The following is a 72,089-nucleotide window of genomic DNA, read 5'->3' as shown; positions in this document are numbered from 1 at the left end:
AATACCTCAAACACTGGAGAGAGAGCATGGTGAAACCAAAATCACAAATCTTCCTGAAAAAGAATTCAAAATAAAAGCCATAAGCAAGCTGATGAAGCTACAGAGAAACATGCAAGAGCTAAGGGATGAATTCCAGAGGGAAATAACAGAAATGAAAAAACAATGGAAGGATTTAAGAGCAGACTGGATGAGGTGGAAGAGACTGTTAATGGAAGAGAAATCAGAGAACAGGAATACAGAGAAGCTGAGGCAGAGAGATATAAAAGGGTCTCTAGGGAGGCTGGGCGGAAGATGGCGGCGTGAGTAGAGCAGCGGAAATCTCCTCCCAAAACCACATGTATCTATGAAAATATAACAAAGACAACATTTCCTAGAATAAAGACCAGAGGACACAGGACAATATCCAGACCACATCCGCACCTGAGAGAACCCAGAGCCTTGTGAAGGGGGTAAGATACAAGCCCCGGCCAGGCGGGAGCCGAGCACCCATCCCCCCAACTCCCTGCGGGAGAAGAATAGGCAGAGCGGGAGGGAGATGGAGCCCAGGACTGCCGAACACCCAGCCCCAGCCTCCCAGGCCAGAGCGCAGACACAGTGCGTGCCCAGGGGGCCCTGGATGCTAGGGAAACAGGGCAGCAAGAACAGTGAGCGGGCACCGGAGGCCGGGTGCCGGAGGACATAAGAAAAGTGAGCGACCAATTTTTTTTTTTTTCTGTTTTGTTTTGGCGAGCGCTTTTTGGAAGTCTTAAAGGGATAGGGACCCCAAAACTAGGGAAAACAGGGCAGCAAGACTGGTGAGCAGATGCCTGAGGCTAGTGCCGCAGAATAAAGAAAAACGAGCGGCTACCTTTTTTTTGTTTTTTATAATTAAAAAAATTTTTTTTTAATTTAAAATTTGTTTTTTTTTTTGTGGTCGTTGTTTTGTTTTGGCGGGTGCTTATTGGAAGTCTTAAAGGGGCAGGGCAGGACACTTAATCCAAAGGTAGGGAATTCAGGGATCTCTGGGCACCCTAACCCCTGGGCTGCAGGGAGCAGGGAGGCCCCTTACGGAGATACATAGCCTCCCACCCGCTCCCCCTCCAACGCGACTCCACCACTTTGGAGCAGCTGCCCGAGCCAGGCCACGCCCACAGCAACAGTGGAGATAAACTCCATAGCAGACGGGGCAGGAAGCAGGAACCCTGTCTGCGTGTAGCTGCCCAGCACAAACCACTAGAGGTCGCTGTTCTCCCAGGAGAGGAGGGCCACGAACCAACAAGAAGGGAAGTTCTTCCAGCCGTCACTCATCCCAGCTCTGCAAACTATTCCTACCACCATGAAAAGGCAAAGCTACAGGCAGACAAAGATCACAGAGACAACACCAGAGAAGGAGACAGACCCAGCCAGTCTTCCTGAAAAACAATTCAAAATAAGAATCATAAACATGCTGACAGAGATGCAGAGAAATACGCAAGAGAAATCGGGTGAAGTCCGGAGGGAGATCACAGATGTCAGAAAGGAGACTACAGAAATGAAACAAACTCTGGAAGGGTTTATAAGCAGAATGGATAGGATGCAAGAGGCCATTGATGGTATTGAAACCAGAGAACAGGAATGCATAGAAGCTGACATAGAGACAGACAAAAGGATCTCCAGGAATGAAACAATATTAAGAGAACTGTGTGACCAATCCAAAAGAAACAATATCCGTATTATAGGGGTACCAGAAGAAGAAGAGAGAGGAAAAGGGATGGAAAGTATCTTGGAAGAAATAATTGCTGAAAACTTCCCCAAACTGGTGGAGGAAATAATCGAACAGACCATGGAAAAACACAGAACCCCCAACAGAAAGGATCCAAGGAGGACAACACCAAGACACATAATAATTAAAATGGCAAAGATCAAGGACAAGGAAAGAGTTTTAAAGGCAGCTAGAGAGAAAAAGGTCACCTATAAAGGAAAACCCATCAGGCTAACATCAGACTTCTCGACAGAAACCCTACAGGCCAGAAGAGAATGGCATGATATATTTAACACAATGAAACAGAAGGGCCTTGAATCAAGGATACTGTATACAGCACGACTATCATTCAAATATGACGGTGGGATTAAACAATTCCCAGACAAACAAAAGCTGAGGGAATTTGCTTTCCACAAACCACCTCTACAGAACATCTTACAGGGACTGCTCTAGATGGGAGCACTCCTAGAAAGAGCACAGCACAAAACACCCAACATATGAAGAATCGAGGAGGAGGAATAAGAAGGGAGAGAAGAAAAGAATCTTCAGACAGTGTATATAACAGCTCAATAAGTGAGCAAAGTTAGGCAGTAAGATACTAAAGAGGCTATCCTTGAACCTTTGGTAACCACGAATTTAAAGCCTGCAATGGCAATAAGTACATATCTTTCAATAGTCACCCTAAATGTTAATGGGTTGAATGCACCAATCGAAAGACACAGAGTAATAGAATGGATATAAAAGCAAGATCCATCTATATGCTCCTTACAAGAAACTCACCTCAAACCCAATGACAGGTACAGACTAAATGTCAAGGGATGGAAAAACATATTTCAAGCAAACAACAGCAAGAAGAAAGCAGGGGTTGCACTACTAAAATCAGACAAAATAGACTTCAAAACAAAGAAAGTAACAAGACATAAAGAAGGGCACTACATAATGATAAAGGGCTCAGTCCAACAAGAGGACATAACCATTCTAAATATATATGCACCCAACACAGGAGCACCAGCATATGTGAAACAAATACTAACAGAACTAAAGGGGGAAATAGACTGCAATGCATTCATTCTAGGAGACTTCAACACACCACTCACCCCAAAGGATAGATCCACTGGGCAGAAAATAAGTAAGGACACGGAAGCACTGAACAACACAGTAGAGCAGATGGACCTAATAGACATCTATAGAACTCTACATCCAAAAGCAACAGGATATACATTCATCTCAAATGCACATGGAACATTCTCGAGAATAGACCACATATTAGGCCACAAAAAGAGCCTCAGTAAATTCCAAAAGATTGAAATCCTACCAACCAACTTTTCAGACCACAAAGGCATAAAACTGGAAATAAACTGTACAAAGAAAGCAAAGACGCTCACAAACACATGGAGGCTTAACAACACGCTCCTAAATAATCAATGGATCAATGACCAAATCAAAATGGAGATCCAGCAATATATGGAAACAAAGGACAACAACAACACTAAGCCCCAACTTCTGTGGGACACAGCAAAAGCAGTCGTAAGAGGAAAGTATATAGCAATCCAAGCATATTTAAAAAAGGAAGAACAATCCCAAATGAATGGTCTAATGTCACAATTATTGAAATTGGAAAAAGAAGAACAGATGAGGCCTAAGGTCAGCAGAAGGAGAGACATAATAAAGATCAGAGAAGAAATAAATAAAATTGAGAAGAATAAAACAATAGCAAAAATCAATGAAACCAAGAGCTGGTTCTTTGAGAAAATAAACAAAATACATAAGCCTCTAGCCAGACTTATTAAGAAGAAAAGAGAGTCAACACAAATCAACAGTATCAAAAACGAGAAAGGAAAAATCACGACGGACCCCACAGAAATACAAAGAATTATTAGAGAATACTATGAAAACCTATATGCTAACAAGCTGGGAATCATAGGAGAAATGGACAACTTCCTAGAAAAATACAACCTTCCAAGACTGACCCAGAAAGAAACAGAAAATCTAAACAGACCAATTACCAGCAATGAAATTGAAGCGGTAATCAAAAAACTACGAAAGAACAAAACCCCCGGGCCAGATGGATTTACCTTGGAAATTTATGAGACATACAGGGAAGACATAATACCCATTCTCCTTAAAGTTTTCCAAAAAATAGAGGAGGAGGGAATACTCCCAAACTCATTCTATGAAGCTAACATCACCCTAATACCAAAACCAGGCAAGGACCCCACCAAAAAAGAAAACTACAGACCAATATCCCTGATGAACGTAGATGCAAAAATACTCAAGAAAATATTAGCAAACCGAATTCAAAAATACATCAAAAGGATCATACACCATGACCAAGTGGGATTCATCCCAGGGATGCAAGGATGGTACAACATTCGAAAGTCCATCAACATCATCCACCACATAAACAAAAAGAAAGACAAAAACCACATGATCATCTCCATAGATGCTGAAAAAGTATTTGACAAAGTTCAACATCCATTCATGATAAAAACTCTCAGCAAAATGGGAATAGAGGGCAAGTACCTCAACATAATAAAGGGTATCTATGATAAACCCACAGCCAACATTATATTGAACAGCGAGAAGCTGAAAGCATTTCCGCTGAGATCGGGAACTAGACAGGGATGCCCACTCTCTACACTGTTATTTAACATAGTACTGGAGGTCCTAGCCACGGCAACCAGACAAGACAAAGAAATACAAGGAATCCAGATTGGTAAAGAAGAACTTAAACTGTCACTATTTGCAGATGACATGATACTGTACATAAAAAACCCTAAAGACTCCACCCCAAAACTACTAGAACTGATATCGAAATACAGCATAGTTGCAGGATACAAAATCAGCACACAGAAATCTGTGGCTTTCCTATACACTAACAATGAACCAACAGAAAGAGAAATCAGGAAAACAACTCCATTCACAATTGCATCAAAAAAAATAAAATACCTAGGAACAAACCTAACCAAAGAAGTGAAAGACTTATACTCTGAAAACTACAAGTCACTCTTAAGAGAAATTAAAGGGGACACTAACAGATGGAAACTCATCCCATGCTCGTGGCTAGGAAGAATTAATATCGACAAATTGGCCATCCTGCCCAAAGCAACATACAGATTTGATGCAATCCCTATGAAACTACCAGCAACATTCTTCAATGAACTGGAACAAATAATTCAAAAATTCATATGGAAACACCAAAGACCCCGAATAGCCAAAGCAATCCTGAGAAAGAAGAATAAAGTAGGGGGGATCTCACTCCCCAACTTCAAGCTCTACTATAAAGCCATAGTAATCAAGACAATTTGGTACTGGCACAAGAGCAGAGCCACAGACCAATGGAACAGACTAGAGAATCCAGACATTAACCCAGACATATATGGTCAATTAATATTTGATAAAGGAGCCATGGACATACAATGGTGAAATGACAGTCTCTTCAACAGATGGTGCTGGCAAAACTGGACAGCTACATGTAGGAGAATGAAACTGGACCATTGTCTAACCCCATATACAAAAGTAAACTCAAAATGGATCAAAGACCTGAATGTAAGTCATGAAACCATTAAACTCTTGGAAGAAAACATAGGCAAAAACCTCTTAGACATAAACATGAGTGACCTCTTCTTGAACATATCTCCCCGGGCAAGGAAAACAACAGCAAAAATGAATAAGTGGTACTATATTAAGATGAAAAGCTTCTGTACAGCAAAAGACACCATCAATAGAACAAAAAGGAACCCTACAGTATGGGAGAATATATTTGAAAATGACACATCCGATAAAGGCTTGACATCCAGAATATATAAAGAGCTCACATGCCTCAACAAACAAAAAACAAATAACCCAATTAAAAAATTGGCAGAGGAACTGAACAGACGGTTCTCCAAAAAAGAAATACAGATGGCCAACAGACACATGAAAAGATGCTCCACATTGCTAATTATCATAGAAATACAAATTAAAACTACAACGAGGTATCTCCTCACACCAGTAAGGATGGCTGCCATCCAAAAGACAAACAACAACAAATGTTGGCGAGGCTGTGGAGAAAGGGGAATCCTCCTACACAGCTGGTGGGAATGTAAGTTCGTTCAACCATTGTGGAAAGCAGTATGGAGGTTCATCAAAATGCTCAAAACAGTCCTACCATTTGACCCAGGAATTGCACCCTTAGGAATTTACCCTAAGAATGCAGCAATCAAGTATGAGAAAGATCAGTGCACCCCTATGTTTATCGTAGCACTATTTACAATAGCCAAGAATTGGAAGCAACCTAAATGACCATCGATAGATGAATGGATAAAGAAGATGTGGTACATATACACAATGGAATACTACTCAGCCATAAGAAAAGGCAAATCCAACCATTTGCAGCAACATGGATGGAGCTGGAGGGTATTAGGCTCAGTGAAACAAGCCAAGCGGAGAAAGAGAAATACCAAATGATTTCACTTATCTGTAGAATATTAGAACAAAGGAAAAACTGAAGGAACAAAACAGCAGCAGAATCACAGAACTCAAGAATGGACTAACAGGCACCAAAGGGAAAGGGACTGGGGAGGATGGGTGGGGAGGGAGGGATAAGGGGGGAGGAGAAGTAGGGGGGTATTAAGATTAGCATGAATGGGGGGGTAGGAGAAAAGGGAGGGCTGTACAACAAAGAGAAGGCAAATAGTGATTCTACAACATTTTGCTATGCTGATGGACAGTGACTGTAAAGGGGTTTATGGGGGGACCTGGTATAGGGGAGAGCCTAGTAAACATAATATTCGTCATGTAAGTGTAGATTAGTGATAGCAAAAAAAAAAAAAAAAAGGGCAGTTCCTGTGTGGTAACCTCCAATGTGTTTTACACAAGGGTATAAAGGGCATATAAAAGTGTAGGCAAAGGGTCTGTTTGTGTTTATACAGAGGATCAAAGCCTAATGGGGCTACCCTGAAAACGAACTAAGATACGATATGAAAAAGAACTTCCAACATCAGCACTCTCTGGAAGACTCATGCCAGAAGATGATCATCAAAAAACCCCAACAAAGATCCACGCACTGCTACAGGTGTAGATGCACTCATCCCACCAGTTCCTGGGCTTGCCATGGGAATGAAGAAGGAGATATCTAAGCTGGCCTGTGCATACAGTAAAACAACAAATTTGACTGGACCTATACTGTTGGAACTCAATCAAGAATTAGGAGAAGTGCAAATTGTAGCTCTCCAAAATCTTACAACTACAGACTATTTACTGTTAAAAGAACATAAGGGATGTGAACATTCCCCAGGAATGGGTTGTTTTAATTTGTCTGATTTCTCTCAGACTGTTCAAGTTCATTTGGACAATATCCACCATATCATAGATAAGTTTTCACAAATGCCTAAGGTGCCTATCTGATTTTCTTGGTTTCACTGGAGATGGCTGGTAATTACAGATATGCTTTGGTTATGTAACTATACTCCTAGTATGTTAATGTGTGTGCGCAATTTATGTAGTAGCTTAAAACCTATACATGCTGAAGTTATTCTACAAGAAGATATGTCAAGGAAATAATCAATCTTCCCATGTTTTCTTCTGCCTGCTACTTCTATAGCTTTTCTTCTTCCTTCCTAACTACAACCCTTAATTAGAATTTGTGCCTCATATCGAATTTACCGAGTATCATAATTCTTCCAAGTGGTAAAGATACCTCAAGACAAATGCTGGGCATAGAAGCTACAGGGCATAAATATGCAAAGAAATAAAAAGCTAACCATTTCAAACAATACGGCTTCTCTCTCACTTACCAACTTAACATTTCCCTGTATGGCCCCGGAAGATGACTGGTTAGCCAGAGACGGGTAAGATTCCTCAAGGGAGGAACAACCTAAGACAGGCACAGTCGCAGGAGGGTCATCAGGTTGAAATTGGGGATCAACAAAGGTGAGGCTTAGAACCTCACCTCCCTGTTCTGAGAGAAATCTTCTGCATATGTGGATGTTTTATTGCCCTTGTCTAGCTTGGATTAACACATAGTCTACAGGCACACACCTGATCATCTACATTTGCTCTCTTACAACACTAAACTATGTTTTCTACCTTTATCTTGTATCTACCTACCACTTCAGCATTTTATTAAAAATAATTATAATAAAGAGAGAAATGTGGTATCCACATATAAATCAAGTATAAAAATCAAATGAGTATTCATATTTGAACTGTTTATAGTTCATAATGCATGCGCAAAACCGAAAGTTTCTGTGATGACTGCCCTTGTACTGTTCACTATGTAACTTATTCACTATGTAAGAATTGTTCTCCATGTAAGAACTTGTTTGTTATGCCTCAGAAGATTGGAGACTGATGAAAATTAGGCTTGGGGTGGATTAATGATTGTGCATTGAGCATTGACTCCCCTTTACAGAATTTTATTGTTGTTAACAACCATTTGATCAATAGATATGAGAGATGCCCTCACAAAAAACAAACAAACAAAAAGTACACACTTCCAATGGTAAAATAAATAAGTAACTGGGATGTAATGTATAGCATAAGGAATATAGTCAAGATAATGTAACAGCTTGGTATGGTGATACCTGGTACCTAGAACTGTCATGTATATAAATGTTGAATCACTATGTTGTACACCTGAAACTAATGTAATGTAATACTGTGTGTCAACTACCCTTCAATAAAAAATAATTATCTAAAAAAAAAAAAAAGGGTCTCTAGGAATGAAAGAATATTAAGAGAACTGTGTGATAAATCCAAAGAGAACAATATTTGCATTATAGGGGTACCAGAAGAAAAAGAGAGAGAAAAAGGGACAGAGAGTGCCTTTGAAGAAAAAATTGCTGAAAACTTCCCCAAGCTGGGGGAGGAAATAGTCTCTTAGAACATGGAAGTCCACAGCCCTCCCAACACAAGGGACCCAAGGAGGACAACACCAAGACATATAATAATTAAATGGCAAAGATCAAGGACAAGGACAGAGTTTTGAAAGCAGCCAGAGAGAGAAGAAAGATCACCTACAAAGGAAAACACATTAGGCTATCATCAGATTTCCCAGCAGAAAACTATAGGCAAGAAGGGAATGGCATGATATAGGCAATGGAATGAAACAGAACGGCCTTGAACCAAGAATACTGTACATAGCAAGATTATCATTTAAATTTGAAGGAGGGATTAAACAATTCCCAGACAAGCAAAAGTTGAGGGAATTTGCCTCCCACAAACCATCTTTACAATATATTTTAAAGGGACTACTCTAGATGGAAGTGCTCCTAAGGCTAAATAGATGTCACCAGAGAAAATAAAACCACAACAAAGAAAGGAGACCAACCAATTACTAACTAAATGCAAAATAAAATCAGCTATCCACAAAATCACTCAAAGGAAATACAAAAGAGTACAGAATAAAACACCTAAATATAAAGAGGGAAGGAGGAAGAAAAACAAGGGAGAGAAATAAAGAATCATTAGACTGTGTTTACAATAGCATAATAAGTGAGTTAAAATTAGATAGATAGTAAAGAAGATACCCTTGAAACTTTGGTAACCATAAATCCAAAGCCTGCAGTGGCAATAAGTACATATTTATCGATAATCACCATAAATGTAAATTGTCTGAATGCACAAATCAAAAGACACAGAGTAAGTGAATAGATGAAAAGGCAAGATCCATCTATACGCTGCTTACAAGAGACTCATCTCCAACCCAAAGACATACACAGACTAAAAGTGAAGGGATGGAAAAAAATATTTCATGGAAACAATAGGGAGAAAAAAGCAAGTGTTGCAGTACTTGTATCATACAAAATAGACTTTAAAACACAGAAAGTAACAAGATTCACAGAAAGTATTCAAAAATACATCAAGAGGATCATATACCATGATCAAGTGGGATTCATTTCAGGGATGCAAGGATGGTACAACATTCGAAAATCCATCAACATCATCCACCACATCACAAAAAGGAGGACAAAACCACATGATCACTTCCATAGATGCTGAAAGCGTATTAGACAAAGTTCAATATCCATTCATGATAAAAACTCTTAATAAAATGGGTATAGAGGGCAAGTACCTAAACATAATGAAGGCTATATATGACAAACCTACAGCCAACTTCACACTTATCAGTGAGAAGATGAAAGCTTTTCCTTTAAGATTGGGAACAAGACAAGGATGTCCACTCTCCCCGCTTTTATTCAACACAGTACTGGAGGTCCTAGCCATGGCAGTCAGACAACAAAAAGAAATAAAAGGCATCCAGACTGGCAAGGAAGAAGTCAAACTGTCACTGTTTGCAGATGACATGATATTGTACATAAAAAACCCTAAAGACTCCACCCCAAAACTACTAGAACTAATATCTGTTTTCAGCAAAGTTGCAGGATACAAAATTAATACACAGAAATCCGTTGCATTCCTATACATTCATGATGAACTAGCAGAAAGAGAAATAAGGAAAACAATTTCATTCACAATTGCATAAAAAAGGAAGAAACTGAACCAAGGAAGTGAAAGACCTATACCCTGAAAACTGCAAGACACTCTTAAGAAAAATTAGAGAGGATACTAATAAATGGAAATTCATCCCATGCTCTTGGCTAGGAAGAATTAATATTGTCAAAATGGCCTTACTGCCTAAAGCAATCAACAGATTCAATGCAACAACTATCAAAATAATAGCCAAATCAATCTTGAGAAGGAAGAATAAAGCTGGGGTGATCTCGCTTCCCAATTTCAAGCTCTACTACAAAGCCACAGTAATCAAGACAATTTGTTACTGGCACAAGAACAGACCCATAGACCAGTGAAATAGAATAGAAAGTCCACATGTTAACCCAAGCATATATGTTCAATTAATATACAATAAAGGAGCCATGGATATACAATAGGGAAATGACAGCCTCTTCAACAGCTGGTGTTGGCAAAACTGGACAGTTACATATAAGAGAATGAAACTGGATTACTGTCTAACTCCTTACAAAAAAGTAAACTAGAAATGGATCAAACACCTGAAAGTAAGTCATGAAACCATAAAACCCTTTGAAGAAAATATAGGAAAAATTCTGTAGAATATAAACATGAACAACTTCCTCATGAACATATCTCCATGGGCAAGGAAAAGAAAAGCAAAAATGAACAAGTGGGACTATATCAAATTAAAAAGCTTCTGTACATCAAAGGATACCATCAGTAAAACAAAAGACATCCTATAATATGGGAGAATATATTCATAAATGACATATCTGATAAAGGGGTTGACATCCAAAATATACAAAGGGCTCACGCACCTCAACAAACAAAAAGCAAATAATCCAATTAAAAAATGGGCAGAGGATTTGAACAGAACACTTCTCCAACGAAGAAATTCAGGTGGCCAACAGACACATGAAAAGATGTTCCACATCACTAATCATCAGAGAAATGCAACTTAAAGCCACAATGAGATATCAACTTACACCAGTTAGGATGGCCACTATCCAAAAGACAAACAACAACAAATGCTGGTGAGGATGTGGAGAAAAAAAGGGGAACCCTCCTACACTGCTGGTGGGAATGTAAATTAGTTCAACCATTGTGGAAAGCAGTATGGAGGTTCCTCAAAATGCTCAAAATAGAAATACCATTTGACCCAGGAATTCCACTTCTAGGAATTTACCCTAAGAATGCAGCACTCCAGTTTGAAAAAGACAGATACACCCCTATGTTTATCACTGCACTATTTACAATAGCCAAGATACAGCAGCAACCTAAATGTCCATCAGTAGATGAATGGATAAAGAAGATGTGGTACATATACACAATAGAATATTACACAGCCATAAAAAAAAAACAGATCCTACCATTTGCAACAACATGGATGGAGTTAGAGGGTATTATGCTCAGTGAAATAAGCCAGGTGGAGAAAGACAAGTACCAAATGATTTCACTCATACGTGGAGTATAAGAACAAAGGAAAACTGAAGGAACAAAACAGCAGCAGAATCACAGAACCCAAGAATGGACTAACAGTTACCAAAGGGAAAGGGACTGGGGAGGTTGGGTGGGAAGGGAGGGACAAGGGCGGAGGAAAAGAAAGGGGGCATTACGATTAGCATGTATAGTGGGGGGGCACAGGGAAGGCTGTGCAACACAGAGAAGACAAGTAGTGACTCTACAGCATCTTACTATGTTGATGGACAGTGACTGTAATGGGGTGTTGGAGGGGGACTTGGTGAAGGGGAGAGCCTAGAAAACATAACGTTCTTCATGTAAGTGTAAATTAATGATACCAAAATAAAAAATATATATACATATATAAAGATATATATTGTATGATTCAATTTATATAAAAATCTAGAAAAGGCCAGTTCATAGAGCCAGAAAGCAGATAAGTCGTTGCCTAGGACTGAGGTAGAAGTGGGTATTAACTTCAAATGGGCCCAAAGAAACCTTTCGGGGTGATAGAAATGTTCTGAAACTGGATTGCAATGGTGGTTGTGTAGCTCTATAAATTTACTAAAATTATTGAATTTATGCTTTCACTGGGTGAATTTCATGGTATGTTAAAGTATACCTCAAAAATCTGTTAAATAATTTTTTTCAGTTTTCTCTGGATTTACTCAAACAGAGTTGAAAACATTCAACTTTGTCTTCCACAGGCTCTGTTACATACCAATATTATTATACCCCCCACTCTGTATTGCAACCGTGTTCATCCCTTGGATCTCCACTACAATTTGTATGCAGCAAATAATAAACATATACTGGTTTAAACTTAAAAAAAAGAAAGAAAGAAAGAAAGAAAGAAAGAAAGAAAGAAATACTATTTGACCCAGGAATTCCACTCCCAGGAATTTACCCTAAGAATCCAGGAGTCCAGTTTGAAAAAGATATATGCACCACTATGTTTATCACAACACTATTTACAATAGCCAAGAAATGGAAGCAACCTAAATGTCCATCAAAAGATGAATGGATAAAGAAGAGGTGGTACATATACACAATGGAATATTACTCAGCCATAAGAAGAAAACAAATCCTACAATTTGCAACAACATGGATGGAGCTAGAGGGTTTTATGCTCAGTGAAATAAGCCCAGTGGGGAAAGCAAGTATCAAATGATTTTACTCATCTATGGAGTATAAGAACAAATCAAAAACTGAAGGAACAAAACAGCAGCAGACTCAGAGAACCCAAAAATGGACTAACAGTTGCCAAAGGGAAAGGGAATGGGGAGGATGTGTGGGAAGGGAGGGGTAAGGGGGGAAAAGGGCATTATAATCGGCACACATAATGTAGGGAGGGGGCACGGAGAAGGCAGTATAACACAGCGAAGACAAGTAGTGATTTTACAGCATCTTACTATGCTGAAGGACAGTGACTGTAATGGAGTATGTGGGAAACTTGATAATGGGGGGAGTCTAGTAACCATAATGTTGCTCATGTAATTGTACATTGATACCAATTAATTAATTAATTAAAAGGTACAATAATAATCTCCATGAGTTTAAAATAAAATGTAGTTAGGAAAAAGAATGTACTGATAAAAACGTGTATTTTCTGTGTGGCTGTCAGTCAAATACTTGTCAGGAAACAATATATAAATAGTATATATCTGATTATAAAATTTTGACTATAAAATATAAATAATGTAAAAGCAGAAGCTAAGGATCAGTTTTCCTGGGGATGTTATAAAGTAGATCTACTCTTATAAATCTAAATGTTAAAGCATATGGATTAAGATCCTTCTATTACCACTTCTATCAGGCTGAATCCTGTTTATCTTTCAAGGGCCAGCTCAAGTGTGACACATCAAGTTCTTTCTGATCCATCAGCCCTCTGTCATAGTAAATCTTTTAATACTTTATGTTTATTAAAGCTCACCAAAATCTGACAGCAATTCAGGAGACTTCACAGAAATCCAATGCAAAGCACTTAGCCTTCACTGCAGAGTGCACTACTGAAGACATCTAAAGGCTAAGGGCTGTGCAGAAGATCTGAGAGAAATACCTGCTATGCACTCTGAACTTTTAGACGATCCCAAAAAGCTTAGAGTCAGTTAACAAGACAAAGAAGGAACTCTCAAGGTGCAGAAACCTTCCTAGTTAATAACAAAGCATAAAGTGATTTCTCACTTCTGCCCCCAAAATATTTGAAGCTAATAGTGGAATAAAGTTAAGTGAAAGTTGCAACAAAACCTAAATACAGTTTAACTTCATATTACATTGATTCATCCTCTCCCTAAACTAACAACCAAACAAAAGAAGAGGTATTCCTTTTTTTCTGGGGGTAAATATTATTTACTTCATGGTCTACTATTCTTTTGTATGTGCAATGTCAAGCATACAATAAAAATTACAAGACATAAGAAAATGGTACCTATTTTCAAGAGAAGAAATTGCCAGTAGAAAAGGAACCAGAGATAAACCAGTTGCTGGAGTTATTGGACAGGGACTTTAAAAAACTGGTAAGTATATTAAAGGGCTATTACCAAAAGAAAATCCTGTTAAATTATTTCTTTGCATAATTATCTTGTTTGGTCTTATGTTCTAAGTTAAGTATAGGAGAATTTCTTATTAATCTATGTATCCACAGAATAAACTGATTATTTTGACCTTGGTAATATTCAACAGGTCTATTGAATAAATAAAATAAATAATTATAACAATCTATTTTCATGTCTTGGGAAAAAATATGTATGCATACTTAATATTCATGATGATGGAAAAATAAACTAAAAGATGTACACACAGTATGGCTATTCCCAAGTATTCCATAAATGAAATAGCAGTTTGAACTTAGTCTCATCACTGTAATAATGCATGAATCTGCTTCAGTTATTAAACATCTCAGTTCAAGAAATCTGTGAAAAAAATACATTAATAGCACTGATTTAATTTTTTAGGCTGAAAGAATACAATTGCTTCAGGCATTTGAGGGTTGCACTGCAGTACTGGCAAAGTCACAATGAGAAGGCCACTTATCACCTGAGAAGAGCTATAGATCACACTGTTTTGCCAAAGGATTAAAGTTATACCTACAGGTAAACTCCCTTGCTGTGAGGTATTACCTATAACCAATACCAAGATCATTAAATGTTCTGTAGTGACATAAGGAGGATTGAATAAATACTTTTAGTTTCAATTATAATTTTTCCCTTTTAATGGGTAGTGATGGCCTTACAGGTATCTCTTTATTTACCACCCATCCATCTATTCCAATATTTTTCAAATAATTTTTAATATTTTCAAATTTCTATAGTCATACCCCTTCACCAGTCATGGAAGGAAGTAGGATATTACATAAGGATGTTAGGTTAAAAAGGAAAAGGGAAAAGAGAGCTGGCATTTTTCTCCCTCTTCCTCAATGAGAATAGGGGAGGATAAGAGAAATAAAGTAGGATAAAAGGGTAGGTTTCAGAGTTCCCGTTTTTCCCCACTGCTCGTGATAAGCTGCACATGGATCCAATTATGTATGGGGAGGGCCCCAAAACAGTTCACTCACTGTCAGCATATCTGGGGAGGCTGAAGGCCTCTAGAAGTTTAGCAACAAGCTCATTGTTATGTCAATTATGGTATATTAGTACAACCTTGGCAGAAAAAATGATCTGGAAAAAGAGCCTATGCAATACCCTGATTCTTCATGTCCTACACAGGACATATTAACTATTTAGAGGTTACCATGTACCCAGTAAGGGAACATGAAGGGTCTAGGAGGGGTCACAGCTTCTAGTATATGAGGGAAATGTGGACTGAAACACAAGTTTGGGTTATAGCAGCCACCCAACACCCAAAAAGCCAGAGTCTACCACCAGCCCCCACAGTGGAGACAGGATTCAGGGAATACCACCTTTTCCCCTACCACCCTAAACCATATATCTTGCATAGAAGCAGATTGTTAGGGGAGAAAATATGAATAGCCAAGCATTTGACAAAAGGAGGTAAGTCATTCATAGGATACTATTTCAACCAGAAAAAACAGTGACACTGTTAATTGTCTTATTTAGAGGTCTGCTTCCAACTTAACAGTCCATGGGGTTGGAGGTAAGAGAGGATAATTAGGTCTGTTACAGAAGCAAAAATATATTCTCTTTGCACATTTGGTTTTTAATGAGTATACATTACCTCCTCACTACTGAGAGGAAAATAGTCAGAAAGATCAATGGATTGATAGAGGACAGCTAGGCAGATACAGACAAATACATCAGTTATATGATTCTGGAGTAAGACAATTCTGAAACTATGGCAGATTCTCTTCTAAAAACATATGCAAACACTTGAAATTAATGAGTTAAGGGGGATAGACCAGACATTCTCTACATTAGACTATGAAAAGGATAATATGTTCACAAGTTGTGCTGCTTCATCTTGTATTTTCTTCTGCTCACTAAAGAATGGAGGAATGTGTAAAACCAGTAAATAACACAAAATGTTCTTTTCCTTACAAAATAATATATAAAAATATTGATGTGACCTCTGCCTGATTCTACACTCAGAGCCAAGGATGAAGTGTCTAATGCCACTATACACTAATGGAGGAACTAAAAGGTATAAAAACTCAGTTCAACTAAGAAATAGAAATCCATTTAGAGAAAAAACAAAACATGCTTTTCTCTAAATTAGGGACAAGACAAAAAGTTTGATTTATTTTACTTATTAAAGCAAAAGTCTTCTTTTGTCCTAAGACCCTTCTCTAAGATTTCATTTAAAAATTCCCAAGAAACAGGATTATTTTATTTTCAGTTTTTCTTATTGTTATTTTCTCTTCTCTTTTCCAGATCCATGTGTCAAATGCAATTAATGGTATACTCTTTAATTTAAAAAAACACTGTTGTCATTTCTATTGCATTGACAAATACATTTAAAAATTCTGGTTTCTTTGCTTGCTATTGTCCCATGTCCTTTTGTTTGCTGTGGACAATATTTCTCAGATTCAACAGTCCAGGGAAATGTGGAAAGTCCCTGGTCCATGAGGGCCACCATCATCATTGCTCCATTTGAAAACAGGCAGCTCATCTCTCACTGTGACAAGATTGGCCCACTGCTCAGGCCGCTAAGATGTGCACACAGTCCTTGCCCACTGAGGTCTTGCTGCCCCAGAGGCTGCATATTTGAGGGACCTTGGGTTCCTGCATCTCCCATAGAACTGAAAACCCACAGCTTCATAGAGATTCCAGTATATACTGTTAAGTGAAGAGAAAATGCAGAAGGGTGAATATAATATGGTAGCTTTTGTAAAATAAAGGAGATGAAAGAAAGAAAGAAAAAAAAGAGAGAGAGAGAAGAGAGAAGAGAAAGAGAAAAATAAAGAAAGAAAAGAAAGAAAGAGAAGAAATGAAGGAAGGGAAGGGAAGGGAAGGGAAGGGAAGGGAGGGAAGGGGAGGGAAGGGAAGGGAGGGAGGGAGGGAGGGAGGAAGGAAGGAAGGAAGGAAGGAAGGAAGGAAGGAAGGGAGGGAGGGAGGAAGGAAGGAAGGAAGGAAGGAAGGGAGGGAGGGAGGGAGGGAGGGAAAGAATTCTGGCTTCCTGAATGTCATAGTGGTTTAGAGCGATGCTACTCAAAGTAGAGTCGGTAGACCACTGCTGGTCTTTGAATTATTTATTGCTGATCTGCAAATAAATAACATGGAAATTGAGCTTATGTGTTCAGAAATTTTTATAGTAACGGTGAAATTTCATATCTGTTGAATCTAAAAATAAGACATACCAGGTTGCACTTAATTTCTCTAGTAATTCATTTATATTGTACTTTATAAGTTTTTGGTCTGCAATAGTTTGGGGGGAGACAAATGAATACCTTCCCATAGTTAACATTTTAGAAGCAGTGGTTAAGGATGAGCTCTGGCAATAAACAGAGATTGTTTCCAGTCCCAGCTCTGCTAAATTCTAACTGTATGATGTTGGAAAAATTAAGTTTCAATTTCCTCATTTGTAAAATGAGTAACTATTGTATGTACTTGTCGTGTGGCTCTTGATCAGCAACATCAGGATTACCCAGGTGCTTGTTAGAAATGTAGATTCTCAGACCTACCCCAGACCTACTAAATCAGAATCTGCTTTTTTAACAAGATCTTCAGGTGATACATGTACAGAAATACAGTGCTTGAAATGAAGAAAATAACCAGGAACTCTTAGCTGTTGCTGATTTTATTCATCATAATAATATGTAAATATTATCCCTTGAAATAGGGGGTGACATTTGGGATTATGTAAAAGCAGAGACAGAAAACCCAAACAATTATATTTCCAATATTTTACAGGTACCTAAATAGTACAAAATTTAATGCAAATGCTGCGGATCTTAGTAACAAAGAACACGTGCTTCTTATCCCTGAGGATCCCATGTGATAAAATATAAGCCAAGTACATCTAATAGAAATAACTAAGTATTATGACTTGTTGGTATAGCCATAAAGAAATTATTTCCAGAGAAAAATGCATAAACTGATGCAATGGTACTTCAAGGCAGTACTCTTGCACAAAGAGTCAAAAAAGACAAAGGGGGAAAATCCACTCTGTGCCTCACCAGTAACACTTCTGTATGCTCAATCTACATCAAAAATAACCTTGAATGCTCAAGGGTTGAAGTGCCAACTCCAGCCAAATTCCTCACCCTTTAAAGTCACCCTGCTGTGACAAGGCAATAGAGGTCACATGCCATTTCAGTTGCAATAGCAAAGCTCAGTGGGAAGTACAGAATGAAATCGCTTGCTGCTTATCTCTAGATCCCTGTCTAGATTCCTGAGAAACCATTCTAAGGTAGCAAATAAAACATAGTAATGATTTTGCAGAATCAATCCATGAAGGTTAAGACAGGAAAGAAAGGGGCACACTGACCTTTGCCATTTTTACAAAATAAAAGTGCATCCCAAAAATTTACACAAGGACTGTGCATCAACCTAATACTGTCAGTGATGCTCCGGAGGCCACAGCAGATACCTAAAAGGACTGTTTTAATACCAAATACACATCTGATTGTTCATTTCTGTTACAGACACTTACAAGGATTGCCCAGAACAGAGAGACAAACACTGGTAAGTCACCATTTCACTTCCTGTACTTTTACTTTTTTAACTCCATACAGCTGACTTTTGTAAAAGCTGAACTTTTACAAAATGGAAACTTAAGTGTATAGGCATAAGGTGTTGTTTCTCATAACTTAAAATTCTGTTTCTATATTGCAAGGGAGAAAATCATCTGAAATATCAGAAGACTTGTGAACCTGATATACTATCCTTAGTACTAGAAACCAAATAAGAGTGCATGGATACACTTAATTCAGTAATTCGTTTCATATGCCATTCTTACACTTGGTAATACAGTGTCATTTTTTAAATGGTTCCATAGTTCAAAATCACATGATTAGTTTCTAAAGACTGTATTATCACTATTTCAGCCCAAAAAAGAGGTTGTGGAAACTTTATATTAAATGTCATGGTACTGTCTAATTTTCTTTGTAAGAATCTTCCTAAAGTACATGTGAATAATTGTGTTAAATTATTCATCATGAAAGTTAATTTGACAGTTAATTATAATAAAGGAGAGGGTTTTCTGAATGTAATCCAGGGCTTTAATGCCTAAAGGATAAATTACACTGAAAGAACTTGTCCTTGACTGTGGCCTTACTGCTATATATTAACCCCAAAATTAACATTTCTTACTTCAAAGAGCTAAAAAGAATGATTATGTTTTTAGACAGCACAGTGTAGGCTGATTTTTCCTTTGGGGAGGAGCATGAAAGAGTGAAAGCTCAACATGTTTTGGACTGAATTCCTAACTTCACCTTTCATCAGCAGTGTAATTAGAACAAACTGTTTAATTCTCTGAGCTGCATGATTTTTTTTCCCCAGCTGTAAAATGTTGATTGAAATACACAATTTTTGGCTCTGTTTGTCATTAAAAGCAATGAAGAGCAGCTACATCTGCTCCTGAAACACAGAAGGCACCAAATAATTGTGAGCTCCCTTCCTTTCTTCTTCTATCATACTGGAAGGAGGGGAATATTTGTAATTCCTCTCAGGGCTCTCAATAGAAGTTTTTAAATCATTATTTTATAACCTTTCACATGCATTAAGTCTTTTAATTTTTCCAATAACCTTGTGATGGGAACAAAGAAGATTTTTTATAAATAAAGAAACAGGTTCAGGAAAGTTACATAAATTAACCAAGTTCATATAATTAGATGACATACTAGGATATAAACCCATGTTTGTCTGATTTGAAAACTATTTCCTACCCTCTATGTCACTAGTTCCCAGACCCAGGCCTACATATCAGAACTTAGTAGTACAAAAATGTTCTCTTAAAGGTAAAAAAAAAAAATTAGGAAAATTACTATAATCAGGGAGTTTTCTAAAAGCAGTATATCTTCATATACTTAAATTCAAAGATTCATGCTTTTCAGGATACTTTTTTTAAGTAGTATGGAGGTAGATGGTAGATGTTCTGCATGTCTTTTTTAGCTAAACTAAAACACTGTCAAGCCCACACATTTCTAATTGTCTAAAAAAAATTCACTATACATGAAATGCAGAAGTCTAGAAATCATACACTATCCGCATGCTGCTTTCCTATTCTCACTGATAATAAAAATAGGAGATTGCACTGAAACGGTGAGACTTCCAAATGAATCTGGCCCCACAGAATGTAATATGATGATAATAGATTGCCATGGTGGTAGTTTTAGCAGAACGGTGCAGTTTGGCAATGTCAAATCATTCACTAGTAACAGGCTATGTGTTGATAGGACAGAAGAAACTCTGGTGACCATGGCTGACAGTTAGTAGCTGAGGCAGCCCCCTGTGGAAGCACACCTTGCAAGGGGCAGCAGCGTTCACGGTGACTTTCTGCAATAAAGAGCCACAGGGACTTCCGAGTGAACAGACACATTAGGGTTATCAGTGCACTGACACTACACTGCTCTGGTTTCCAGGATTCTTTTCTGTAGGTCGTTTTATTTTCCACAGCATAAAATTCTCTCTCATTCACTCCTGACCACAACCTTGAAGTATCTGGCTGGGAAAAATAATGATTAAACAGACTGAGATTTAGTAACCTAGTATCAACGCCTTTTTATGTACCCTATCCTCCCTTCTTCCCCAGAGACAAGGCTGGATTTTCCCGACATAATGCTCCCTAAACACCCTGTGCGTACAGCTCTCATTGCATATCCACCCTATGCAATTCTTTTTTCATGTTCTATATTATATGTGCCTACATGAGACCTGGTACACAACTGTACTCAGAAATTGAATGAATGGAGAATTAATTAATTAATTAACTAAGCCTCTACTAGTACAAGTTCATCTGATGCAACTTTATAGGCTTCCTTCTAGAGAGGTGAGGTCTAGTGATAAATGCCTTGAGAGTCCCTGCAGAGGGCAACCACAAGACATTTCGACAAAACTTCAGAGCCACTGAAATACCATCTGGATTTGAAATTCATATTCCAAATTTGGTCTATATTCATAAAACTCAAGAGATCTTATACATAATGGCATGGGTTTTCTAATTATATAATCTTGCAATTAAAAAATGAGAAGAATAAAGAAATATCTCATTTTACATACACTTACCAATAATACTTCACTAGGTTTCCTTGAAAACATGAAGAACCACGATGATCAAGCTTTTATTAAAATAGCACTAAATACATTCACAGTGCAGGATAAAGTGAATGCTGTTATTTTTGACAAATTTAAAAGCAAATCTAGAGATATCAGAGTAGTTGAGAGCTCATATGGGTTTAGTATCTACTTTCAACAGATTTTCTTTTTCCAAGAGAGAATTATAAATAGCAAATCCAGAAATGGTTAAAAGCAGGGAGCTTTGAAATAAAGTGGAAAGTAAAGTGATATATCAAAATCCAGGGTGTAAGTTAATTCAAAGGGAGTTAAATTATGTAACCTATGCTCTTATGATTGCATGTAGTAGAAGTCCTTGGAACAATGAAATCAGCTGCAATATACCAAAAAGCAGAATTTTAAACTCTGACAACACAAATACTTCAAAAGTATGAAAAAATGTTCAGTATCAATGTTTAGGACACTGAGGTTTTCCCTGACTAAAAAAGACATTAGAAACACTTTTTCAGTGAGGCAATAAGTGCAATATGTTTCATGAAATATATGTTCATGAGAGCCATTATCCCTACTAAGTAAAATATACAAATGCCTCAGTGCTCCAGGCCCTTTTAATCACAATAATTTGAAATCATTAAGGAATTGCAGATAGAAGTGGCTGTAAGTTATTATAAAATTCATTGAATGTCTGATACCCTCTCATGCAGTAAGAAAATTCAATATATTGAGGACTTCCTAAGAAAACAGAGAAGGAAGTACATAAGTCTGGCTGAAAGGGTATAATGGCACTGGTGTGATGCCAGGAGACAGGCACAGTTAGAGACGGAGTCACAGAAAACATGGCGCTTACACTAAGACCTAAAGAATTATTGACAATTTTCCATGTAGGCAATGAGAACAAGAACGTTCTAGGCAGAGAGAATAGCAGAAACAATAGTGTGGTATATTATTTAGTATTCTTTTGTCCATAGGAGAAAAGAAACACAACCCAAATTGGCTTAAGTAAAAAACTTTTAAAAAGAGGTGTTGGCTCACAGACCATTCAGTGTCCAGACATGAAAAGAGAAACCATGTTAGGCCTTTCATACTGAAAACATTTACTACAGGGAATTGGTAACTCTGATGTTGAAAGCAAACGGGGATATTGAGTTAACCCAGATATTAGTAACTTCATGACAACTGGATCATCCCTAAAGCTGACAGAACAAAAACAAACCTAGGATCTCGAAGGAGGTGCTCCACCAGAACTGAAGCCCAGTCCTCTGTGGTGGTGCAGGGCAGCGGGAGTGAGAAACAAACTGGAATGAATATTGGTTAACAATCCTGAAACCGCTTTCTACGTACACTGATAGGAGCCATCACCGTCGGAGTGGAAATTCACAGGTAACAGGGAGAAAGGCTAGAATGATCAACATGATAATGGATTCGAGTTGGAGACATCAGTAAGACCCCATCATTACCATAACATAAAAACAAATGGTTATATACAGAAATAACTATAGAATGCGTTTATACCCAGGTTAGTACACACATATAATTATTTCTGTTCTCTGTCACCTGAGAGGGTCTAGCAGTAAGGGTACCCCATTAGCTACAATCTCCCCTAGCGCCCAGATTTGTTTCTTTTATCACTCTGCAAGAAAAAGAGCCAAGATTCCATGGTGAAATGGATGATTTTAAGACTGGGGTAAGAAATACACAACATGAGCCTGAAGCATCCTGTAATGTCAGAAAGTAAGGAGGTGCTCAGCAAAAACAAACCTAATTGATGGGAGTATGTCAAAAGGACAGAGGAGTTAACAGAGAAGGCTCCCAGTGGCCAACACCATGACAACTTGAGCAAAAAAATAAAGTACAGGCAAACCTCAGAGATGCTAAAGTACAGGCATACCTCAGAGATGCTAAAGTACAGGCAAACCTCAGAGATGCTAAAGTACAGGCATACCTCAAGAGATACTGCAGATTCAGTCCCAAAGCACAACTATAAAGTGAATACTGCAATACAGCAAGTCAAATGAATTCTTTTATTTCCCAGCCCATATAAAAGTTACATTTACACTATATTACAGTCTACTAAGTGTGCAATATTATCCTCTTAATTTAAAAACACCCAACACTTGATGGCTAAAAAATGCTAACCATTGCTGAACTTTCATCAAGTCCTAATCTTTTTGCTTATAAAAGGTCCCGCCTCAATGTTCATGGCTGCTAACTGATCAGGGTGGTGGTTGCTCAAGGTTGGGGCAGCTGTGGCAGTTTCTTAAAATAAGACAACAATGAAGTTTGTTTCACTGCTTGACTCTCCTTTCATGAACATTTTCTTTGTAGCATATGATGCTGTTTGTTAGCACTTTACCAACATAGAACTTCTTTCAAAATTGGAGTCAGTCCTCTGATGCCCTGCCACTGCTTTATCAATGATGTTTATGTAACAGTCTAAATCCTTTGTTGTTTTTTCAACAATCTTCACAGCATCTTCACCAGAAGATGATTCCATCTCAAAACACTACTTTCTTCACTGATCCAGAAGAAGCAACTTCATCTGTTATAGTTTTATCATGAAATCGCAGCAATTGTTCACTTCTTCAGACTTCTTCTAATTCTAGTTCTCCTATTTCTACCACATCTGTAGTTATTCCCTCCACTGAAATCTTGAACCCCTCAAAATCACCCATAAAAGTTGCAATCAACTTCTTCCAAGTTCCTGTTAATGTAGATATTTTGGCCTCTTTTCATGAATGACGAATATTGTTAATGGCATCTAGAATGGTGAATCCTTTCCTGAAGGTTTTCAATTTATTTTGCTCAGCTTCTCCAAAGGAATCACTAGCTATGGAAGCTACAGCCTTATGAAGTGTATTTCTTCAGTAAGACTTGAAAGTCAAAATTAGTTCTTGGTCCATGGGTTGCAACATGGATGTTGTGTTAACAGACATGAAAACAACATTAATCTCACTGTACATCTCCATCAGAGCTCCCGGGTGACAAGGTGCACTGTCAATGAACAAGGAATCTCTTGAAAGGAATCTTTTTTTCTAAGCAGTAGATCTCAACAGTAGGCTTAAAATATTCAGTAAATCATGCTGTTAACATGTGTGCTGTCATTCAGACTTTGTTGATCCATTTACAGAGCACAGGCAGAGTAGAGTTAGCATAATTCTTAAGAGCCCTGGGGTTTTTAAACTGGTAAATGAGAGTTTGCTTCAACTTAAAGTCACCAGCTGCATTATCCCCTAACAAGACAGTCACTGTTTTTTGAAGCTTTGAAGCCAGGCATTGACTTCTCCTTGCTAGCTATGAAAGACTTAGATGGCACTTTCTTCATCAGAAGGCTATTTTCATCCACAATGAAAATCTGTTGTTTAGTGTAGCCACCTTCGTTCATTATCTCAGGGAGATCTTCTGGATTAAGTTGCTGCAGCTTCTCCACCAACACTTGCTACCTCACCCTGAAAGTTGATGTTATGCAGATGGCTTTTCTTAAACCTCATGAACCAACATGTTAGCTTCCAGCTTTTCTTCCACAGCTGCCTCACTTCTCTCAGCCTTCATAGAACCAAAGACAGTTGCAGTCTTGCTCTGAATTAGGCTTTGGCTTAAAGAAACGAATGTTCTGGCTGGTACGATATCCAACCACTAAAACTTTATCCGTATCAACACTAAGCTGTTTCACTTTCTTTTCATATGTGTGTTCACTGGAGTAACACGTTTAATTTCCTTCAAGAGTTTTTTCTTTGCATTCACATCTTGGCTGCTTGGCACAAAATGCCTAGCTTTCAGCCTGTGCTGGCTTTCAATATGTCTTCCTCAGTAAGCTTAATCATTCTAGCTTTTGACTTAAAATGAGAGACTTGCAACTTTTCCTTCCACATCAATACTTAGATGCCATTGTGGGGTTATTAACTGGCCTAATGTCAATATTGTTGTGTCTCCAGAAATAAGGAGAGAGACCAGAAAACAGCCAATCAGTGGAGCGGTCAAAACACACACAATATTTGCCAATTTAGTTTGCATCTCATACAGGTGATTCATGGCACCCCAAAGCAATCACAATAGTAGCAGCAATGATCACTGATCACAGTATTCACATAATATATAAAATAATAATGAAGTTTGAAATATTACAAGAATTATGAAAATGTGACACACAGACACAAAGTGACCAAATGCTGTTGGAAAAATGGCACCAATAAATTGTTCAACATAGAGTTTCCCAACCTTCAATTGGGAAAAAATACACAGTATCTGCAAAGCTCAATTTAAATTAGCAGCACAGAGGTTATGAGAACCATGTTTTGAGAATACAGGACTAGTATGACCCTCAGTTTTCTGGTTTGGGGAACTGACTCTTTGGTAGTTACATTAACCAAGATTAAATAAAGAGGGAAAGGAAGAAAGTTTAAAAGATGTAGGGTGACAATCATTCTACGATGGCTGGGACAATACCGTATTAGTTCTGAAAGTCCTCCATCCTAGGAAATCCCTTGGTCCTGGGCAAGACCAGGTGGCTTGTCGCCCATAATTTAGAAAAGAAAAATGTATTTAGATAAGTAAGAACTGCTTGCTGAAAGTCTACAGATGGATGTCTAATAGGCAATTATCAATCTGGAAACTAAGACAAGACATATAAGCTAGAAGTACACGTTTAGAAGTCACTACTACATAAGTAGAAATTGAAGTAATGGAACTAGATGACACAGGTCAGGATAAATTGCATAAAATAGCAGTAAGAGTAAAGAGGAGGAAAAGAGGAGCAGGAAGACGACTATGGCAATTTTAATGAACATCAGTATTTAAGGAAATGAAGAAAAGGAGTCTGCAAAGGAGAAGGCAGTTTCAGTGAAGACACTGAGGAGAGTGACAGGGTCATCAGTGTAAGCGATCGCACCTGGCAAAAGGGGTGATCCAGAACCCCAACTGCCGCAGAGAGGCAGCCGTTGGCTCTGGTATTTAGGAGACCGTAAGTGAATTTATTTACGTGGAGCTTTACTTACAGTTCAACTTATATAGTGCTGTATTGTAATATTTGAAGAATTAGTAAGAAGAGAGAAAGTGAGGACAATAAAGACTGCAAATTTCCTAAGACTGTACATTAGCCCAGACTAGCAAGTTATAGGCTGAATTCAGAAATCTCTTCACAGCCCTGCAAAGTGTTTGTTCTTCTTTCGTTTCATTCATCAGTAGCATTTAGCATTTGAGACAGTTTAGCTAAAATCCAGATATCCAGCTTTTCTTGGAAAATGAGAAGCTCTGGCATCTGGATTCTGCTGATGAGCACAAACTGACAATTTTCCATTGTCTCCCTCAGGCTTCACATCTTACTTCCTCCAGCAGCAGCCTGGTCCCTAGACATCTGAGAGTGAGATCCAGGTAAGTGAGATCCCCTTCTGAAAGGAAGGGGGAAAATATCTCTATAGAGGATGATTGGGTCCAGGGAAAGCTTTGACTTTATTGTCCATTTTAAAGAAAAGATTAGTTAGAGCCTATCTATATGCTAAATGGGAGAAGCAGGAGGATAATTATTGAAGCAAGGTCAAAATGTGAGAGGGATGTGATATAGAACAATGATGGACAAATCAGCCTTGGATAAGCAGAAGGATTCCTCCAGAGAACCTAGCTATGTATGTAACGAATCTATAATTTAAGAATATGACATTGTAGCCCTATTCAGATCACAAGTCGGCAATTAAGAAGACAATAAAAGCCCTAAAATTTTCAGTTACATCAAGAAACTCGTATTCACTTTTCTAAGAGGCCCTGAGCATAGCTCATGTTTTTGTGGTTCTGAAGAATTACACCCAACAGTCCTTCGCTGCTACAGTGTGCTCTCATACAAAGGAATGGCTCCTTTTATAGTACTGAAGGAAAATATATATGTTGAAGGATATGACATGAAAGTGAGATGAGCAACTTTGCAATCTCCTACTCATTTTCAAGAAATTCTCTTCAGTCATATCGAAACGCAGGTCAACCTAACGTAATCTTAACTGGCAATCTGCAAATGAATGATCTTAAAATTTGTCCATTTCTCTTGTGCATATGCTTCTGAAGTTTACCTAAAAAGATTTAGTGAAATTTGGGGCACAGCACACATTTGTTCTTACTCTCTTTCAAACAGATTCACAAAAGAGAATGCTCAACAGTCTTCTATGACCCACAGGCACAGCAGGTCACAGGGTCTGAGGAGAAATTTGAGATGAAACGAAGCCCATTGCTCTTCTATGCACCTTTTAAATTTTTCTCAGTTCATTGTAATTTAAACAGAATTTTGCTCCTGTGTTCTTTTCTCAACACAATAACATTTCTTTACAAAAGCTTTGATTCTTCTACAAAGATGAGAAGGCAAATGAGAAAGTTATTGAAACTGAGGAAGAATTACAATCCTTCCAAGCCTAGATACATTTTATAATTCCCCAGTCAGAAATCCTAACTTCTAACCTCAAATGTCATAACTTTCTAACCTTCTCAGAATCGATGCCATCCATATATTCATCCATTTCAATCTCATTAAGACTGACACAAAAAAGAATCCACTACTATTTATCTATTTCCTTTCTTCCTGTTTAAATATGCATCTCTGTATTAGTTTTGTTTTGCTGCTGTAAGAAATTACTACGAACTTAACTGGCTAAAAGCAACACCAATTTATTATCTTATCATTCTGAGGTTGGTACCCTAATGCAAGATCTCCCTGGCTGAAATCAAGGTGTTCGGAGGAGTCCTTCTAAAAACCCTAAAAGAAAATGGGTTTCTGTGTCTATTTTCTAGAGCCCCATATTCCTCGACTCATGGACCCCTCTGACCATCTTTGAAGCCAGCAGGTCCTTCTCAGCTGGCATCATGCTGACCTTGCTTTCTCATCCTAGATCCATTTCTGACGCTGACTCCTCTGCATCTCGCTCTTCCATTTTTAAGGAACCGTGTGATAACTACTTGTGAAAAGGTACTGAGTAGGATCCAAAAAGCTCGCATGCAAATCCTGGCTATACCATTAATTAGATCAAGATATTTTAAAATTTGTGAACCTCGACTTCTTTGCTTTAAAAACAAAGACAATAAACAGTTCACAACTTGACTACCTCACAGAATATTATGATAACCAAACAGACTGGTGACTTGAAATAGCAGGTAAAAGAAAAGTGACATAAACTTTAGAGAATATCAGCCTGCGTTAAAATTCAAGCTCTGTCATGTGTCCCTGAGCCCGTTTTTTAAGTTCTCCAAATAAGTTTCGCCATATATAAAATAAAGCTAACTTCTCACGGGCATTAGCAGAAATAAATAAAACATGTAAAGGTGCTTAGAATCATGCTGAAAGTTCACTGTAAGCACTCATTGTTAATTTTGATAAAGTGATTGAAATAATTTGATTACTGAGATTTCCATAGTTTAAATTCTAAGGGAAGTGATAAATATCTTTTTTTGAACTCTAGACAGTATGTGGTTACCACAATTTATTTTTTAAAGATCATAAATCTTTTGTTTTTGTCCCTTTCCTATTAGTAAAAGCACTTGGATTTTTTTTATAGACCACTTTTTCTTTTATTTTAGTATCATTAATATACAGTTCCATGAGCAACATTGTGGTTACTAGATTGTCCCCATCATCAAGACCGCACCACATACCCCATAACAGTCACTGTCCATCAGCATAGTAAGATGCTGCAGAGTCACTACTTGTCTTCTCTATGTTATACTGCCTTCCCTGTGCACCCCCTACATTATGTGTGCTAATGGTAATGCCCCTTATTCACCTTATCCCTCCCTCCCCACCCATCCTCCCCAGTCCCTTCCCCTTTGGTAACTGTTAGTCCATTCTTGGGTTCTATGAGTCTGCTGCTGTTTTGTTCCTTCAGTTTTTTCTTTGTTCTTATACTCCACATATGAGTGAATTCATTTGGTACTTGTCTTTCTCCGACTGGCTTATTTCACTGAGAAAAATATCCTCAAACTCCATCCATGTTATTGCAAATAGGACTGTTTTCTTCTTATGGCTGAATAATATTCATTGTGTATATGTATCCATTCATCTACTGATGGACACTTAGATTGCCTCCATTTCTTGGCTATTGTAAATAGTGCTGCAATAAATGTAGGAGTGCATATGTCTTTTTCAAACTGGGCTGCTGCAGCCTTAGGGTAAATTCCCAGGAGTGGAATTCCTGGGTCAAATGGTATTTCTATATTTGTTTTTGAGTAACCCCCATACCTCTTTCCACAATGCTTGAACTAATTTACATTGCCACCAGCAGAGTAGGAGGGGTCCTCTTTCTCCACACCCTCACCAACATTTGTTGTTGTTTGTCTTTTGGATGTTGGCCATCCTAACTGGTGTGAGGTAATATCTCATTGTGGTTTTAATTTGCATTTCTCTGATGATTAGCAATGGGGAGGATCTTTGCATGTGCCTGGTGGCCCTCTGAATTCCTTCTTTGGAGAACAGTCTGTTCATATCTTCTACCCATTTTTAAATTGGATTATTTGCTTTTTCTTTGTTGAGGTGTGTGAGCTCTTTGTATATTTTGGATGTCTACCCCTTATCGGATATGTCATCTATAAATATATTCTCTCATACTGTAGGATGCCTTTTTGTTCTACTGATGGTATCCTTTGCTGTACAGAAGTTCTTTAGTTTGAAATAATCTCACGTGTTCATTTTTGCTTTTGTTTCTCTTGCCCAGGGAGATACATTAATGAAGAAGTTGTTCATGTTTACATTGAAAGAGAGATTTGCCTATGTTTTCTTCTAAGAGTTTTATGGTTTCATGACTTCTTTCAGGTCTTTGATCCATTTCTAGTTTACTTTTGTGTATGGACTTAGACAGGAATCCAGTTTCATTCTCTTACATGTAGCTGTCCAGTTTTGCCAATACCAGCTCTTGAAGAGGCTGTCATTTCTCCATTATATATCCATGGTTCCTTTATCATGTATTAATTGACCATATATGCTTGGGTTAATATCTGGACTCTCTATTCTGTTCCACTGGTCTATGGGTCTGTTCTTGTGCCAGTACCAAATTGTCTTGATTACTGTGGCTTTGTAGTAGAGCTTGAAATTGGGAAGCGAGATCCCCCCAGCTTTATTCTGCCTTTTCAGGATTGCTTTGGTTATTTGGGGTTTTTGTGGTTCCATATGAATTTTAGAATTATTTGTTCCAGTTCATTGAAGAATGCTGTTGGTATTTTGATAGGGATTGCTTTCAATCTGTAGATTGCTTTAGATGGGATAGCCATTTTGACAATATTAATTCTTCCTAGCCAAGAGCATGGGATGAGTTTCCATTTCTTAGTGTCCTCTTTAATTTCTCTTAAGAGCATCTTACAGTTTTCAGGTTATAGGACTTTCAATTCCTTGGTTAGATTTATTCCTAGGTATTTTATTCTTTTTGATGCAATTGTGAATGGAATTGTTTCCCTGATTTCTCTTTCTGTTAGTGTGTCATTGGTATATAGGAATGCCACAGGTTTCTGTGTATTAATTTTGTATCCCGCAACTTTGCTGAATTCAGATATTAGATCTAGTCATTTTGGAGTGAATTCTTTAGGTTTTTTTTATGTACAGTATCATGCAAGCTGCAAACAGTGACAGTTTGACTTCTTCCTTACCTGTCAAATGGCTTTTAATTCTTTATGTTGTCTGATTGCCATGACTAGGACCTCCAGAACTATGTTGAATAAAAGTGGGAAAAGTGGGCACCCTTGTCTTACTCCTGATCTTAGAGGAAAAGCTTTCACCTTCTTGCTGTTAAGTATGATGTTGGCTATGAGTTTGTCATATATGGCCCTTATTATGTTGAGGTACTTGCCCTCTATACCCATTTGGTTGACAGTTTTTATAAGGAATGGATGTTGAATTTTGTTGAATACTTTTTCATCATCTATGGTCATGATCATGTGGTTTTTGTACTTCTTTTTGTTGATGTGGTGGATGATGTTGATGGATTTTCTAATGTTGTACCATACTTGAATCTCTGGGATGAATCCCACTTGATCATAGTGTATGATTCTCTTGATGTATTTTTTTTTTCTTTAAATAATTATTTTTTATTGAAGGGTAGTTGACACACAGTATTACATTACATGAGTTTCAAGTGTACAACACAGTGGTAGAACATTTATATACATAATTCTAGGTTCCAGCTATCACCCTACCAGGCTGTTACAATATCTTGACTATATTCCTTATGCTATACATTACATCCCGGTTACTAATTTATTTTACCATTGGAAGTCTGTCCTTTTTTTTTTTTTTTTTTTTGTGAGGGCATCTCTCATATTTATTGATCAAATGGTTGTTAACGACAATAAAATTCTGTATAGGGGAGTCAACGCTCAATGCACAATCATTAATCCACCCCAAGCCTAATTTTTGTCAGTCTCCAATCTTCTGAGGCATAACAAACAAGTTTTTACATGTAGAACAAATTCTTACATAATGAATAAGTTACATAGTGAACAGTACAAGGGCAGTCATCACAGAAACTTTCGGTTTTGCTCATGCATTATGAACTATAAACAGTCAGTTCAAATATGAATACTCATTTGGTTTTTATACTTGATTTATATGTGGATACCACATTTCTCTCTTTATTATTATTATTTTTAATAAAATGCTGAAGTGGTAGGTAGATACAAGATAAAGGTAGAAAACATAGTTTAGTGTTGTAAGAGAGCACATGTAGATGATCAGGTGTGTGCCTGTAGACTATGTGTTAATCCAAGCTAGACCAGGGCAATAAAACATCCACGTATGCAGAACATTTCTCTCAGAACAGGGGGGGTGAGGTTCTAAGCCTCACCTCTGTTGATCCCCAATTTCTCACCTGATGGCCCCCCTGCGACTGTGCCTGTCTTAGGTTGTTCCTCCCTTGAGGAATCTTACCCGTCTCTGGCTAACCAGTCATCTTCCGGGGCCATACAGGGAAATGTGAAGTTGGTAAGTGAGAGAGAAGCCTTATTGTTTGAAAAGGTTAGCTTTTTACTTCTTTGCATATTTATGCCCTGTGGCTTCTATGCCCAGCATTTGTCTTGAGGTATCTTTACCACTTGGAAGAATTATGATACTCGGTAAATTTGATATGAAGCTCGAATTCTATTTAAGGGTTGTAATTAGGAAGGAAGAAGAAAAGCTATAGAAGTAGCAGGCGGAAGAAAACATGGGAAGATTGATTATTTCTTTGATATATCTTCTTGTAGAGTAACTTCAGCATGTACAGGTTTTAAGCTACTACTTAGATTGCACACACACATTAACATAATATGAGTATAGTTACATAACCAAAGCATATCTGTAATTACCAGCCATCTGCAGTGAAACCAAGAAAACCAGTTAGGCACCTTAGGCATTTGTGAAAACTTATCTATGATATGGTGGATATTGTCCAACTGAACTTGAACAGTCTGAGAGAAATCAGACAAATTAAAACAACCCATTCCTGGGGACTGTTCACATGCCATATGTTCTTTTAACAGTAAATAGTTTGTAGTTGTAAGACTTTGGAGCGCTACAATTTGCACTTCTCCCAATTCTTGGTTGAGTTCCAACAGTATAGATCCAGTCAAATTTGTTGTTTTACTGTATGCACAGGCCAGATTAGATATCTCCTTCCTCATTCCCATGGCAAGTCCAGGAACTGGTGGGATGAGTGCATCTACAGCTGTAGCAGTGCGTGGATCTTTGTTGAGGTTTTTTGATGATCATCTTCTGGCATGAGTCTTCCAGAGAGTGCAGATGTTGGAAGTTCTTTTTCATATCGTATCTTAGTTCATTTTCGGGGTAGCCCAATTAGGCTTTGATCCTCTGTATAAACACAAACAGACCCTTTGCCTACACTTTTATATGCCCTTTATACCCTTGTGTAGAACTCGTTGGAGGTTACCACACAGAAACTGCCCTTTTTTTTTTCTATCACTAATCTACACTTACATGACGAATATTATGTTTACTAGGCTCTCCCCTATAAACCCCTTTACAGTCACTGTCCATCAGCATAGCAAAATGTTGTAGAATCACTACTTGCATTCTCTGTGTTGTACAGCCCTCCCTTTTCTCCTACCCCCCCATGCATGTTAATCTTAATACCCCCCTACTTCTCCCCCCCTTATCCCTCCCTACCCACCCATCCTCCCCAGTCCCTTTCCCTTTGGTACCTGTTGGTCCATTCTTGAGTTCTGTGATTCTGCTGCTGTTTTGTTCCTTCAGTTTTTCCTTTGTTCTTATATTCCACAGATAAGTGAAATCATTTGGTATTTCTCTTTCTCCGCTTGGCTTGTTTCACTGAGCATAATACCCTCCAGCTCCATCCATGTTGCTGCAAATGATTGGATTTGCCCTTTTCTTATGGCTGAGTAGTATTCCATTGTGTATATGTACCACATCTTCTTTATCCATTCATCTATTGATGGATATTTAGGTTGCTTCCAATTCTTGGCTATTGTAAATAGTGCTGCAATAAACATAGGGGTGCATCTGTCTTTCTCAAACTTGATTGCTGCGTTCTTAGGGTAAATTCCTAGGAGTGCAATTCCTGGGTCAAATGGTAAGTCTGTTTTGAGCATTTTGATGTACCTCCATACTGCTTTCCACAATGGTTGAACTAACTTACATTCCCACCAGCAGTGTAGGAGGGTTCCCCTTTCTCCACAGCCTCGCCAACATTTGTTGTTGTTTGTCTTTTGGATGGCAGCCATCCTTACTGGTGTGAGGTGATACCTCATTGTAGTTTTAATTTGCATTTCTCTGATAATTAGCGATGTGGAGCATCTTTTCATGTGTCTGTTGGCCATCTGTATTTCTTTTTTGGAGAACTGTCTCTTCAGTTCCTCTGCCCATTTTTTAATTGGGTGATTTGTTTTTTGTTTGTTGAGGCGTGAGAGCTCCTTATATATTCTGGATGTCAAGCCTTTATCGGATGTGTCATTTTCAAATATATTCTCCCATACTGTAGGGATCCTTCTTGTTCTATTGATGGTGTCTTTTGCTGTACAGAAGCTTTTCAGCTTAATATAGTCCCACTTACTCATTTTTGCTGTTGTTTTCCTTGCCCGGGGAGATATGTTCAAGAAGAGGTCACTCATGTTTATGTCTAAGAGGTTTTTGCCTATGTTTTCTTCCAAGAGTTTAATGGTTTCATGGCTTACATTCAGGTCTTTGATCCATTTTGAGTTTACTTTTGTATATGGGGTTAGACAATGGTCCAGTTTCATTCTCCTACATGTAGCTGTCCAGTTTTGCCAGCACCACCTGTTGAAGAGACTGTCATTTTGCCATTGTATGTCCATGGCTCCTTTATCAAATATTAATTGACCATATATGTCTGGGTTAATGTCTGGATTCTCTAGTCTGTTCCATTGGTCTGTGGCTCTGCTCTTGTGCCAGTACCAAATTGTCTTGATTACTATGGCTTTATAGTAGAGCTTGAAGTTGGGGAGTGAGATCCCCCCTACTTTATTCTTCTTTCTCAGGATTGCTTTGGCTATTCGGGGTCTTTGGTTGTTCCATATGAATTTTTGAATTATTTGTTCCAGTTCACTGAAGAATGTTGCTGGTAGTTTCATAGGGATTGCATCAAATCTGTATATTGCTTTGGGCAGGATGGCCATTTTAACGATATTAATTCTTCCTAGCCACTAGCATGGGATGAGTTTCCATCTGTTTGTGTCCCCTTTACTTTCTCTTAAGAGTGACTTGTAGTTTTCAGAGTATAAGTCTTTCACTTCTTTGGTTAGGTTTATTCCTAGGTATTTTATTTTTTTGGATGCAATTGTGAATGGAGTTGTTTTCCTGATTTCTCTTTCTGTTGGTTCATTGTTAGTATATAGGAAAGCCACAGATTTCTGTGTGTTGATTTTGTATCCTGCAACTTTGCTGTATTCCGATATCAGTTCTAGTAGTTTTGGGGTGGAGTCTTTAGGGTTTTTTATGTACAGTATCATGTCATCTGCAAATAGTGACAGTTTAACTTCTTCTTTACCAATCTGGATTCCTTGTATTTCTTTATTTTGTCTGATTGCCGTAGCTAGGACCTCCAGTACTATGTTAAATAACAGTGGAGAGAGTGGGCATCCCTGTCTAGTTCCCGATCTCAGCGGAAATGCTTTCAGCTTCTCGCTGTTCAATATAATGTTGGCTGTGGGTTTATCATAGATGGCCTTTATTATGTTGAGGTACTTGCCCTCTATTCCCATTTTGCTGAGAGTTTTTAACATGAATGGATGTTGAACTTTGTCAAATGCTTTTTCAGCATCTATGGAGATGATCATGTGGTTTTTGTCTTTCTTTTTGTTGATGTGGTGGATGATGTTGATGGACTTTCGAATGTTGTACCATCCTTGCATCCCTGGAATGAATCCCACTTGGTCATGGTGTATGATCCTTTTGATGTATTTTTGAATTCGGTTTGCTAATATTTTGTTGAGTATTTTTGCATCTACGTTCATCAGGGATATTGGTCTGTAGTTTTCTTTTTTGGTGGGGTCTTTGCCTGGTTTTGGTATTAGGGTGATGTTAGCTTCATAGAATGAGTTTGGGAGTATCCCCTCCTCCTCTATTTTTTGGAAAACTTTAAGGAGAATGGGTATTATGTCTTTCCTGTATGTCTGATAAAATTCCGAGGTAAATCCATCTGGCCCGGGGGTTTTGTTCTTTGGTAGTTTTTTGATTACCTCTTCAATTTCGTTGCTGGTAATTGGACTGTTTAGATTTTCTGTTTCTTCCTGGGTCAATCTTGGAAGGTTATATTTTTCTAGGAAGTTGTCCATTTCTCCTAGGTTTCCCAGCTTGTTAGCATATAGGTTTTCATAGTATTCTCCAATAATTCTTTGCATTTCCGTGGGGTTCGTCGTGATTTTTCCTTTCTCGTTTCTGATACTGTTGATTTGTGTTGACTCTCTTTTCTTCTTAATAAGTCTGGCTAGAGGCTTATCTATTTTGTTTATTTTCTCAAAGAACCAGCTCTTGGTTTCATTGATTTTTGCTATTGTTTTATTCTTCTCAATTTTATTTATTTCTTCTCTGATCTTTATTATGTCCCTCCTTCTGCTGACCTTAGGCCTCATCTGTTCTTCTTTTTCCAATTTCGATAATTGTGACATTAGACCATTCATTTGGGATTGCTCTTCCTTTTTTAAATATGCTTGGATTGCTATATACTTTCCTCTTAAGACTGCTTTTGCTGCGTCCCACAGAAGTTGGGGCTTAGTGTTGTTGTTGTCATTTGTTTCCATATATTGCTGGATCTCCATTTTGATTTGGTCATTGATCAATTGATTATTTAGGAGCGTGTTGTTAAGCCTCCATGTGTTTGTGAGCCTCTTTGCTTTCTTTGTACAGTTTATTTCTAGTTTTATGCCTTTGTGGTCTAAAAAGTTGGTTGGTAGGATTTCAATTTTTTGGAATTTTCTGAGGCTCTTTTTGTGGCCTAGTATGTGGTCTATTCTGGAGAATGTTCCATGTGCACTTGAGAAGAATGTATATCCCGCTGCTTTTGGATGTAGAGTTCTATAGATGTCTATTAGGTCCATCTGCTCTACAGTGTTGTTCAGTGCTTCCGTGTCCTTACTTATTTTCTGCCCAGTGGATCTATCCTTTGGGGTGAGTGGTGTGTTGAAGTCTCCTAGAATGAATGCATTGCAGTCTATATCCCCCTTTAGCTCTGTTAGTATTTGTTTCACATATGCTGGTGCTCCTGTGTTGGGTGCATATATATTTAGAATGGTTATATCCTCTTGTTTGACTGAGCCCTTTATCATTATGTAGTGTCCTTCTTTATCTCTTGTTACTTTCTTTGTTTTGAAGTCTATTTTGTCTGATATTAGTACTGCAACCCCTGCTTTCTTCTCACTGTTGTTTGCTTGAAATATGTTTTTCCATCCCTTGACTTTTAGTCTGTACATGTCTTTGGGTTTGAGGTGAGTTTCTTGTAAGCAGCATATAGATGGGTCTTGCTTTTTTATCCATTCTGTTACTCTGTGTCTTTTGATTGGTGCATTCAACCCATTAACATTTAGGGTGACTATTGAAAGATATGTACTTATTGCCATTGCAGGCTTTAAATTCGTGGTTACCAAAGGTTCAAGGTTAGCCTCTTTAGTATCTTACTGCCTAACTTAGCTCGCTTATTGAGCTGATATATACACTGTATGGAGATTCTTTTCTTCTCTCCCTTCTTGTTCCTCCTCCTCGATTCTTCATATGTTGGGTGTTTTGTGCTGTGCTCTTTCTAGGAGTGCTCCCATATAGAGCAGTCCCTGTAAGATGTTCTGTAGAGGTGGTTTGTGGAAAGCAAATTCCCTCAGCTTTTGTTTGTCTGGGAATTGTTTAATCCCACCGTCATATTTGAATGATAGTCGTGCTGGATACAGTATCCTTGGTTCAAGGCCCTTCTGTTTCATTGTGTTAAATATATCATGCCATTCTCTTCTGGCCTGTAGGGTTTCTGTTGAGAAATCTGACGTTAGCCTGATGGGTTTCCCTTTATAGGTGACCTTTTTCTCTCTAGCTGCCTTTAACACTCTTTCCTTGTCCTTGATCTTTGCCATTTTAATTATTATTTGTCTTGGTGTTGCCCTTCTTGGATCCTTTCTGTTGGGGGTTCTGTGTATTTCCGTGGTCTGTTCGATTACTTCCTCCCCCAGTGTGGGGAAGTTTTCAGCAATTATTTCTTCTAAGATACTTTCCATCTCTTTTCCTCTCTCTTCTTCTTCTGGGACCCCCATAATACGGATATTGTTCCTTTTGGATTGGTCACACAGTTCTCTTAATATTGTTTCATTCCTGGAGATCCTTTTGTCTCTCTCTATGTCAGCTTCTATGCGTTCCTGTTCTCTGATTTCAATTCCATCAATGGCCTCTTGCATTCTATCCATTCTGCTTATAAACCCTTCCAGAGTTTGTTTCATTTCTGCGATCTCCTTTCTGGCATCTGCGATCTCCTTCCGGACTTCATCCCATTTCTCTTGCGTATTTCTCTGCATCTCTGTCAGCATGTTTATGATTCTTATTTTGAATTCTTTTTCAGGGAGACTGGTTAGGTCTGTCTCCTTCTCTGGTGTTGTCTCTGTGATCTTTGTCAGCCTGTAGCTTTGCCTTTTCATGGTGATAGGAATAGTCTGCAGAACTGGGACCAGTGACGGCTGGAAGGACTTCCCTTCTTGTTGGTTTGTGGCCCTCCTCTCCTGGGAGAACAGCGACCTCTAGTGGCTTGTGCTGCGCAGCTGCGCGCAGACAGGGTTTCTGCTTCCTGCCCGGCTGCTGTGGAGTTAATCTCCGCTGTTGCTGTGGGCGTGGCCTGGCTCGGGCAGCTACTCCAAAATGGTGGAGTCGCGTTGGAGCAGGAGCGGCTGGGAGGCTATTTATCTCCGTAAGGGACCTCCCTGCTCCCTGCAGCCCAGGGGTTAGGGTGCCCAGAGATCCCGGATTCCCTACCTCTGAATTAAGTGACCCGCCCTGCCCCTTTAAGACTTCCAAAAAGCACCCGCCAAGACAAATCAACGACTACAAAAAAAACAAGAAAAAAAAATTTTTTTTAATTAAAGAAAAAAAAAAAATTTTTAATTAAAAAAAAAAAAAGGTGGTCGTTCGTTTTTCTTTATTCTCCGGTGCCAGCCTCAGGCCTCTGCTCACCGGTCTTTCTGCCCTGTTTCCCTAGTATTGGGGTCCCTGTCCCTTTAAGACTTCCAAAATGCGCTCGCCAAAACAAAGCAGCAAAAAAGCAAAAAAAAAAAAAAAATGGTCGCGCGCTTTTCTTATGTCCTCTGTCGCCCAGCCTCCAGTGCCTGCTCACTGTTCTTGCTGCCCTGTTTTCCCAGTATCGAGGGCCCTGCACTCTGGCCCGGATGGCTGGGGCTGGGTGTTCGGCAGCCCTGGGCTCCGTCTCCCTCCTGCTCTGCCTGCTCTTCTCCCGCCGGGAGCTGGGGGGAGGGGCGCTCGGCTCCCGCGGGGCCGGGGCTTGTATCTTACCCCCTTCGCGAGGCGCTGGGTTCTCTCAGGTGTGGATGTGGTCTGGATATTGTCCTGTGTCCTCTGGTCTTTATTCTAGGAAGGGTTGTCTTTGTTATATTTTCATAGATATATGTTGTTTTGGGAGGAGATTTCCGCTGCTCTACTCACGCCGCCATCTTCCGCCCCTCTTCTCTTGATGTATTTTTTAATTCGGTTTCTAGCATTTTGCTGAGTATTTTTGAATCTATGTTCATCAGGGATATTGGTCTGTAGTCTTCTTTTTTGCCTGGTTTTGGTATTACAGTGATGCTGCCTTCATAGAATGAGTCTGAAAGTACTAACTCTTCTTCTATTTTTTTGGAAAACTTTAAGGAAAATGTGTATTATGTCTTCTCTAAATGTCTGATAAAATTCCTTGGTGAATCCATCTGGTTTGGGGATTTTATTCTTGGGTAGTTTTTTGATTACTGATTCAATTTCATTGCTGGTAATTAGTCTATTTAGATTTTCTGTTTCTTCCTTGGTTAGTCTTGGAAGGTTTTATTTTTCTAGAAAGTTGTTCATTTCTTCTAGGTTATCCAGCTTGTTATCATATAGATTTTCATAGTATTCTCTAATAATTCCTTTTTCTTCTGTGGCGTCTGTCATCATTTTTCCTTTCTCATTGCTGATTCAGTTGATGTGTGTGGATTCTCTTTTTTGCTTAATAATTCCGGCTAGGGGTTTATCTATTTTGTTTATTTTCTCAAAGAACCAGCTCTTGGTTTCATTCATTTTTTCTGTTGTTTTATTCTTCTCAATTTCATTTATTTCTTCTCTGATCTTTATTATGTCCCTCCTTCTGCTGACTTTGGGCCTCATTTGTTCTTCTTTTTCCAGTTTCAATAAATGTGAATTTAGAATATTCATTTGGGATTGTTCCTCCTTCTTTAAATAGGCATGTTTTGCTATATACTTTCCTCTTAGAACTGCCTTTGCTGCATCCCACAGACATTGGGGCATTGTGCTGTTGCTTTCATTTGTCTCCATACATTTCTTATCTCTGTTTCAATTTGGTCATTGATCCACTGCTTGTTTAGGAGCATGATGTTAAGCCTCCATGTGTTAGTGGTCCTTTTCATTTTCATTGCGTAATTTATTTCTAGTTTAACACCTTTGTGATCTGAGAAGTTGGTTGGTAGAATTACAATCTGTTTGATTTTACTGAGGTTCTTTTTGTGGCCTAGTATGTAGTCTATTCTGATAAATGTTACACTTGAGAAGAATGTGGATCCTGCTGCTTCTGTGTGTAGAGTTCTGTACATGTCTGATAGGTCCATCTGTTCTAGTGTGTTGTTCAGTGCCTCTGTGTCCTTGCTTATTTTCTGTCTGGTGGATCTGTCCTTTGGAGTGAATGGTGTGTTGAAGTCTCCTAAAATCAATGCATTGCATTCTATTTTCTCCTTTTATTCTGTTAGTATTTGTTTCACGTATGTAGGTGCTCCTGTATTGGGTGCATAGATATTTATAATGGTTATATCCTCTTGTTTTACTGACCCCTTTATCATTATGTAATGTCCTTCTCTGTCTCTTGTTCCTTTCTTTGTTTTGAAGTTTATTTTGTGTGATACAAGTATTGCAACACCTGCTTTTTTCTCCCTATTGCTTGCATCAAATATCTTTTTCCATCCCTTCACTTACAGTCCATTTATGTCTTTAGTTTTGAAATGTGTTTCTAGGCAGCATAAATATGGGTCTTGCTTTTTTATCCATTCTATTACTCTGTGTATTTTGATTGGTGCATTCAGCCCATTTACATTTAGGGTGGTCATCAATACATATGTACTTATTGCCATTGCAAGCATTGAATTCGTGGTTACCAAAGGTTCTAGGGAAGCTTCTTTACTGTCTAACCATCTAACTTAACTCACTTACTATGCTAGAATTCTTTTAACGTAGAATATTATTTAGTAACCAAGATCTGAGGACTAGATGTTCTCATTGCCAGTGACTTCACACTGATTCTGTCCCAGTTCCATAGACAGAGGCAGGAAATACACGTATACTTACAGCCCACTAGGTTTTCCTTTTCCTGTGCATTTCATCTACCCTTTTTGCTATAATGAGAACCCTGATTCCCAACACCAATATGCTTACTCATTTATTTAATCCTTCAAGACACATAAAATAATTTCAGTACTATTAAGCCTATATCACTATCAGCAACAAAGCTATTAAATGAAGTATAGCAATTTTTCTGCATTTTTTACCCTAAGTCTATAACCCACTAAGTGTGTTCAGAGAACTATGCCCAAAAGTTCTTTGAAAAACTCCTTTCCTTATGGCTATTCATCAGTTTGATACAGTTTCTGCCATAATTAATTTAAATTTTTTTCTTTTATCCTTATTTCAGTTGTTCAAAATCATTAACATTTCAAAAGCAAGGTCAAAATATATGAAATATGTATTACATATAAAATATGTAATTATATATAATATATAAAAATTATATCTAATAATTTGCATTTCTGTTAAACTTTTCAATCAGTTCCCACATGTTCACCATAGCTTTTTCTCCTTTCTGTGCTCAGAATGGCACTTTTTAAAATAAGCATGTATACACACACACACACACTTTTTTCCCCTTGTTGTATTAAAAAGACAATATGCTCTATTAACTATTTTACACCATTTTCTTAACTTAATAATTTATCCTACAAATGATTCCACATCTGTTTTAACATCAAATGTTGAAATACTACCTTACACCAGTGAGAATAGCCACTATCCAGAAGACAAGAAATAACAAGTGTTGGCAAAGATGTGGAGAAAGGGGAAACCTCTTACACTGTTGGTGGGAATGTAAATTAGTGCAGCCACTATGGAAAGCAGAATAGAGGTTTCAGAAAAACTAAAAATAGAAATGCTTTGTGACCTAGTAATTGTACTTCAAGGAATTTACCTGAAGAAAACAAAATCCCTGATTTAAAAAGATATATGCCCCCCTATGTTTATTGCCACATTATTTACAATTGTCAAATACTATATTACTTGCTATACATTCACTACGGTTCCAGTTTCACTGTGAATTTATATTTACATTTAAGTAAATTACACTAATGTTAAAGGATTTTAACATTAAGTTCCCTTCTTTGTCATTATTTTGTAGTCTTTGACCTGATATCTACCTTTCCAATATCAGGATCAAAACCTTGTCCTCTCTTTGTTTGCATTTGCCTCATAAAACTTCACCTTTTTATTGTAATTATTCTCAGTCCCTCATTTCAGACATTGCTTATATCAGGATACAGCTGGATTTCAAAATCAGCTAATTGGAAAATCTTTTTCTTTTAATACGTAATTTAAGACCATTTATATTATTAAAAATTCCATAATATTATATCTATTGCATATTAAGTTACTTTATTATGCTTTTTGTCTCTATTCAGAGGTCAGTTTTGCTGTTCTTCTATATTTCCTTTGATGTATAGGAAGGTACATATTTTTACTCCTAGTGGTTATCTTAATACTTATATTTTTTAAATGCTCTTATTATTTTATTTACTTACTTAGGTTTCAGTATTTTCGTTCATAGAGTGTAATAAAATCTCTTGATACCCCCTATTATTCATGGCTCAGTCAATGAGGTTACTCAATATTTTACTTTATTTCGCTCTTCTCCCATTTTTGTTACATTCTTTACTTCATATATTCCTCTTCCATTCTTGTCCCCACCTTTATTTTAGTCGTGGATCTGCAAATAAATATATTCAATATTCCACATCATTCTTTGAACTAAGTTTCCAGAGTCAGCCTTGGCTAGATGAAACCATCCTGCTCTAGATTCCTCAGGAAGGGCTCATGAGCACAGAGTGCCAGAGGTGCTGCATGTTTAAGGTGACTCCTACACAAGCTGAATAACAGCTCCATATAAAACCCTTAATTTTCTTGAGTGCCTTAAAAATGTTTTAGGATACAAAATCAACACACAGAAATCTGTGGCTTTACTCGACACTAACAATGAACCAACAGAAAGCGAAATCAGGAAAACAACTCCATTCACAATTGCATCAAAAAAAATAAAATACCTAGGAATAAACCTAACCAAAGAAGTGAAAGACCTATACCCTGAAAACTACAAGTCACTCTTAAGAGAAATTAAAGGGGACACTAACAGATGGAAATGCATCCCATGCTCGTGGCTAGGAAGAATTAATATCGTCAAAATGGCCATCCTGCCCAAAGCAATATACAGATTTGATGCAATCCCTATGAAACTACCAGCAACATTCTTCAGTGAACTGGAACAAATAATTCAAAAATTCATATGGAACAACCAAAGACCCCGAATAGCCAAAGCAATCCTGAGAAAGAAGAATAAAGTAGGGGGGATCTCACTCCCCAACTTCAAGCTCTACTATAAAGCCATAGTAATCAAGACAATTTGATACTGGCACAAGAGCAGAGCCACAGACCAATGGAACAGACTAGAGAATCCAGACATTAACCCAGACATATATGGTCAATTAATATTTGATAAAGGAGCCATGGACATACAATGGTGAAATGACAGTCTCTTCAACAGATGGTGCTGGCAAAACTGGACAGCTACATGTAGGAGAATGAAACTGGACCATTGTCTAACCCCATATACAAAAGTAAACTCAAAATGGATCAAAGACCTGAATGTAAGTCATGAAACCATTAAACTCTTGGAAGAAAACACAGGCAAAAACCTCTTAGACATAAACATGAGTGACCTCTTCTTGAACATATCTCCCCGGGCAAGGAAAACAACAGCAAAAATGAACAAGTGAGACTATATTAAGCTGAAAAGCTTCTGTACAGAAAAAGACACCATCAATAGAACAAAAAGGAATCCTACAGTATGGGAGAATATATTTGAAAATGACACATCTGATAAATTTGACATTTAGAATACATAAAGAGCTCACACACCTCAATAAACAAAAAACAAATCACCCAATTAAAAAATGGGCAGAGGAACTGAACAGACGGTTTTCCAAAAAAGAAATACAGATGGCCAACAGACACATGAAAAGATGCTCCACATCGCGAATTATCAGAGAAACGCAAATTAAAACTACAATGAGGTATCACCTCACACCAGTAAGGATGGCTGCCATCCAAAAGACAAACAACAACAAATGTTGGCGAGGCTGTGGAGAAAGGGGAACCCTCCTACACTGCTGGTGGGAATGTAAGTTAGTTCAACCATTGTGGAAAGCAGTATGGAGGTACATCAAAATGCTCAAAACAGACTTACCATTTGACCCAGGAATTGCACTCCTAGGAATTTACCCTAAGAATGCAGCAATCAAGTATGAGAAAGAACAATGCACCCCTATGTTTATCACAGCACTATTTACAATAGCCAAGAATTGGAAGCAACCTAAATGTCCATTGATAGATGAATGGATAAAGAAGATGTGGTACATATACACAATGGAATACTACTCAGCCATAAGAAAAGGGCAAATCCAACCATTTGCAGCAACATGGATGGAGCTGGAGGGTATTATGCTCAGTGAAACAAGCCAAGCGGAGAAAGAGGAACACCAAATGATTTCACTCATCTGTGGAGTATAAGAACAAAGGAAAAACTGAAGGAACAAAACAGCAGCAGAATCATAGAGCTCAAGAATGGACTAACAGGTACCAAAGGGAAAGGGACTGGGGAGGATGGGTGGGTAGGGAGGGATAAGGGGGAGGAGAAAAAGGGGGGTATTAAGATTAGCATTCATGGGGGGTGGGAGAAAGGGGAGGGCTGTACAACACAGAGAAGACAAGTAGTGATTCTACAACATTTTGCTACGCTGATGGACAGTGACTGTAAAGGAGTATATAGGGGGGACCTGGTATAGGGGAGAGCCTAGTAAACAAAATATTCATCATGTAAGTGTATATTAATGATAAAAAAAAGCAGTTCCTGTGTGGTGACCTCCAATGAGTTCTACACAATGATATAAAGGGCATATAAAAGTGTAGGCAAAGGGTCAGTTTGTGTTTACACAGAGGATCAAAGCCTAATTGGGCTACCCTGAAAATGAACTAAGATACAATATGGAAAAGAACTTCCAACATCAGCACTCTCTGGAAGACTCATGCCAGAAGATGATCATCAAAAATCCCCAACAAAGATCCACGCACTGCTACAGGTGTAGATGCACTCATCCCACCAGTTCCTGGACTTGCCATGGGAATGAAGAAGGAGATATCTAAGCTGGCCTGTGCATACAGTAAAACAACAAATTTGACTGGATTTATATTGTTGGAACTCAACCAAGAATTAGGAGAATTGCAAATTGTAGCTCTCCAAAATCTTACAACTACAGACTATTTACTGTTAAAAGAACATATAGGATGTGAACAGTCCCCAGGAATGGACTCTTTTAATTTGTCTGATTTCTCTCAGACTGTTCAAGTTCAGTTGGACAATATCCACCATATCATAGATAAGTTTTCACAAATGCCTAAGGTGCCTGACTGGTTTTCTTGGTTTCACTGGAGATGGCTGGTAATTACAGGTATGCTTTGGTTACGTAACTGTACTCCTATTATGTTAATGTGTGTGCGCAATTTAATTGGTAGTTTAAAACCTATACATGTTGAAGTTACTCTACAAGATATGTCAAGGAAATAATCAATCTTCCCATGTTTTCTTCCGCCTGCTACTTCTATAGCTTTTCTTCTTCCTTCCTAACTACAACCCTTAATTAGAATTTGTGCCTCATATCGAATTTACCGAGTATCATAATTCTTCCAAGTGGTAAAGACACCTCAAGACAAATCCTGGGCATAGAAGCCACAGGGCATAAATATGCAAAGAAGTAAAAAGCTAACCTTTTCAAACAATAAGGCTTCTCTCTCACTTACCAACTTAACATTTCCCTGTATGGCCCCGGAAGATGACTGGTTAGCCAGAGACGGGTAAGATTCCTCAAGGGAGGAACAACCTAAGACAGGCACAGTCACAGGGGGGCCATCAGGTGAGAAAAAGGGGGATCAACAGAGGTGAGGCTTAGAGCCTCCACCCCCCTGTTCTGAGAGAAATCTTCTGCATATGTGGATGTTTTATGGCACTTGTCTAGCTTGGATTAACACATAGTCTACAGGCACTCACCTGATCATCTATATTTGCTCTCTTACAACACTAAACTATGTTTTCTACCTTTATCTTGTATCTACCTACCACTTCAGCATTTTATTAAAAATAATAATAATAAAGAGAGAAATGTGGTATCCACATATAAATCAAGTATAAAAATCAAATGAGTATTCATATTTGAACTGTTTATAGTTCATAATGCATAAGCAAAATCGAAAGCTTCTGTGATGACTGCCCTTGTAATGTTCACCATGTAACTTATTCACTATGTAAGAATTTGTTCTCCATGTAAGAACTTGTTCATTATGCTTCAGAAGATTGGAGACTGATGATAATTAGGCTTGGGGTGGATTAATGATTGTACATTGAGCATTGACACCCCTATACTGAATTTTATTGTTGTTAACAACCATTTGATCAATAAATATGAGAGATGCCCTCACAAATATATATATATATATACACACTTCCAATTGTAAAATAAATAAGTAACCGGGATGTAATGTATAGCATAAGGAATATAGTCAAAATATTGTAACAACTTGGTATGGTGATAGCTGGTACCTAGAATTATCATGTATATAAATGTTGAATCATTGTGTTGTACACCTGAAACTAATGTAATACTGTATGTCAACTACCCTTCAATAAAAAATAATTATCTAAAAAAAAAATGTTTTAACACTATTGTTTTAAATCTTGCCTCAAGTGGTTTGGTGCTAACTTTCTTTTCTTTCCTTCAAAAGTGACCTTTTGTTTTTTGTTTGGAGACCAGCAGGATATCTTTAAAGTATAATAGATTAATTAGAATATGTCTCAGAGGTGACCATTGTATCTTCATTATTCCAGGTGTGTAGTAGTCCTTTTTAATGTTAAAGTCAAGTCTTCTATTTCCAGAAAATTCTCCTTGATTATAGTGTTAAATATTAGGTCTGTTTCATTGTTTTCTTCTCTTTTTCAGGTGTCCTAATTATGTATATGTTCATTCTTCTTTGTCTATGCTCTATATGTCTTTCTGATCTTTTTAATTCTTTGTTTTTTTATTATCATTCTGGCTATTTTCATTTAACTCCTCATTAAGCCTTCTAAAATGTTCAGTCAATTTTTCCTTGAGCTTTCCATATTATCCTGGGATGATTTCTCTTTTATTATTATTCCTGAGATCATTTTGCCTTTTTCTTCCACTTCTTTCCTGAATCTGATTCTCATCTCATGTATTCCTGTTTTTATGTCTATTTCTAGTCCAAGATTTTGTATTTCTAATGTAAAGTGTTTGTTCATATCTCATTGGAGGGAGTGTTGTGTTTCTGACTCCTGCTTCACTGTTGGTTTTGAAAAAATACTATTCATTGGCTAAAAAAAATTTCCACTTACTGAGGACAAAATTGTGGTCCCTGAAAATTCATATGTTAATGCCCTGATCCCCAGTGTAACTATATTTAGAGATAGGGATTTTAGTGTTAAGGATAAATGAGATAGGACTGGTGCCCTAATTCAATAGGGCTGTGGCCTTATAAGAGAAAGAGAGAGAGAAATCTCTCTCATTTTCCAGAAACATAAACCAAGAAAAGGCCATGTAGGCACACAGCAAGGTGGCTGTCTGCAAGCCAGGAAGAACCCCACCAGAACACAACCATACTGGCACCCCAATCTCCGACTTACAGCCTCCAGAACTGTGAGGAACAAATTTATTGTTTAAGCCACCAGCCTATGGGATTTTGTTATAGCAGCGACAGCTGACTAATACATCATTTTTTATTTATTTTTATAGTATGGATGTTGGATGCAGTTTTGTATTCTGTTCAGTTCTGTTCATCTGATGTTTTCCTATACAAAAGTAACAGGTTTATCTGGACCAATGTTGGCAGTTTTTAGAATTTTTAGTTCAAGCTCATCCTCCCCCATTATTATAGAGAACTGCAGTTCCTTTAATTAACAGTGCCATTTTTATGGCAGGTACTGGGGGTCTGAATGATCCATATCTTTTTCTGTTTTTTTGTAAGTTTTCTTATTTCTGTAGGATTTTTAACTTCCACTGCTTGTGCCCTTTCCTTTCACCAAGACTCCTAGGAGTGCTCCCTACTCCAAGTCCCCCTCTCTCCCCAAAAAAGGTGCTTTCCCAATACATTCACCACTGGTTCTGTGCACTTCCCACATCTTTTCCTTTTCATCCCTCAGTAGCCAGAGCTTTGACCAAGGTCTCCACCCTGTTCTCAGTATTGCTCTAGGCAGGGTGTTGACTCTCTCCTACTGTGTGTGAATTTATCATTGTTTATCACTATTAGGTTCCTATCCACTTTTCTGCTCAGATGCTGACTGACTCCCTAAAGTCATGTGTTCTGACAATGAATCTGCTGAATTTGTATGTTTTTTCACTATCTACCCATAATTTGAAATTTGTAATAGTCTTAGTGTTCTAATTATGCCATAGATATCAATTTTGGGTAATTTGATTTGCTCTTTTCATTGACCTGCATGGTTTTTGAAGAAATGCTTAGAAATTCTGATTTAGGTAGCTTCCAATACCTATAGGAAGCCGGCAGTCACAATCATCATTTTTCATTCCTTGTAACATGATATGACAGATGTAACAGTATTCAGGAAAATAACTGATTCAGAAGTCTAGGGATCTGGTTCTTCCTCGAGAAAATACCTGTAACTATAACATGCATTATGATTCCCATCTGGTGTGCACTGGCTCAAAGGTATTCCATTACTGATTTCTTGGCCCATTTCTTCAGCCCTTTAATTCCAAGTGCTCCTTTGGCATTTTCTCCTAAATATCTCTTTCCATTATGATCTTAATTTAGTTGGATTAGTTTCATTTGTCACTGAAGGTCTGTCACTCAATTTACCCATCATATTACTTGGGCAAGTCTACATACTCCTACAACTCTTCCTACCCCTCAGTACTGCTTGGAAGCTTAAAGAAATGACTTCACTTTATATAAGGGCTTTTAAAGGCACAGTGCTTTGTAAAGAGAAGAAAATATTTTATCATTAACCCAACTTTAGCTTAGAAGAAATAAGTTTAGGTGTTAATTGGTTATTTCAAGGTGAAACAGCATGTTTATATGAATTTCTAGTCCTTGGTTACTATTATTTTCATTGTATCTTACATGTGGACATCTTCATCTCAAGTATCTTAAACTTCAGCTGTTTGTATTTTAGCTATTTGCATTCCTCAAACTCTAAGACAACCAACTTGCAAATACCTTGTCTGGATTTTTATGTCTAAAAAATCTGAGTATATTTCAACCTTCCCCATCAGTATTCATCATCACTCCATCCATTCTATACTCTTTGGATTCACTTCATTCTTGCATCCATTTATGTCTATTTTAATATCTGGATATTTTTCCCCACAATTTTCAGACAAGGATTTTCTTCTGTTTTTCCTAACTCACTGCTTTTTTTTTTTTTAACTTCCAGGTTCAATCAGATCTTTTTCATTTCCTGGAAAAACTCCTGGAAGCATATTTATAACTGAGGAAATTTCTTACTAATCCTTGTCTTTTGTGTTCATACATGCCTTCCACACCCATATTGTCCCCTTGTTAATCTCACGATTTTTCCAAGCCTTCAGTATTCCAATGCACATTTTTAAAATAAAAGTAGTAGAAAGAAAAAAGAAAGTGAGAAAATAAGGGTTAATAAAAAGCTCCTAGACCAATAAGTTTCTATTCTTTAGTTCCCCCTATGTGCTGTGAATGTGTTCAAGAGTAAGAAAGGAAAATACAGGTTCAGCTCTGGAGGATCTGGGATGAATCTTAACAGCAGACTAATTTGCTACACATTGGTCTTTAGGCTAATAGTAAGACAGATAGGAGTTATAGAAAACAAGCAAATTAAAGATGAAGACATTAGAGGCACAATCCTACCTGGCACTTCTGACATTAAAAGACATGTAAAACTTGACAAATACTTATTCAGAAAAGGGCAGAAGCATGTTTACTTGCTCTGACTGTATGTTTGCATTGAAGCACGTGGTGTCGTTAAACATCCTGGGGGGCAAATGAGGAAGCCTGAGGAGTTTCCCAGTAGGTACTGGTGTGTGGAGACAATGGGTTTCCACCCAACTCAGACTAAGCAATTGAGGCCCTGCATAAAAAGATGGTAAATCAACATCCTTCCAACCTCTAACGGGAAGCAAAAGCATTTAATAGAATCCCATTTTTTCCCCAATGTGATGTATATTTTGCAAAGCTGCTATAAAAATAATAGTCATTATAGACTTCCTGCTTCTGTGTTCACCAATTGCACTAAGAGTTAGAGATACATTAGTCCATTTCAGTTTTAATTATTCTGACTTCTCATTAGAGAAAGGATTAATAACTACAATTTTGCTAACAGCATATAAAGCTTTTTGTGATCTAGACTTAATTTAGCCTAATTCCCAGCACAGTAAGAGCTACTGTACAGTCCATGGAATAAGACAACCTAATTTTATCACTCCATGCAGTTAGCTACATAGAGGCAATGGCCATGAGCCATTTGCCATTCTTAGTCTGTAGACCTTAATTCACTCTCATTTATCAGTTTTGAAAATCAAGATCTGCCTGTTTATAGAATGAAGTGTGCAAATTACAAGAGGGAAAGTTTGACAAACAGTTCAAATATTTTTAAACAATTGATGGGATAAGTATAACTCTAGTTTCATGCACGTTTTTTATTTGTGTCAAGTTCTTCTATAAATATAATCATTTAAATCATGTGGCTATGCTCTACTACTTCTCATCTAAAACAGGTTTTTCAACGTATTCAAAGAAATACTTCTATAATGTCAGTGGATGCTATGCAAAACACAAAGAAACTGTTAGATCAAAATAAAGTTAAATATGATTCTTTTTCATAAAAATTTTCCTAACCTTTAATATGACTTGTGTCTGATGAATCATTAAGAGTACTGTGGAGTAAGTAGCATTTCTCAATTTAATTTGGCCTGGTATCCTCTTTATCATTAGTCTTCGCAAGAATCACCAAATCATGAGTTGGGAAATACTGATCCAATTAAAACTTCATTTTAAGTATATGAGAATAGGCAATATCCAGACAATAAACTTCCAGGTTCAGGAATTAATAAAATATACCAAGCAACATCTAAACTAAACTGAGGTCTTTATTCCAAAGGTATACAATGAAGTATTACCTTTTACATAAGAAGTATGATGGGCCTGAAAATTGATGTAAAATGAGTGTTCTTTAAATGAGCTAATATGTGTTTCATATACATAAGACACAACCAATGCCAGAGAGAGAGGTTGAGGCAATATTTGGAAATGGTGACATTAGCTAGCTAATTTTCCAGTTGGGATTCATTTTTGATGAACACATTATAATTACATTGCCAAACAGAGGACAAGATTATGAGACACAGAACTTCAGTCTGTTTCACTGGGAATGGAATGGTATCAAATGAACTGAAGAACAAGGGAAAGATGCTCAGCACAGACCACTGTATAAAGATGCTGAACCCACCATAACAGGGTCTACAAGTACAAGAGACCTCTTGAACCTTGGTTGCAGGGATATAGGAAGGGGTAACAAAACAGAAGAAATATTAAAGCAATCTGCTGACTCCCAGTTTTGCTTATGAATAGTATTAAGTAACAGACACGCAGACTTTGATTTCTTTCTTAAAGTTTTGAAAAGCTAGGACAACACTGAAACAAGATGTTGGTGTGAGAAATGAGGAAGAAACCTCCCCCCAAAACCACACATAACATGAAAATACAGAAAATACAACTCATCCTGAAAGAGTGACAGGAAAAAAGACTGAAAGAGATGGCATACATCTGGGGAAAAGAGAAGACTTCATGAAAAGGGGTAAAGCAGCAAAGCCACAATCCAGCAGAAACCGAGCCCTCCCCCCACTGAACCTCACAGTCAGAAGGAAGAGAAATGGAACAGGGAGGGAGTAGAAGCCCAGGACGGCTAAACACCCACATCTAGAGATATGCTCCGAGAGCATGAACCCACATTACATGTTGCTCTGGAGAATAGAGGGGTTGGAAAACAAGGACAGGTGGAATACTTGAGGAGACTGAGATCACAGCCACTTGTGGAGAACAGGTACCCACAACCGGCTGCTCCAGGACAAAAGAAAGGAAGACAGCCTGAGAGACTTCATAACAGCGAGAGGGCTGCCAAAGGGGCAAGGATTATACAGAGCCTGCTGCTCAGGAGAAAGGACAGGTGGACAAAAACGTCCCTGAACACTCAGCCCAGCAGGTTGGGAACTTTCAGGAGCTTCATGTGCTCCATCCCCCTGGCTGGCAACACAGAACCAAGGCCCCGCACTGTAATAAGCAGCCTGCCACTGCCACTCTTTCCTACCAGACAGCACGTGCTCACAAACCTGCTTCCTTGCCATTACAACAGGCAAGATGGAGGATGGCCCCACCTACAGTAACTAAAAGGGCATAGCAAACATACTCCTCCATGTGTGCTCAGCCCACTGGCCCTGGCAGTGGAGGCAGGCACTGCAGCTAGGAAGCAGGAAAAGAGCTCTTTCCTCCTGGTAGGTGCTGGTGCCAGGTGCATGCAACCCTCACCACTACAGGGGCTGGGCAGCTCCAGACAGTACAGCTTCTGGGCAGTAGATGGCGCTGCCTACACAAAGTTATAATTCCATAGTAATCATTAGATATATGAAACGGCAAAAGAATCTTATATAAACCAAAATACCTCAAACACCAGAAAGAGGGCTAAGTGAAACTGAGATCCACAGTGTCCTTCATAAAGATTTCAAAATAAAAATCACCAACATGCGCATGGAACTACAGAAAAATACTCAAGACCTCAGGGAAGACTTCAAGAAACTTTGAAAAATACAGTATCTGAAATGAACCATACAAGGAAGGGATTTAAAAGCAGATTAGATGAGGGAGAGAAGACACTAAATGAAATAAAATTAGATAACAGGAATACAAAGAAGCTGCGGCCCAGAGAGAAAAAAAGATCTCTAGGAATGAAGGAATATTAAGAGAACTGTGTGACCAATCAAAAGAAAACAATATTCACATTCTAGGGGTACCAGAAGAAGAATAGAGAGATATAGAGGGACAGGAAGTGCTTTGAGGAAATAATTGTGGAAAACGTCCCCAAACTGGGGAAGAAAAGAGTCTCATAGGCCATGGAAGTACACAAATCTCCCAAACAAGGGACCCAAGGAAGACAACACCAAGACATAATAATTAAAGTAGCAAAGATAAAGGATAAAGAGAGACTATTAAAAGCACCCAGAGAGATTAAAAAAAAAGATCACATACGAAGGAAAACCCATCGGTCTATCATCAGATTTCTCAACAGAAACCAGCTCACCAACAGGAGGAAGAGAAACAGAGCAGGGGGGAAGTGGAGGCCGGGAATGCTGAACACCTAACTCCAACTTACAGGTCAGAAAGGAATGGCATGATATGTTTAATGCAATGAAACACAAGGGCCTAGAACCAAGAAAACTCAATGCGGCAATATTATTATCTTTAAATTTGAAGGAGGGATTAAACAATTTCCAGCTAAGTAAAAGTTGAGGATATTTACCTTCCACAAATCATTAATGCAGTATATTTTAAAGGGACTGCTCTAGATGGAAGTGCTCCTAAGGCTAAATAGCTGTCACCAGAGAAAATGAAACCACAGTATAAAGAAAGTACAGTGAGGATTGAAGATGGCAATGTGAGAGGTGAGAGAGAGGCTTCCTCCTAAAACCACATATAAAATGAAAATGAAATTAATACAATTAATCCTGAGAGAGCAACAGGAAAGAGGACTGTGCCACACTGCATACACCTGGAGAAAAGAGCAGTCTTCATGGAACAGGGTAATGTACCAAAGCTGTGACCCAGAGGGACCCAAGCCCTTCCTCCACCCCAGCTCACCAGCAGGAGGAAGAGAAACATAGCAGGGAGGAAGTGGAGGCCTGGGACTGCTAAATACCTAACTCCAAAGATCTGCTCTGGGAGCACAAACCTACATTTCATGGTGCTTTCATGATACTCTCGTGATTACAGGGTTGGAAAGCCAAGACAGGCAGAATTTCTGGAGAGCCTGAGATTTCAGCTGCTTGTGGAAAGCAGGGATCTATATCCAGCTGCTCTGGGACAAAAGCTTATACCTGTGAGCTTAGCCCACTGGTTCACACAGTGGAGACAGGCATAGAGGCCGGGAAGCAGGAAATAGCTCTTTCCTCCCCCCAGACACCCAAACCGCTCCCCTGTGACCACCAACATTGCTTAAGGGGCTGAGCAGCTCAAGAGAGAAGAGCTTCAGGACACAAGAGGGTGCCATATACAAATATAAAAAGCCAAAGGAACCTGGTTCACAGTAAAATTAATATAAACCCTGAGAAAGATGACATGGACATCATGACTATTCCTGAAAGGGAGTTCAAAACGAAAATCATTAACATGCTAATGGAGGTACAGAAAGATATTCAACAACTCGGGAATGAATTCTGTTAAGACATCCAATCATTGAAGAGCACAATGGAGGGTATTAAAAGTAGATTGGAGACAGTGGAGGAGACAATAAATGAAATAGAAACCAGAGAAGAGGAATACAAAGAAGCTGAGGTATAGAGAGAAAAAAGGATCTCTAAAAATGAAAGAATATTGAGAGAACTGTGTGAACAATCCAAATAGAACATTATTCGCATTATAGGGATACCAGAAGAAGAAGAGAGAGAGAAAGGGATAGAAAGTGTCTTTGAGGGGGTAGTTGCTGAGAATTTCCACAGTCAGGGGAAGGAGATAATCTCTCAAGTCATGGAGCTGCACAGATCTCCCAACACAAGGGAACCAAGGAAGATAACATCAAGACATATAATAATTAAAATGGCAAAGATCAAGGATAAAGACAGACTTTTAAAAGGAGCCAGAGAGAGAAATAAGATAACATACAAAGGAAAGCCCATCAGGCCAACCTCAGACTTCTCAGCAGAAACCTTCCAGGCCAGAAGGGAGTGGCATGATGTATTTAATGCAATGAAGCAGAAGGGCCTGGAACCAAGATTACTTTATCCAACAAGATTATCATTGAAATTTGAAGGAGGGATTAAACAATTTCCAGATAAGCAAAAGCTGAGAGAATTTACCTCAGATGTACCATCTTTACAGTCTATTTTAGAGGGAGTGCTATAGACGGAAGTGTTCCTAAAGTTTAATAGCTGTCACGAGAGGTAATAAAACCACAGTAAAGAAAGTAGAACAGCAAATTACTATGCAAATGCAAAACTAAATTAACTATCCCCAAAGTCAATCAAGGGATAGACAAAGAGCACAGAATATGATATCTAATACAGAAAGAATGGAGGAAGAAGAAAAAGGAGAAGAAAAAGAAAAGAACCATTAGATTGTGTTTGTAATAGCATATTAAGTGAGTTAAGTTAGACTCTTAGATAGTAAGAAAGTTAATCTTGAACCTTTGTTAACCAGAAATCTAAAGTCTGCAATGGCAATAAGTACATGCCTATCAATAATCACCCTAAATGTAAATGGACTGAATGCACCCACCAAAAGACACAGAGCACTGAATGGATAAAAAAACAAGACCCATCTATATGCTGCCTACAAGAGACTCATTTTAAACCCAAAGACATACACAGGCTAAAAGTAAAGGGATGGAAAAAGATATTTCAAGCAACTAATAGAGAGAAAAAAGCAGGAGTTGCAGTAGTCATATCAGACAAAATAGACTTCAAAACAAAGAAAGTTACAAGAGACAAAGAAGGACATTACATAATGATAAAGGGGTCAATGCAACGAGAAGAAGTAACCATTATAAAAATCTATGCTCCCAACACAGGAGCACCTATATATGTGAAACAAATACTACATAAATTTAAAGGGGACATAGTGTGTAATGCATTCATTCTAGGAGACTTCAACATGCCACTCACTCTGAAGGACAGATCAACCACACAGAAAATAAGTAAGGACACAGAGGCACTGAACAACACATTAGAACAGATGGACCTAACAGACATCTACAGAACTCTGCACCCAAAAGCAGCAGAATGCACATTCTTCTCAAGTGCACAAGGAATATTGTCAAGAATACATCATATACTAGGTCACAAAAAGAGCCTCAGTAAGTTAAAAAAGACTGACATTGTACCAATCAGTTTCTCAGACCACAAAGGTATGCAACTAGAAATAAATTACACAAAGAAAATGAAAAATCCCACAAACACCTGGAGGATTCATAATATGCTCCTAAATAACCAATGGAACAATGACCAAATAAAAACAGAAATCAAGCAATATATGGACACAAATGACAACAGTAATTCAACACCACAAAATCTGTGGGACACAGCCAAGGCCGTGCTAAGAGGAAAGTATCTTGCAATACAGGCCTACCTCAGGAAGAAGAACAATGCCATACGAGTGAGTAGTCTAAACTCACAATTAATGAAACTGGAAAAAGAAGAACAAATGAGGCCCAAAGTGAGTAGAAGGAGGGACATAATAAAGATTAGAGCAGAAATAAATAAAACCAAAAATAATAAAACTATAGAAAGAATCAATTAAAGCAAGAGCTGGTTCTTTGAGATAATAAACAAAATAGATAAACCCTGAGCCAGACTTTTCAAAAAAAAAAGAGTCTTCACACATAAACAATATCATAAATGAGAAAGAAAAATTGCTATGGACACTACAGAAATATGAAGAATTATTAGAGAATATTATGAAAAAATTTAGCTAACAAACTGGATAATCAAGAAGAAAAGGACAACTTTCTAGAAAATTACAACCTTCCAAGGCTGACCAAGGAAGAAACAGAAAATCTGAACAGACCAATTACCAACAACGAAATTGAACTGGTAATCCAAAAACTACCTAAGAACAAAACACCTGGCAAAGATGACTTCACCACTGAATTTTATCAAACATTTAGTGAAGACCTAATACACATCCTCCTTAAAGTTTTCCAAAAAGTAGAAGAGGAGGGAATATGCCCAAACTCATTCTACTAGGCCAACATCATTCTAATACCAAAAAAAGGCAAAGACACCACAAAAAAAGAAAGTTACAGACCAATATCCCTGATGAACATAGATGCAAAAATACTCAACCAAACATTAGCAAGCCAAATTCAAAAATACATAAAAAAGATCAACCATCATGAGCAAGTTAGATTTATTCCAGGGATGCAAGGATGGTACATTAGAAAATCCATGAACATCATCCACCACATCAACAAAAAGAAGAACAAAAACCACATGATCATCTCCATAGATGCTGAAAAAACATTTGACAAAATTCCACTTCAAAACTACTAGATCTAATATCTGAATTCAGCAAAGTTGCAGGATACAAAATTAATACACAGAAATCTGTGGCATTCCTATACACTAACAATGAACTAGCAGAGAGAGAAATCAGGAAAACAATTCCATTCACAGTTGCATCAAAAATAATAAAATACCTAGGAATAAACCTAACCAAGGAAGTGAAAGACCTATACCCTGAAAACTGTAAGACACTCTTAAGAGAAATTAAAGATAACAATAAATGGAAACCCATCCCATGCTCATGGATAGGAATAATTAATATTGTCAAAATGGCCATCCTGCCTAAAGCAATCTATATATTCAATACAATTCCTATCAAAATACCAACAGCATTCTTCAAAGAACTAGAGAAAATCATTCTAAAATTCATATAGAACCACAAAAGACCTCGAATATCCAAAGCAATTCTGAGAAGGAAGAATAAAGCTGGGGGCATTATGCTCCCCAACTTCAAACTCTACTACAAAGCCACAGTAATCAAGACAATTTGGTACTGGCACAAGAACAGACCCATAGACCAATGGAATGGACTAGAGAGCCCTGATATAGACCCAACCATAAATGGTCAATTAATACATGATAAAGGGGCCATGGATATACAGTGGGAAAATGACAGCCTCTTCAACAGCTGGTGTTGGCAAAACTGTACAGCTACATGTAAGAGAATGAAACTGGATTACTGTCTAACTCCATACACAAAAGTAAATTCAAAATGGATCAAAGACCTGAATGAAAGTCATGAAATCATAAAATTCTTAAAAGAAAACATGGGCAAAAATCTCTTGAATATAAACATGAACAATTTTTTCCTGAACACATCTCCTCGAGCAAGGGAAACAAAAGCAAAAATGAATAAATGGGACTAGATCAAACTAAAAAGCTTCTGTACAGCAAAGGACACCATCAGCAGAAAAAGGCATCCTACAGTATGGGTGAATATATTAGTAAACAACAAATCCAATAAGAGGTTAATATCCAAAATATATAAAGAACTCACATGCCTCAACACCCAAAAAGCAAATAACTGCAATTAAAAATAGCAGAGGATCTGAACAGACACTTCTCCAAAGAAGAAATTCAGATGGCCAACAGGCACATAAAAACGTGTTCCACATCCCTAATTACCAGGGAAATACAAAATAAAACCACAATGAGGTATCACCTCACACCAGTTAGGATGGTCATCATCCAAAAGACAAGGAACAAGTAATGCTGGTGAGGATGCGGAGAAAGGGGAACCCTCCTACATTGCTGGGGTGAATGTAAGCTAATTCAACCATTGTGGAAAGCAATATGGAGGTTCCTCAAAAAACTAAAAATAGAAATGCCATTTGATCCAGGAATTCCACTTCTAGGAATTTACCCAAAGAAAACAAAATCCCATATTCAAAAAGACATATGTAACCCTATGTTTATCGCAGCACTATTTGCAATAGCCAATACATGGAAACAATCTAAGTGTCCAACAGCAGATGAATGGATAAAGATGTGGTACATATACACAATAGAATATTATTCAGCCATAAGAAAACAAATCCTACCATTTGCAACAACATTGGTGGAGCTAGAGAGTATTATGCTCATTGAAATCAGCCAGGTGGAGAAAGACAAGTGACAAATGACTTCACTCATTTGTGGAGTATAAGAACAAAGCAACCTGAAGGAACAAAAGAGCAGCAGACTCACAGACTCCAAGAAGGGATAACTGGTTACCAAAGGGAAGGATATGGGGAGGCTGTGTGAGGAAGAAGGTAGATGGGTACTAAGGGGCATTATAATTAGCACACATAATGTGGGGGTGTGGCATGGGGAAAGCAGGATAGCACAGAGTAGTCAAGTACTGACACTGTAACATCTAACTCTGCTGATGGACAGTGACTGCAATGGGGTGTGGAGGGAGTACTTGATAATAGGTGGAAATGTAATACCCACAATGTTGCTAACGGGAAACCTTCATAAGATTGTATATCAATGATACCTTAATAAAAACAAAATTAACAGCATAAAAAATAAGAAGCTAGAGCACCATTTTTGCTCACTCAGCATCCTACCTCATCTCGCTCTGGACACATGCAACTGTTTATCAAAGGTCTAGAATTCCAGAAAGATTTATAGAATATGATAATGACAGAGTATGGCTAATGGTACTCAGATGTCTATATAGTGGCAGAGGTTATAGATTACAGAAAATATCTAGAGATTTATATATCTATAATAACTATTACATTAAAGCTAGCACATATAAAATATATTACATGGCATGAATTATTATTCTAAAATACATATTAATTAATTCAACATTTAAGACTTTTCTATGAGGTTAAAAATGATCACTATTCCCATTAAAGATAAGGAAACTGAGGCACAAACAAATCAAGTATTGTCTAAAGTTAGAGATAGTACATGTATAAATAGAATTCAAACCCAATTGTCGAATTCCAGTTTCTTTGCTCTTAACAACTATAATCAGTCTAAAATATTTCCTGAAGTTTTAGTTTTAATTACTAGGAGTTGACATATCTAATAAAAGTAGTTAATTTTAAATTCCAAAACGAATCATTAATGTCTTTTGCATATAGTAAAGGCATTACTTCCTGGCTTTGAAAACCATTTCTAACTCAAAAGGCACTATCCACATGCTGTACGGGGATATGGGGATACCTGGGGATCTGTTTTAGAGCAGGGAAGCATTTTCCTTCAGTCAAGATGAAGCTGGAATGGAAAGACAGGAAGGGGGAAGTTTGACTTGGTTTCTGTTTATCCCAGGAGCTCTCTGACAGTCTGCTGACCTGCTGTTTTATACGATGAGACTGCAGACCCTGTCAAGGCAGCTTGCAGACAACTTACTTTTCATTTAGGAAATGTGTGCTTAATGGCTTCAGAGTCTGAGGTTTCCTTCGAGTCAAATTTTATAATATGCTGGATTTGGTTTCATTTCATTTGGAATTTGGCAGAAGAGGAGTTGTGAATGAAAATTCCTCATTTATGTACTTTTCTATGCACGCAGAAGAGAGACAAATTAAGACTTCATGTGAAACCAATACCTTGGTGACCGAAATTTTGATGTGCCTTAACATATTTTATTAAGATACTATATATTTTTATATATTTTTCCTGCTTTTCTCAATTTATAGAACTACTACAAATAATTTATATTGGTGTAGTTTAATATCTTTTAAAGGCGGTGATATAAGTTTATCTTAGGAGAAGGATATTTTGTAATTTTAGCATTGACAATACATAGTTTACAAAGGCAGTGTATTTCAGACTGTTTGAGTTTGTAAAAGATTAGTACATTTTTCTCACTACACATCTCCAGTATTTCTTAAGTGAATAATCATCACAGGATATCCGTATTAATCACCTACCCAGTGTCTGCTAATTATATATGTACAGATATCCATGGTAATGCCAGTATTTGTATGATTATATTGAGGTATTAATGCCCTGGAGATATTAGTACATCCATCTCTTGTTTCTTCATCAAGACCATCAAATCTGCTTTGCTGGTTATGCATTCTGAACTATCCAGCACTTTTCAGAAACATAACAATGGAGAAGAAACAATCTGGGATATTTGGTATTATTGATCACAGCTTGTCTTGATCATTGAATTATGTGGGTGAAATCTTGTCAGAGAATTTTTTCTTCTTGTAGTTGATGTGATTCTCTCGGTGTAGGTTCTCAAGTTTTGAATGTCTGATGTGAATGTTTGATTTCTTTTCAAAGATGGGAAAAATATTTAGCTTTGTGATACACGGATGTAAGCAGAAAATGGAATGATTTTAGGAAATGGGTAATTAAGTTCTATTATTACTTGACAATGAGCTGGCCATATATTTATTCTGTCACTAACTTAGGAATGTTTACTATTCTATTTTCCTGAATACACAGAAGGTGACACAAATGTAATAGAGCAAGTATAAAGATACACTTCACACTTTATTCAACTCTGACCTGAAAAGATAAACAAATCACACTCTCCCCAATTCACATCACATTGCTGACAATAAGAATTTTACATATTTTCTATAATGCATTCTTTTTTTTTGATATCATTAATGTATAATTACGTGAACATTATGGTTACTAGACTCCCCTATTATCAAGTCCTCCCCACCCATACCCCATTACAGTCACTGTCCATCAGCATAGTAAGATGCTATAGAATCATTACTTGTCTTCTCTGTATTTGCTGCCTTCCCCATCTCTCCATCCAACTACATTATGTGTGCTAATGGTAAAGTCCCGTTTTCCCCCTTATCCCTCCCTTCCCACCCATCCTCCCAAGTCTCTTTTCCTTTGGTAACTCTTAGTACATTTTTGGGTTCTGTGAATCTGCTGCTGTTTTGTTCCTTCAGTTTTTGCTTTGTTCTTATACTCCACAAATGAGTGAAATCATTTGATAATTGTCTTTCTCCGCCTGGCTTATTTCACTGAGCATAATACCCTCTAGCTCCATCCATGTTGTTGCAAATAGTAGGGTTTGTTTTCTTCTTGTGGCTGAATAATATTCCATTGTGTATATGTACCACATCTTCTTTATCCATTCATCTTCTGATGGACACTTAGGTTGCCTCCATTTCTTGGCTATTCTAAATAGTGCTGCGATAAACATAGGGGTGCATATGTCTTTTTAAAACTGGGCTACTGCATTCTTAGGGTAAATTCCTAAGAGTGAAATTCCTGGGTCAAATGGTATTTCTATTTTGAGTTTTCTGAGGAACTCCATACTGCTTTCCACAGTGGCTGAACTAGTTTACATTCCCACCAGCAGTGTACGAGGGTTCCTCTTTCTCCACACACTCACCAACATTTGTTGTTGTTTGTCTTTTGGATGTTGGCCATCCTAACTGCTGTGAGGTGATAGCTCATTGTGGTTTTAATTTGCATTTCCCTGATGACGATTAGTGATGTGGAGAATGTTTCATATGTCTGTTGGCCATCTGAATTTCTTCTCTGCAGAAGTGTCTGTTCAGATCCTATGCCCATTTTTTTATTGAATTATTTGCTTCTTGTTTGTTGAGGTGTGTGAGCTCTTTATATATTTTGAGTGTTAACTCTTTACCGGATCTGTCATTTATGAATATATTCTCCCATACTGTATGATGTTTTCTGTTCTACTGATGGTATCCTTTGTTGTCCAGAAGCTTTTCAGTTTGATATAGTCCCACTTGCTCATTTTTGCTTTTGTTTCCCTTGCACGGGGAGATATATATTCATGACGAAGTTGCTCATGTTTATTTCCAATAGATTTTTGCCTATATTTTTTCCTAAGAGTATTATGGTTTCATGACTTTCATTCAGGTCTTTGATCCATTTTGAGTTTACTTTTGTGTAGGGGGTGAGACAATAATCCAGTTTCATTCTCTTACATGTAGCTGTCCAGTTTTGCTGACACCAGCTGTTGAAGAGGCTATCATTTCCCCATTGTATATCCATGGCTCTTTTATCATATATTAATTGACCATATATGCTTGGGTTTATATCAGGACTCTCTATTCTGTTCCACTGGTCTATGGATCTGTTCTTGTGCCAGTATCAAATTGTCTTGATTACTGTGGCTTTGTAGCAGAGCTTGAAGTCAGGGAGTATAATTCCCCCTGCTTTATTCTTCCTTCTCAGGATTGCTTTGGCTACTCGGGGTCTTTTGTGGTTCCATTTGAATTTTAAAACTATTTGCTATAGTTCATTGAAGAATGCTGTAGGTATTTTGATAGGGATTACATTGAATCTGTAGATTGCTTTAGGCAGGATGGCCATTTTGACAATATTAATTCTTTGTAGCCAAGAGCATGGGATGAACTTCCATTTCTCAGTGTCCTCTTTAATTTCTTTTAAGAGTGTCTTGTAGTTTTCAGTGTATAGGTCTTTTACTTCCTTGGTTAGGTTTATTCCTAGGTATTTTATTCTTTTTGATGCAATTGTGAATGGAACTGTTTTCCTGATTTCTCTTTCTGCTAGTTCATCGTTAATGTATAGGAATGCAACAGATTTCTGTGTATTAATTTTGTATCCTGCAACTCTGCTGAATTCAGATATTAGATCTAGTAATTTTGGAGTGGATTCTTTAGGGTTTTTTATGCACACTGTCATGTCATCTGCAAACAGGGACAGCTTGACTTCTTTCTTGCCAATCTGGATGCCTTTTATTTCTTTATGTTGTCTGACTGCCGTGGCTAGGACATCCAGAATTATGTTGAATAAAAGTGGGGGAAGTGGACATCCTTGTCTTGTTCCTGATCTGGAAAGAAATGCTGTCAGCGTCTCGCTGTTTAGTATGAAGTTAGCTGTGGGTTTGTCATGTATGGCCTTTATTATGTTGAGGTACTTGCCCTCTATACCCATTTTGTTGAGAGTTTTTATCATGAATGGATGTTGAATTTTGTCAAATGCTTTTTCAGCATCTATGGAGATGATCATGTCATTTTTGTCCTTCTTTTTGTTAATGTAGTGCATGATGTTGATGGATTTTCAAATGTTTTACCATCCTTGCATCCCTGGGATGAATCCCACTTGATCATGATGGATGTTCTTTTTGATGTATTTTTGAACTCAGTTTGCTAATATTTTCTTGAGTATTATTGCATCTACATTCAGCAGGGATACTGGTCTGTAATTTTCTTTTTTTGTGGTGTCTTTGCCTTGTTTTGGTATTAGAGTGATGCTGCCCTCATAGAATGAGTTTGGGAGTATTCCCTCCTCTTCTACTTTTTGGAAAACTTTAAGGAGGATGGGTATTAGGTCTTCACTAAATGTTTGATGAAATTCAGCAGTGAAACCATCTGGTCCAGGGGTTTTGTTCTTACATAGTTTTTTGATTACCAGTTCAATTTCTTTGCTGGTAATTGGTCTGTTCAGATTTTCTGTTTCTTCCTGGGTCAGCTTTGGAAGGTTGTATTTTTCTAGAAAGTTGTTCATTTCTTCTAGGTTATCCAATTTGTTACCATATAATTTTTCATAGTATTCTCTCATAATTCTTTGTATTTCTGTGGTATCTGTGGTGATTTTTCCTTTCTCATTTCAGATTCTGTTTATGTGTGTAGACTCTCTTTTTTTCTTGATTAGTCTGGCTAGTGGTTTATCTATTTTTTTTTATTTTGTCGAAGAACCAGTTCCTGCTTTCATTGATTCTTTCTATTGTTTTGTTCTTCTCAATTTTATTTGTTTGTGCTTAAGTCTTTATTATGTCCCTCCTTCTACTGACTTTGGGCTGCCTTTGTTCTTCCCTTTCTAATTTCAGTAATTTTGAGTTCAGACTGTTCATTTGGGATTGTTCCTTGTTCCTGAGGTACGCCTGTATTGCAATATATTTCCCTCTTAGCAAGGCCTTGGCTGCATCCCACCAATTTTGTGTTGTTGAATTATTTTTGTCATTTGTCTCCATATATGGCTTGATGCCTGTTTTTATTTGGTCATTGATCCATTGATTATTCAGGAGCATGTTATTAACCCTCCATGTGTTTGTGGGCTTTCTCATTTACCTCATGTAATTTATTTCTAGTTTCATACCTTTATGATCTGAGAAGCTGGTTGGTACAATTTCAATCTTTTTGAATTTACTGAGGTTCTTTTTGTGGCCTAGTCTATGATCTATTCTTGAAAATGTTCCATGTGCCCTTTAGAAGAATGCATCGTTGCTTTTGGATGGAGTGTTCTGTAGACATCCGTTAGGTCCATCTGTTCTAGTATGTTGTTCAGTGCCTGTGTCTCTTTACTTATTTTCTGTCTGGTTGATCGGTACTTTGGAGTGAGTGGTGTGTTGAAATCTCCTAAAATGAATGCATTGCATTCTATTTCTCCCTTTAATTCTGTTAATATTTGTTTCACATATGTAGGTGATCCTGTGTTGGTTGCATAGATATTTACAATAGCTATATCCTCTTGTTGGACTGACCCTTTGATCATTATGTACTGTCCTTCTTTGTCTCTTGTGACTTTCTTTGTTTTGAAGTCTATTTTGTCTGATACAAGTACTGCAACTCCTGCTTTTTTCTCCCTGTTAGTTGCATGAAATATCTTTCTCCATCCATTTTCATGCAGTCTGTATATGTCTTTGGGTTTGAAGTGAGTCTCTTGTAGGCAGCATATAGATGGGTCTTGTTTTTTAATCCATTCAGTGACTCTATGTCTTTTGATTGGTGCATTCAGACCATTTACATTTAGGGTGGTTATCGACAGGTATGTACTTATTGCCATTGCAGGCTTTAGATTCTTGGTTACCAAAGGTTCAAGGGTAATTTCCCTACTATCTAAGAGTCTAATTTAACTCACTTCATGTGCTATTACAAACACAATCTAAAGGTTCTTCTTTTGTTTTATTTCCTCCTTTTTCTTCCCCCTCCATTCTTCATATGTTATTAATCATATTCTGTGCTCTTTGCCTATCCCTTGGGTGACATCTACTTAGCCTTAGGAATACCTCCATCTATAGGAGTCCCTCCGAAATGCACTGTAGAGGTGGTTTGTGGGAGGTAAATTCTCTCAACCTTTTCTTATCTGAAAATTGTTTAATCCCTCCTTCAAATTTAAATGATAACCTTGCCGGGTATAGTATTCTTGGTTCAAGCCCCTTCTGCTTCATAGCTTTAGATACTTCATGCCACTCCCTTCTGGCTTGTAAGGTTTCTGCTGAGAAGTCTGATGTTAGCCTGATGGGCTTTCCTTTGTATGTAATCATATTTCTGTCTCTGGCTGCTTTTAACAGTCTGTCCTTATCCTTGATCTTTTCCATTTTAATTACTATGTGTCTTGGTGTTGTCTTCCTTGGGTCCCTTGTGTTGGGAGATCTGTGGATCTCCATGGCCTGAGAGACTATCTCCTTCCCCAGATTGGGGAAGTTTTCATCAATGACACTTTCTATCCCTTTTTCTCTCTTCTTCTTCTTCTGGTACTCCTATAATACAAATATCGTTCCATTTGGATTGGTCACACAATTCTGTCAATATTTTTTCATTCTTAGAAATTTTTTTTCTCTTTGGGCCTCAGCTTCTTTGTATTCCTCTTCTCTAATTTCTATTCCATTTACTGTCTCTTCTACTACATCTAATCTGCTTTTAAATCCCTCCATTTTATGTTTCATTTCAGATGTGGAATTTCTTAATGATTGAAACCCACCTTAAATTCATTCCTGAGTTCTTGAACATTTTTCTGTACCTCCATAAGCATGTTTATGATTTTATTTTGAACTCTCTTTCAGGCAGATTGGTGAGTTCAGTATCATTAGGCCCTTTTTCTGGGCTTTGTGAGGTTTTGGTGTGAACAATGTTCTTTTGACATTTCATATTTCTGTGTGGTGCCCACTAGTGCCCAGAAGCTCCAGTCTCAGGAGATGCTCAGTCCCTACAGTGTGGCTGTGGGTCGTAGGGAAGCAGAGCTGGTGCCTGGGGGGAGGAGAGATCTGTTTCCTGATTCCCGTCTGCGGTGCCTGTCTCGTGTCAGAGCCAGTGGGCTGAGCACACAGCTGTAAGCCTCTATGCTTTGTGTCTACAGCTGTTGTAGGCGGGGCCTCCCTGTGGCTGGCCTGATGCCAGTGCAGTGATTGCCAGTATGCAAACTGGTGCCGGCAGGCTAGGAGGAAGGCGCAGCAGGCTGTGTGTCACAATGGGGGGCCTCGGAGCTGAGTAGGAAGCCAGGGGGATGGGGCCCCTGAAGCTCCTCGAAGTCCTTACCAGCTGGGCAGAGCATGCTCAGACAACCTTGTCCAGCTCTCCCCTCCCCCGCACAGCAAGCTCCATGCAAACCCCACTCCTCCAGCAGCCCTCTCGCTGCTAGGAAGCCTCTCAGACCGCCTGCCTTTTCTCTGACACAGAGCGGTCAAAGCAAGATCCCCTCCTCCACAAACGGCCGGAATCTCAGTCTCTCAAGACCTCCACCTGTCTGAGCCACCCAACGTCCAGAGCATCACACAGGGTAGGTTTCTGCTCCCAAAGCCGACCTCCAGGGCTGGGTGTTCCGCAGTCCCAGGCTTCCACCCCCTCCCCTGATCCGTTTCTCTTCCTCCCGACAGTGAGCTGGGGTTAGGGAAGGGCCTGGGTCCCGCTGGATTAAGGCTTTCGTACGTTACCCTGTGTTCGTGAGGTCTGCTCTGTTCATGAGGTCTGCATGCAGTCTGGTTCAGCCTTCCTTCTTGTTGCTGTTTTAGGGTTAGTTGTAGCAATTAACTATATTTTCATACTATTTGTGGTCTTGGGAGAAATTCTCCATCTCACCTCTCACGCTGCCATCTTGAATCTCATCTATAATGTATTCTTGAAATAAAACTATCACCATCTTTATTTTTAGCAATAACAGATGAAAATTCTCCCTAAGATTTAGAATTAGAATGTTCCACCAAGCTTACATTTATGTAAAAAGAAAAAAGAAATTAAAATCTAAATAACATATTTTCAGGTCTTTAAAAATCTGATGGAAAAGACTTCCTATGATAATTAGCCAGATGTAATTATAACACTTTATGTGAAACTCAACAAAAAACAAAAATAAAAACAGAGCATTTTCAATTAAATAAGAAAAGCAGCTACAAATTTAAAACACAAGCTAAAAAAAAATATTTCCCAAACACTGAGCATTTTGGAGCAAATGGGGGGAGGATGTAACTTCCACACACACTGGGGAAGAATTAGTCAAATAAATGGTGCAGCTCTTAAAGTCCCAGCATCATTTACTTAGACTGGTAAGACTTGTGGACATGGGCCAGGGACAGGAGGAATAAACAATGGGGATGCAGTTCCACATTTCAGAATAGCAGAGTGCCATTCAGAAAGTCTGTGCACTTGGAAAGAGAAACAAGAAATAAAAACAGAAAGAAGGAAAAGGCAAAATAGTTATTGTTTGCAGTAGATGCGACTTATGTTTAGAAAACACCAGAGAAATGAAAATAAAACAAACTATGTGAACAATGAAAAAAAGTGAATCAAGAGACTGACTACAAAATCAAAATATAAGAGTAACAAACAGCTTTTATCATATATAAACCAAGTAAGTTTGAAAATTTGATGGATAAATAGTTCTTATTTTCAGTAGGAATAGCAAAAGAAGATAAAACATTGAGGAAGAAACTCAGCAAGAATTACATAGGGCTTATACAAAGAAAACTTTAAAGCCCTACAGAGTCACATTAAAAAGCCTGGAATAAATGGATATACATAATGTGTCTGGGAAAACCAAAATTGCACACCATTATGATGCCAATTCTCTCTAATCTACTGAATCAATGTGACCTGAAATAAGTTGAAAGCAAAATTTTAACTTTGATCTGTTAAAATAAACAGGAAGAACTAGTGAAGAAAATTGGAGTGTTACAGAATATTAAAATATATTAGAGTTGCATAAATTAGAGTAGCTTGTTATGAGTGAAGTAATACACCCACAGCTCTCAAATCATGCAGAAATATCACCTAGGATGCATATTAATTCTGAAATTTCCCAATGGGTAAAACACTGAAAATTCTGATTTTCTAGGTCAGAACTAGAGCATGGAGATATGCATTTTTTATAATAAGATTCCCAGATGATTGTAACACAAGTACAAATATCCGTCCCCTAACTAATCTCCCAGTTTAGGGAATTCACTTTTCACTCTGAAATGTATCACCTGATGCCCTCTAAATACTGAAAACACAGCCAGTGGGCAACACTCTATTACATTCACTAAATCTGTTTTCACGGTTGAGTCAATTATTCTTTCTCAGAACTAAAACTAAAAACTCAGAATTGTTTATGCCTATTTACAGCAAATAATTACCTAATTTAATATTATGTAAACCCATGAAATGTGTTCTTAAAGAAAAAGGTTGTTGCTATGAAAATTAAGTTAAATGTTTTAGAAAACTACAATAAAATCTTTTGAACTAGTGTGGATAAGAAAACTCTTAACAGATTAGGTCACAAATAATAAAAAGGATTCTCAGATTGCTTATGTCTTTCTTTCAAGATCTTGCCCAAACTGCCCCAATATTGATGATACAAAAATTAACAGAACCATAGTCATAGAAAATGCCTGAGATCTAATTCAAGAGACTGGCAAATTGCATTTCTAAGTTTTATATTAAAACATTTAGGCTATTGTGGTCTTTTTTTTTATGATTCTCTGCTTTAACCGGTTTTTTTGATTAACAGAAAACACTATTTCCAATCATGTTGGCTAAACAGACATCTTCTCTGATGAAAAACAGCACAATTTGAAAAACAGTATACTAGACAAATAGATCAATGAAACAATAGTGTTCACAGATGAACCCGTTAAATAGGAAATTTGGGAAATAATATATTTCCAAATAGATGGGGGAAAGATAGAGAAATCAATAAAGGATGCTGAGAGAATCAACCAGTCACTTGGAAAAATATTATACAGCTGGATCAAATTTTTTGTATTCTTACCAAAAAATACATTGAAAAGAAAAACAATTAAGGTCAGAACTGTAGGGAAAAAAATCACAATTGTACAATTGAAAGGAGGCAGATGGTTTCAGCATGACATTAAATGTAAGCCATAACGGTTTTAAAAACAAGACAACAGGCCCAAAACGGAGTTCTTTATTCTAAACCCCATATCACCAAACAGAAACTTTATTACAGTTTCGGTTCTTCCAGAACTGCAATCTTAAACCAATTAGGAATCACCTGAGCAGTGCTAGTTAAGTAATCTGCCTGCCAGACCCCTGCCGTTCCCTAAAGGAACGTAACCTTACAATAACCAGCTCCCCCTCATCCCACCGTTTTCTGCTTATTCTATCTCCTTGATTCTCTGCCTTAAGCCTCTGAAAGTCTCTGAAAGTACAGCTCGTCTAGGCGCCTTGCAGTTGGATTAGACGCTGCCCGACTCAAAACCACTGTCGCTCAAATAAACTCTCAAAAATTTTAACATGCCTCAGTTTATGTTTTCATAGTAACCGTGGGGCAGGGAGACTTCAGAGGTGCCCCGACGACCCGCGGGAGCCACGAGCCAGCGGACGGAGTACCTGGTGGGCGCGGGACTCGCGGTTTCCCGCGCTCGCGGACGGCTTCCTCCCTCGCCGCCGGCAGGCGAGCCCAGGGCCCTCCGGGATCCTCCGCAGCTTCTGCAGTCGGGATTTCGGTAGGCAGGTCAGGGTTCATTCGGGCAAGGCTGTTTCCAGACTGGATGGGAAACGGACAGAGGCGTCCTGGGTCCGACGTACAGACCCGACCGCGTCCCGGCTGGGCTGGGTTAGAAACCAGACCTCGTCTGGGCTCATTCTGGGTCCGACTTAAGCTGAACTGGGTCCAGTGAGAGGCCTCAGGTGGTTAAAATTCTGTTGCAAGGCGGCAGTAGCAGGTTAACCTTATCAAAGATGATCTTGAATTCGAGTGGCCGTGTTAGGAGGCGGCTAGGCAGACAGAGGCAGAAGGGGGCCAGGCCGTCACCGAGGAAGACGACCCCCTGGCCAGCCGCTAAGCCCTCCGTAGGTCCCAGTTCCAGGTCAAGGACACCTGACCTGGCTCGGGGGCTCCCGTGACTACAGGGCACGCGCAGGGTCCGAAGACCTAGCATCCCCACCTCATTAGACTAACATTAGCACTGCGGCTCTGGCCCACCTGTGGGCTTCGCTTGGGTACTTCCAGCTGAGGTGCCTGCGCGCTGAGAAAAAGTTGATACAACCCAGAGCTGTCAATCAACCTGTCGGTCAAAGGACGTAAGACGCAGGGCAGGACTTCCTGCCTCTTAAGAAAAAACAAAGACCAATCTAACCCTAATAGCCGGGTTTGTTCAGCTTACCCCACAAGCGTCTCTACGGTCTGGAGAGCGTATTTTTTGCCTCACCGCATTTTCTTGCTTTCTGGTCTCTTGACTGAATTATTTCCTTCAAGAAGACAAGAAGTCAAGAAACAACACATTTCACCGGTAAGAGCTGCAGTGGAGAACTTTTAACCTGGATGGGCGTATCAATATCCAAGGTGTCCTAGAGAAAGAGGGATCTCAGCCAAGTATCTGCATCTTTTTCTGTCCAAAAAATCACATTACATAGAGATTTTGGAAATTATTTAAATGACTTTGGGAAAGGACGTAAGACGCAGGGACTCGCTGGGACACTGCACCTGCTCCGGAGCCTACAGCCAGCATCCTGGGAAAACTGGCAGAAGTCGGCACAGGCTAAGAATTCTTACCAAAGTCAGCTCTCCTAGATTTCTCTGTGGTACCTGATCCAGAGAGGAAGGTACAATTTCACGTTGCTCTTCCTGTCCAAATTCAGATTGGCAGGCAAAAAACATTTGTTAACAATTAGATGTTTGAATTGTGACTCTCGAATTTGTTTTCTAGTAATCATGTGTTGTCAATCCTTTATCTCCTGGGAACAGCTATTGCCTGGTATTTGTCTCCTTTTGTGTCCTGAGAACTTTGCTTGGCAACCGTCAGATTGGTGGCCCCAAAAACAGGCTGAACAGAAATGTGTGTTGTACTGCATTTGCAGCCGGGGTCCTACAAACATTCCCTCTCCGGGATCCTGCTAATGTGCATACAA

Source organism: Manis pentadactyla, chromosome 10, assembly GCF_030020395.1.
Source record: "Manis pentadactyla isolate mManPen7 chromosome 10, mManPen7.hap1, whole genome shotgun sequence".
NCBI lineage: Eukaryota > Metazoa > Chordata > Mammalia > Pholidota > Manidae > Manis > Manis pentadactyla.
Note: the sequence above shows the minus strand (reverse complement) of the source record.